Below are 72,089 nucleotides of genomic sequence, written 5' to 3'. Positions count from 1 at the left end.
AATTTGCATGCTATCATGGAGCGGCATCAACATTCCGTGGTCCAAATTTTGTCTGATATGGGCAGGTTTGGGTATATGCTTCTCACAAACCGGAGCATCTCACAACAAGCATGATGGTTTTCGGTACGGAACGTCCCACCTTTGGGTGCGAACCGATATCCATTGCCTCTTATTGCTTTCAAATTATTCTTCTCATGTCAACATAGAACAACAGGAATGTTGTGTGAGTTTTTCTGATTTTTCCGGGTTCGTTTGGACATTTTTATGCATTAACTGAGTTTTCAATGCATTTTATGTGCATAATGCAAATTTGAACTACATGCACATGCTCAAGTGCATATAAATTGGTTGAAAAAATCAAATATGTGTCCTTGGGAGCATGCTTAGGTCCCATGGAAGAAATGGGAATGGATTTCAAACACCGGGGCACCGTTGATTGCCACCAAAACATTGAGATGCCTGGTTTTTAAATTCTAGTAAATCCAAAACTCGTCTGAAATTCATGAAACTTGGCATGCAATCATGGAGCTGCATCAACATGCCGTAGTACAAATTTTGTCCCATATGGGGGCAGGTTTGGGTATATGCTTCTCACAAACCGGAGCTTCTCACAACAAGCATGATGGTTTTTGGTAGGGAACATCCCACCTTTGGGGACGAAACTATATCCATTGCCTCTTATTGCTTTCAATTTTTTTTCTCGTGTCAACATAGATCAATAGGAGTGTTCTGTGATTTTTTATTGATTTTTTGGGGTTCGTTTTGCCAAATTTTATGCATTAACTGAGTTGTCAATGGATTTTATGTGCATAATTCAAATTTGAACTATTTGTGCATGCTCCAGTGCATATAAATTGGTTGAAAAATATGTGTCCTTGGGTGCATGCTTAGGTCCCATGAAGAAATGGGAATGAATTTCAAACACCGGGGCACAGTTGATTGCCGGCAAAACATTGAGATGCCTCGTTTTTAAATTCTAGTAAATCCAAAACTCGTCTGAAATTCATGAAACTTGGCATGTTATCATGGAGCGGCATCAACATGCCGTGGTACAAATTTTATCCGATAGGGGAAGGTTTGGGTATATGCTTCTCACAAACCGGAGCTTCTCACAACAAGCATGATGTTTTTCGGTAGGGAAAGTCCCACCTTTGGGGACGAAATGATATCCATTGCCTCTTATTGCTTTCAATTTTTTTCTTGTGTCAACATCTAACAACTGGAGTGTTGTGTGTGTTTTTCTAATTTTTCAGGGTTCATTTGGATATTTTTATGCATTAACTGAGTTTTCAATGCATTTTATGTGCATAATTCAAATTCGAACTACATTCTCATGATCCAGTGCATATAAATTGGTTGAATAATCAAATATGTGTCCTTGGGTGCATGCTTAGGTCCCATGCAAGAAATGGGCATGAATTTCAAACACCGGGGCACCGTTGATTGCCAGCAAAACATTGAGATGCATGGTTTTTAAATTCTAGTAAATCCAAAACTCATCTGAAATTCATGAAAATTTGCATGCTATCATGGAGCGGCATCAACATTTCGTGGTCCAAATTTTGTCTGATATGGGCAGGTTTGGGTATATGCTTCTCACAAACCGGAGCTTCTCACAACAAGCATGATGGTTTTCGGTACGGAACGTCCCACCTTTGGGTGCGAACCGATATCCATTGCCTCTTATTGCTTTCAAATTATTCTTCTCATGTCAACATAGAACAACAGGAATGTTGTGTGAGTTTTTCTGATTTTTCCGGGTTCATTTGGACATTTTTATGCATTAACTGAGTTTTCAATGCATTTTATGTGCATAATGCAAATTTGAACTACATGCACATGCTCAAGTGCATATAAATTGGTTGAAAAAATCAAATATGTGTCCTTGGGAGCATGCTTAGGTCCCATGCAAGAAATGGGAATGGATTTCAAACACCGGGGCACCGTTGATTGCCACCAAAACATTGAGATGCCTGGTATTTACATTCTAGTAAATCCAAAACTCGTCTGAAATTCATGAAACTTGGCATGCAATCATGGAGCTGCATCAACATGCCGTGGTACAAATTTTGTCCCATATGGGGCAGGTTTGGGTATATGCTTCTCACAAACCGGAGCTTCTCACAACAAGCACGATGGTTTTTGGTAGGGAACATCCCACCTTTGGGGACGAAACTATATCCATTGCCTCTTATTGCTTTCAAATTTTTGTCTCGTGTCAACATAGATCAATAGGAGTGTTCTGTGATTTTTATTGATTTTTTGGGGTTCGTTTTGCCAAATTTTATGCATTAACTGAGTTGTCAATGGATTTTATGTGCATAATTCAAATTTGAACTATTTGTGCATGCTCCAGTGCATATAAATTGGTTGAAAAATATGTGTCCTTGGGTGCATGCTTAGGTCCCATGAAGAAATGGGAATGAATTTCAAACACCGGGGCATAGTTGATTGCCGGCAAAACATTGAGATGCCTCGTTTTTAAATTCTAGTAAATCCAAAACTCGTCTGAAATTCATGAAACTTGGCATGTTATCATGGAGCGGCATCAACATGCCGTGGTACAAATTTTATCCGATAGGGGAAGGTTTGGGTATATGCTTCTCACAAACCGGAGTTTCTCACAACAAGCATGATGGTTTTTGGTAGCGAACGTCCCACCTTTCGGGACAAAATGATATCCATTGCCTCTTATTGCTTTCAAATTTTTTTTCTCGTGTCAACATAGATCAACAGGAGTGTTCTGTGATTTTTTATTTATTTTTCGGGGTTCGTTTTGCCAATTTTTATGCATTAACTGAGTTGTCAATGCATTTTATGTGCATAATTCAAATTTGAACTACTTGTGCATGCTCCAGTGCATATAAATTGGTTGAAAAAGCAAATATGTGTCCTTGGGTGCATCCTTAGGTCCCATGCAAGAAATGGGAATGAATTTCAAACACCGGGGCACCGTTGATTGCCACCAAAACATTGAGATGCCTGGTTTTTAAATTCTAGTAAATCCAAAACTCGTCTGAAATTCATGAAACTTGGCATGCAATCATGGAGCTGCATCAACATGCCGTAGTACAAATTTTGTCCCATATGGGGCAGGTTTGGGTATATGCTTCTCAGAAACCGGAGCTGCTCACAACAAGCATGATGGTTTTTGGTAGGGAACGTCCCACCTTTGGGGACGAAACTATATCCATTGCCTCTTATTGCTTTCAAATATTTTTCTCGTGTCAACATAGATCAACAGGAGTGTTCTATGATTTTTTTTTGATTTTTCGGGGTTCGTTTTGCCATTGTTATGCATTAACTGAGTTTTCAATGCATTTTATGTGCATAATTCAAATTTGAACTACTTGTGCATGCTCCAGTGCATATAAGTTGGTTGAAAAATATGTGTCCTTGGGTGCATTCTTAGGTCCCATGCAAGAAATGGGAATGAATTTCAAACACCGTTGCACAGTTGATTGCCGGCAAAACATTCTGATGCCTGGTTTTCAATTTCTAGTAAATCCAAAACTCGTCTAAAATTCATGAAACTTGGCATGCTATCATGGAGCTGCATCAACATGCCGTGGTACAAATTTTGTCCGATATGGGCAGATTTGGGTATATTCTTCTCACAAACCAGAGCTTCTCACAACAAGCATGATGGTTTTCGGTAGGGAACATCCCACCTTTGGGGACGAAATGATATCCATTGCCTCTTATTGCTTTCAAATTTTTTTCTTGTGTCAACATCTAACAACTGGAGTGTTGTGTGAGTTTTTCTGATTTTTCGGGGTTCGTTTGGATATTTTTATGCATTAACTAAGTTTTCCATGCATTTTATGTGCATAATTCAAATTCGAACTACATTCTCATGCTCCAGCGCATATAAATTGGTTGCATAATCAAATCTGTGTCCTTGGGTGCATGCTTAGGTCCCATGCAAGAAATGGGCATGAATTTCAAACACCGGGGCACCGTTGATTGCCGGCAAAACATTGAGATGCATGGTTATTAAATTCTAGTAAATCCAAAACTCGTCTGAATTTCATGAAAATTTGCATGCTATCATGGAGCGGCATCGGCATCAACATGCGGTGGTCCAAATTTTGTCTGATATGGGCAGGTTTGGGTATATGCTTCTCACAAACCGGAGCTTCTCACAACAAGCATGATGGTTTTCGGTAGGGATCGTCCCTCCTTTGGGTGCAAACCAATATCCATTGCCTCATATTGCTTTCAAATTATTCTTCTCGTGTCAACATAGAACAACAGGAATGTTGTGTGAATTTTTGTGATTTTTCCTGGTTCGTTTGGACATTTTATGCATTAACTGAGTTTTAATGCATTTTATGTGCATGATGCAAATTTGAACTACATGCACATGCTCCAGTGCATATAAATTGGTTGAAAAATCAAATATGTGTCCTTGGGTGCATGCTAAGGTCCCATGCAAGAAATGGGAATGAATTTCAAACACCGGGGCACCGTTGATTGCCACCAAAACATTGAGATGCCTGGTTTTTAAATTCTAGTACATCCAAAACTCGTCTGAATTCATGAAACTTGGCATGCAATCATGGAGCTGCATCAACATGCCGTAGTACAAATTTTGTCCCATATGGTGCAGGTTTGGGTATATGCTTCTCACAAACCGGAGCTTCTCACAACAAGCATGATGGGTTTTGGTAGGGAACGTCCCACCTTTGGGGACGAAACTATATCCATTGCCTCTTATTGCTTTCAATTTTTTTTCTCATGTCAACGTAGATCAATAGGAGTGTTCTGTGATTTTTTATTGATTTTTCGGGGTTCGTTTTGCCAATTTTTATGCATTAACTGAGTTGTCAATGCATTTTATGTGCATAATTCAAATTTGAACTACTTGTGCATGCTCCAGTGCATATAAATTGGATGAAAGATATGTGTCCTTGGGTGCATGCTTAGGTCCCATGCAAGAAATGGGAATGAATTTCAAACACTGAGGCTCAGTTGATTGCCGGCAAAACATTGAGATGCCTGGTTTTTAATTTTTAGTAAATCCAAAACTCGTCTGAAATTCATGAAACTTGGAATGCTATCATGGAGCGACATCAATATGTCGTGGTACACATTTTTTTCCGATATGGCCAGGTTTGGGTATATGCTTCTCACAAACCGGAGCTTCTCACAACAAGCATGATGGTTTTTGGTAGGGAACGTCCCACCTTTGGGGACGAAACTATATCCATTGCCTCTTATTGCTTTCAAATTTTTTTCTCGTGTCAACATAGATCAACATGAGTGTTCTGTGATTTTTTATTGATTTTTCGGGGTTCGTTTTGCCAATTTTTATGCATTAACTGAGTTGTCAATGCATTTTATGTGCATAATTCAAATTTGAACTACTTGTGCATGCTCCAGTGCATATAAATTGGATGAAACATTTGTGTCCTTGGGTGCATGCTTAGGTCCCATGCAAGAAATGGGAATGAATTTCAAACACTGAAGCACAGTTGATTGTCGGCAAAACATTGAGATGCATGGTTTTTAAATTCTAGTAAATCCAAAACTCGTCTGAAATTCATGAAACTTTGCATGCTACCATGGAGCGACATCAACATGTCGTGGTATAGATTTTGTCCCATATGGGGCAGGTATGGGTATATGCTTCTCACAAACTAGAGCTTCTCATAACAAACATGATGGTTTTTGGTAGGGAACGTCCCACCTTTGCGGACGAAACGGTATCCATTGCCTCTTATTGCTTTCAATTTTTTCTTCTCCTGTCAACATAGAACAATAGGAGTGTTGTGTGATTTTTTTTTGATTTTTCGGGGTTCGTTTGGATATTTTTATGCATTAACTAAGTTTTCAATGCATTTTATGTGCATAATTAAAATTTGAACTACATCCACATGCTCCAGTGCATATAAATTGGTTGAAAAATCAATTTTTGTGTCCTTGGGTGCATGCTTAGGTCCCATGCAAGAAATGGGAATGAATTTCAAACACCGGGGCACCGTTCATTGCCGGCAAAACATTGAGATGCATGGTTTTTAAATTCTAGTTAATCCAAAACTCGTCTGAAATTCATGAAAATTTGCATGCTATCTTGGAGCGGCATCAACATGTCATGATACAAATTATGTCCGATATGGGCAGGTTTGGGTATATACTTCTCACAAACCAGAGCTTCTCACAACAAGCATGATGGTTTTCGGTAGGGAATGTCCTACCTTTGGCGACGACATGATATCCATTGCCTCTTGTTGTTTTCAAATTATTCTTCTCGTGTCATCATAGAACAATAGGAGTGTTGTGTGAATTTTTGTGATTTTTCCGGGTTCGTTTGGACATTTTTATGCATTAACTGAATTTTCAATGCATTTTATGTGCTTAATTCCAGTTTGAACTACATGCACATGCTCCAGTGCATATAAATTGGTTGAATGATCAAATATGTGTCCTTGGGTGTATGCTTAGGTCCCATGCCAGAAATGGGCATGAATTTCAAACACCGGGGCACCATTGATTGCCGGCAAAACATTGAGATGCATAGTTTTTAAATTCTAGTAAATCCAAAACTCGTCTAAAATTCATGAAACTTTGCATGCTATCATGGTGCGGCGTCAACATGCCATGGTACAAATTTTGTCCCATATGGGGCAGGTTTGGGTATATGCTTCTCACAAACCAGAGCTTCACACAACAAGCATGATGGTTTTCGGTAGGGAACGTCCTACCTTTGGAGACGAAACAGTATCCGCCTCTTATTGTTTTCAAAATTTTCTTCTCGTGTCAACATAGAACAACAATAGTGTTGTGTGAATTTTTGTGTTTTTTCGGGGTTCGTTTGGACATTTTTATGAATTAAGTGAGTTTTCAATGCATTTTATGTGCATAATTCAAATTTGAACTACATGCACATGCTACAGTGCATATAAATTGGTTGAAAAATAAAATCTGTGTCCTTGGGTGCATGCTTAGGTCCCATGCAAGAAATGGGAATCAATTCCAAACACCGGGGCATAGTTGATTGCACAAATTTTGTCCCATATGGGGCAGGTTTGGGTATATCCTTCTCACAAACCGGAGCTTCTCACAACGAGCATGATGGTTTTTGGTGCGGAACGTCCCACCTTTGGGGACGAAATGATATCCATTGCCTCTTATTGCTTTCAAAGTTTTTTCTTGAGTCAACATAGAACAACAGGAGTGTTGTGTTATTTTTTTATTTTTTGGGGTTCGTTTGGACATTTTTATGCATTAACTGAGTTTTCAATGCATTTTATGTGCATAATTCAAATTTGGACTACATGTGCATGCTCTAGTGCATATAAATTGGTTAAATAATATGTGTCCTTGGGTGCATGCTTAGGTCCCATGCAAGAAATGGGAATGAATTTCAGACACCGGGGCGCCGTTGATTGCTGGCAAAACATTGAGATGCTAATTTTTAAATTCTAGTAAATATGAAAATTGTCCAAAATTCATGAAACTTGGCATGTTATCATGGAGCGGCATCAACATGTCGTGGTACAAATTTTGTCCCATATGGGGCAAGTTTGGGTATATGCTTCTCATAAACCGGAGATTCTCACAATGAGCATGATGGTTTTCGGTAGGGAACGTCCCACCATTGGGGACGAAATGATATCCATTGCCTCTTATTGCTTTAATTTTTTTTTGTCGTGTCAACATAGAATAACAGGAGTGTGGTGTGAATTTTTGTGATTTTTTGGGGTTCGTTTGGACATTTTTATGCATTAACTGAGTTGTCAATGCATTTGATGTGCTTAATTTAACTTTGAACTGCATGCACATGCTCCAGTGCATATAAATTGGTTTAATAATCAAATATGTGTCCTTGGGTGCATGCTTAGGTCCCATGCAAGAAATGGGCAAGAATTTCAAACCCCGGGGCACCGTTGATTGCTGGCGAAACATTGAGATGCATGGTTTTTAAATTCTAGTAAATCCAAAACTCGTCTGAAATTCATGAAACTTGGCATGCTATTATGGAGCGGCATCAACATGATGTGGTACGAATTTTATCCCATATGGGGCAGGTTTCGGTATATGCTTGTCACAAACCAGAGCTTCTCAGAACAAGCATGATGGTTTTCGGTAGGGAACGTCCCACCTTTGGGGACGAAATGGTATCCATTACCTCTTATTGCTTTCAAATTTTTCTTCTCGTGTCAACATAGAACAACATGAGTGTTGTGTGAATTTTTTTCGATTTTTCGTGGTTCGTTTGGACATTTTTATGCACTAACTGAGTTTTCAATGCATTTTATGTGCATAATTCAAATTTGAACTACATCCACATGCTCCAGTGCATATAAATTGGTTGAAAAATAAAATCTGTGTCCTTGGGTGCATGCTTAGGTCCCATGCAAGAAATGGGAATGAAGTCCAAACACCGGGGCACAGTTGATTGCACAAATTTTGTCCCATATGGGGCAGGTTAGGGTATATCCTTCTCACAAACAGGAGCTTCTCACAAAAAGCATGATGGTTTTTGGTGCGGAACGTCCCACCTAGGGGACGAAACGATATCCATTGCCTCTTATTGCTTTCAAAGTTTTTTCTTGAGTCAACATAGAACAACAGGAGTGTTGTGTTATTTTTTTTATTTTTTGGGGTTCGTTTGGACATTTTTATGCATTAACTGAGTTTTCAATGGATTTTATGTGCATAATTCAAATTTGGACTACATGTGCATGCTCCAGTGCATATAAATTGGTTGAATAATATGTGTCCTTGGGTGCATGCTTAGGTCCCATGCAAGAAATGGGAATGAATTTCAGACACCGGGGAGCCGTTGATTGCTGGCAAAACATTAAGATGCCTAATTTTTAAATTCAAGTAAATCCAAAAATTGTCTAAAATTCATGAAACTTGGCATGCTATCATGGAGCGTCATCAACATGTCGTGGTACAAATTTTGTCCCATATGGAGCAGGTTTGGGTATATGCTTCTCACAAACCGGAGATTCTCACAACGAGCATGATGGTTTTCAGTAGGGAACGTCCCACCTTTGGGGACGAAACAATATCCATTGCCTCTTATTGCTTTAAATTTTTTTTGTCGTGTCAACATAGAATAACAGGAGTGTGGTGTGAATTTTTGTGATTTTTTGGGGTTCGTTTGGACATTTTTATGCATTAACTGAGTTTTCAATGCATTTTATGTGCTTAATTCAAATTTGAACTGCATGCACATGCTCCAGTGCATATAAATTGGTTTAATAATCAAATATGTATCCTTGGGTGCATGCTTAGGTCCCATGCAAGAAATGGGCAAGAATTTCAAACACCGGGGCACCGTTGATTGCCGGCAAAACATTGAGATGCATGGTTTTTAAATTCTAGTAAATCCAAAACTCGTCTGAAATTCTTGAAACTTGGCATGCTATCATGGAGCGGCATCAACATGATGTGGTATGAATTTTGTCCCATATGGGGCAGGTTTGGGTATATGCTTCTCACAAACCAGAGCTTCTCACAACAAGCATGATGGTTTTCGGTAGGGAACGTCGCACCTTTGGGGACGAAACGGTATCCATTACCTCTTATTGCTTTCAAATTTTTTCTTCTCGTGTCAACATACAACAACATGAGTGTTGTGTGAATTTTTTTCAATTTTTCGTGGTTCGTTTGGACATTTTTATGCATTAACCGAGTTTTCAATGCATTTTATGTGCATAATTCAAATTTGAACTACATGCACATGCTCCAGTGCATATAAATTGGTTGAAAAATCAACTTTGTGTCCTTGGGTGCATCCTTAGGTCCCATGCAAGAAATGGGAATGAATTTCAAACACTGGGGCATAGTGGATTGCCGGCAAAACATTGAGATGCCTGGTTTTTAAATTCTAGTAAATCCAAAACTCATCTGAAATTCATGAAACTTGGCATGCTATCATGGAGCGGCATCAACATGCCGTGGTACAAATTTTGTCCCAATGGGGCAGGATTGGGTATATGCTTCTCACAAACCAGAGATTCTCACAACGAGCATGATGGTTTTCGGTAGGGAACGTCCCACCTTTGGGGACGAAATGATATCCATTGCCTCTTATTGCTTTCAATTTTTTTCTTGTGTCAACATCTAAAAACTGGAGTGCTGTGTGATTTTTTCTGATTTTTCGGGGTTCGTTTGGACATTTTTATGCACTAACTGAGTTTTCAATGCATTTTATGTGCTTAATTCAAATTTGAACTACATGCACATGCTCCAGTGCATATAAATTGGTTTAATAATCAAATATGTGTCCTTGGGTGCATGCTTAGATCCCATGCAAGAAATGGGCATGAATTTCAAACACCGGGGCACCGTTGATTGCCGGCAAAACATTGAGATGCATGGTTTTTTAATTCTAGTAAATCCAAAACTCGTCTGAAATTCATGAAACTTTACATGCTACCATGGAGCGACATCAACATGTCGTGGTATAGATTTTGTCCCATATGGGGCAGGTATGGGTATATGCTTCTCACAAACTGGAGCTTCTCACAACAAGCATGATGGTTTTTGGTAGGGAACGTCCCACCTTTGGGGACGAAACGATATCCATTGCCTCTTATTGCTTTCAAATTTTTCTTCTCCTGTCAACGTAGAACAACATGAGTGTTGTGTGATTTTTTTTTTAATTTTTGGGGTTCGTTTGGACATTCTTATGCATTAACTGAGTTTTCAATGCATTTTATGTGCATAATTCAAATTTGAACTACATCCACATGCTCCAGTGCATATAAATTGGTTGAAAAATTAATTTTGTGTCCTTGGGTGCATGCTTAGGTCCCATGCAAGAATGTGGAGTGAATTTCAAACACCGAGGCACCGTTGATTGCCGGCAAAACATTGAGATGCATAGTTTTTAAATTCTAGTAAATCCAAAACTCGTCTGAAATTCTTGAAACTTGGCATGCTATCATGGTGCGGCATCAACATGCCGTGGTACAAATTTTGTCCCATATGGGGCAGGTTTGGGTATATGCTTCTCACGAACCGAAGCTTCTCAGAACAAGCATGATGGTTTTCGCTAGGGAATGTCCCACCTTTGGGGACGAAGTGATATCCATTGCCTCTTATTGCTTTCAATTTTTTTTCTCGTGTCAACATCTAACAACATGAGTGTTGTGTGAATTTTTCTGATTTTTCGGGGTTCATTTCAATATTTTTATGCATTAACTGAGTTGTCAATGCATTTTATGTGCTTAATTCCAATTTGAACTACATGCACATGCTCCAGTGCATATAAATTGGTTGAATGATCAAATATGTGTCCTTGGGTGCATGCTTAGGTCCCATGCCAGAAATGGGCATGAATTTCAAACACCGGGGCACCGTTGATTGCCGGCAAAACATTGAGATGCATAGTTTTTAAATTCTAGTAAATCAAAAACTCGTCTGAAATTCATGAAACTTTGCATGCTATCATGGAGCGGCATCAACATGTCGTGGTACAAATTTTGTCCCATATGGGGCAGGTTTGGGTATATGCTTCTCACAAACCAGAGCTTCACACAACAAGCATGATGGTTTTCGGTAAGGAACGTCCTACCTTTGGAGATGAAACGGTATCCGCCTCCTATTATTTTCAAATTTTTCTTCTCATGTCAACATAGAACAACAATAGTGTTGTTTGAATTTTTTGTGTTTTTTCGGGGTTCGGTTGGACATTTTTATGCATTAACTGAGTTTTCAATGCATTTTACGTGCCTAATTCAAATTTGAACTACATGCACATGCTACAGTGCATATAAATTAGTTGAAAAATCAAATTTGTGTCCTTGGGAGCATGCTTAGGTCCCATGCAAGAAATGGGAATGAATTCCAAACACCGGGGCATAGTTGATTGCACAAATTTTGTCCCATGTGGGGCTGGTTTGGGTATATGCTTCTCACAAACCGGAGCTTCTCACAACAAGCATGATGGTTTTTGGTGCGGAACGTCCCACCTTTGGGGACGAAACAATATCCATTGCCTCTTATTGCTTTCAAAGTTTTTTCTTGAGTCAACATAGAACATTAGGAGTGTTGTGTCAATTTTTTTATTTTTTGGGGTTTGTTTGGACATTTTTATGCATTAACTGAGTTTTCAATGCATTTTATGTGCATAATTCAAATTTGGACTACATGTACATGCTCCAATGCATATAAATTGGTTGAATAGTATGTGTCCTTGGGTGCATTCTTAGGTTCCATGCAAGAAATGGGAATGAATTTCACACACCGGGGCACAGTTGATTGCCGGCAAAACATTGAGATGCCTGGTTTTTAAATTCAAGTAAATCCAAAACCTGTTTGAAATTCATGAAACTTGGCATGCTATCATGGAGCGGCATCAACATGACATGGTACAAATTTTGTCCCATATGGGGCAGCTTTGGGTATATGCTTCTCACAAACCGGAGCTTCTCACAACAAGCAAGATGGTTTTCGGTAGGGAACGTCCCACCTTTGGGGACGAAACGTTATCATTGCCTCTTATTGCTTTCAAATTTTTTTGTCGTGTCAACATAGAATAACAGGAGTGTGGTGTGAATTTTTGTGATTTTTTGGGGTTCGTTTGGACATTTTTATGCATTAACTGAGTTGTCAATGCATTTTATGTGCTTAATTCAACTTTGAACTGCATGCACATGCTCCAGTGCATACAAATTGGTTTAATAATCAAATATGTGTCCTTGGGTGCATGCTTAGGTACCATGCAAGAAATGGGCAAGAATTTCAAACACCGGGGCACCGTTGATTGCCGGCAAAACATTGAGATGCATGGTTTTTAAATTCTAGTAACTCCAAAACTCGTCTGAAATTCATGAAACTTGGCATGCTATCATGGAGCGGCATCAACATGATGTGGTACGAATTTTGTCCCATATGGGGCAGGTTTGGGTATATGCTTCTCACAAACCAGAGCTTCTCACAACAAGCATGATGGTTTTCGGTAGGGAACGTCCCACCTTTGGGGACGAAACGGTATCCATTACCTCTTATTACTTTCAAATTTTTCTTCTCGTGTCAACATAGAACAACAGGAGTGTTTTGTGAATTTTTTTCGATTTTTTGTGGTTCGTTTGGACATTTTTATGCATTAACTGAGTTTTCATTGCATTTTATGTGCATAATTCAAATTTGAACTACATGCACATGCTTCAATGCATATAAATTGGTTGAAAAATCAATTTTGTGTCCTTGGGTGCATGCTTAGGTCCCATGCAAGAAATGGGAATGAATTTCAAATACCGGGGCATAGTTGATTGCCGGCAAAACATTGAGATGCCTGGTTTTTAAATTCTAGTAAATCCAAAACTCATCTGAAATTCATGAAACTTGGCATGCTATCATGGAGCAACATCAACATGCCGTGGTACAAATTTTGTCCCATATGGGGCAGGATTGGGTATATGCTTCTCACAAACCGGAGATTCTCACAACGAGCATGATGGTTTTCGGTAGGGAACGTCCCACCTTTCGGGACGAAATGATATCCATTGCCTCTTATTGCTTTCAAATTTTTTCTTGTGCAAGATCTAAAAACTGGAGTGCTGTGTGATTTTTTCTGATTTTTCGGGGTTCGTTTGGACATTTTTATGCACTAACTGAGTTTTCAATGCATTTTATGTGCTTAATTCAACTTTGAACTGCATGCACATGCTCCAGTGCATACAAATTGGTTTAATAATCAAATATGTGTCCTTGGGTGCATGCTTAGGTCCCGTGCAAGAAATGGGCAATAATTTCAAACACCGGGGCACCGTTGATTGCCGGCAAAACATTGAGATGCATGGTTTTTAAATTCTAGTAACTCCAAAACTCGTCTGAAATTCATGAAACTTGGCATGCTATCATGGAGCGGCATCAACATGATGTGGTACGAATTTTGTCCCATATGGGGCAGGTTTGGGTATATGCTTCTCACAAACCAGAGCTTCTCACAACAAGCATGATGGTTTTCGGTAGGGAACGTCCCACCTTTGGGGACGAAACGGTATCCATTACCTCTTATTACTTTCAAATTTTTCTTCTCGTGTCAACATAGAACAACAGGAGTGTTTTGTGAATTTTTTTTGATTTTTTGTGGTTCGTTTGGACATTTTTATGCATTAACTGAGTTTTCATTGCATTTTATGTGCATAATTCAAATTTGAACTACATGCACATGCTCCAATGCATATAAATTGGTTGAAAAATCAATTTTGTGTCCTTGGGTGCATGCTTAGGTCCCATGCAAGAAATGGGAATGAATTTCAAATACCGGGGCATAGTTGATTGCCGGCAAAACATTGAGATGCCTGGTTTTTAAATTCTAGTAAATCCAAAACTCATCTGAAATTCATGAAACTTGGCATGCTATCATGGAGCAACATCAACATGCCGTGGTACAAATTTTGTCCCATATGGGGCAGGATTGGGTATATGCTTCTCACAAACCGGAGATTCTCACAACGAGCATGATGGTTTTCGGTAGGGAACGTCCCACCTTTCAGGACGAAATGATATCCATTGCCTCTTATTGCTTTCAAATTTTTTCTTGTGCAAGATCTAAAAACTGGAGTGCTGTGTGATTTTTTCTGATTTTTCGGGGTTCGTTTGGACATTTTTATGCACTAACTGAGTTTTCACTGCATTTTATGTGCTTAATTCAAATTTGAACTACATGCACATGCTCCAGTGCATATAAATTGGTTGAAAAATAAAATCTGTGTTCTTGGGTGCATGCTTAGGTCCCATGAGAGAAATGGGCATGAATTTCAATCACCGGGGCACCGTTGATTGCCGGCAAAACATTGAGATGCATGGTTTTTAAATTCTAGTAAATCCAAAACTCGTTTGAAATTCATGAAACTTTGCATGCTACCATGGAGCGACATCAACATGTCGTGGTACAGATTTTGTCCCATATGGGGCAGGTATGGGTATATGCTTGTCACAAACTGGAGCTTCTCACAACAAGCATGATGGTTTTTGGTAGGGAACATCCCATCTTTGGGGACGAAACGGTATCCATTGCCTCTTATTGCTTTCAAATTTTTCTTCTCCTGTAAACATAGAACAACAGGAGTGTTGTGTGATTTTGTTTTTGATTTTTCGGGGTTCGTTTGGACATTTTTATGCATTAACTGAGTTTTCAATGCATTTTATGTGCATAATTCAAATTTGTACTACATCCACATGCTCCAGTGCATATAAATTGGTTTAAAAGTCAATTTTGTGTCCTTGGGTGCATGCTTAGGTCCCATGCAAGAAATGGAAATGAATTTCAAACACCGAGGCACTGTTGATTGCCGGCAAAACATTGAGATGCATAGTTTTTAAATTCTCGTAAATCCAAAACTCGTCTGAAATTCTTGAAACTTGGCATGCTATCATGGAGCGGCATCAACATGCCGTGGTACAAAATTTGTCCCATATGGGGCAGGTTTGGGTATATGCTTCTCACAAACCGGAGCTTCTCAGAACAAGCATGATGGTTTTCGCTAGGGAATGTCCCACCTTTGGGGACGAAGTGATATCCATTGCCTCTTATTGCTTTCAATTTTTTTTCTCGTGTCAACATCTAATAACATGAGTGTTGTGTGAATTTTTCTGATTTTTCGGGGTTCGTTTTGATATTTTTATGCATTAACTGAGTTTTCAATGCATTTTATGTGCATAAATCAAATTTGAACTACATGCTCATGCTCGAGTGCATATAAATTGGTTGAATAATCAAATATGTGTCCTTGGATGCATTCTTAGGTCCCATGCAAGAAATGGGCATGAATTTCAAACACCGGGGCACCATTGATTGCCGGCAAAACATTGAGATGCATGGTTTTTAAATTCTAGTAAATCCAAAACTCGTCTGAAATTCATGAAAATTTGCATGCTATCATTGAGCGGCATCAACATGTCGTGGTACAAATTTTGTCCTATATGGGCAGGTTTGGGTATATGCTTCTTACAAACCAGAGCTTCTCACAACAAGCATGATGGTTTTTGGTAGGGAATGTCCTACCTTTGGGGATGGCACGATATCCATTCCCTCTTATTGCTTTCAAATTATTCTTCTCGTGTCATCATAGAACAATAGGAGTGTTGTGTGAATTTTTGTGATTTTTCCGGGTTCGTTTGGACATTTTTATGCATTAACTAAATTTTCAATGCATTTTATGTGCTTAATTCCAATTTGAACTACATGCACATGCTCCAGTGCATATAAATTGGTTGAATGATCAAATATGTGTCCTTGGGTGCATGCTTAGGTCCCTGCCAGAAATGGGCATGAATTTCAAACACCGGGGCACCGTTGATTGCCGGCAAAACATTGAGATGCATAGTTTTTAAATTCTAGTAAATCCAAAACTCGTCTAAAATTCATGAAACTTTGCATGCTATCATGGAGCGGCATCAACATGCCGTGGTACCAATTTTGTGCCATATGTGGCAGGTTTGGGTATATCCTTCTCACAAACCAGAGCTTCACACAACAAGCATGATGGTTTTCGGTAGGGAACGTCCTACCTTTGGAGACGAAACGGTATCCGCCTCTTATTGTTTTCAAATTTTTCTTCTCGTGTCAACATAGAACAACAATAGTGTTGTGTGAATTTTTGTGTTTTTTCGGGGTTCGTTTGGACATTTTTTATGCATTAACTGAGTTTTCAATGCATTTTATGTGCATAATTCAAATTTGAGCTACATGCACATGCTACAGTGCATATAAATTGGTTGAAAAATCAAATCTGTGTCCTTGGGTGCATGCTTAGGTCCCATGCAAGAAATGGGAATGAATTCCAAACACCGGGGCACAGTTGATTGCACAAATTTTGTCCCATATGGGGCAGGTTTGGGTATATGCTTCTCACAAATCGGAGCTTCTCACAACAAGCGTGATGGTTTTTGGTGCGGAACGTCCCACCTTTGGGGACGAAACGATATCCATTGCCTCTTATTGCTTTCAAAGTTTTTTCTTGAGTCAACATAGAACAACAGGAGTGTTGTGTTATTTTTTTAATTTTTTGGGGTTCGTTTGGACATTTTTATGCATTAACTGAGTTTTCAATGCATCTTATGTGCATAATTCAAATTTGGACTACATGTGCATGCTCCAGTGCATATAAATTGGTTGAATAATATGTGTCCTTGGGTGCATGCTTAGGTCCCATGCAAGAAATGGGAATGAATTTCAGACACCGGGGCACCATTGATTGCTGGCAAAACATTGAGATGCCTAATTTTTAAATTCTAGTATATCCAAAAATCATCTGAAATTCATGAAACTGGGCATGCTATCATGGAGCGGCATCAACATGTCGTGGTACAAATTTTGTCCCATATGGGGCAGGTTTGGATATATGCTTCTCACAAACCGGAGATTCTCACAACGAGCAAAATGGTTTTCGGTAGGGAACGTCCCACCTTTGGGGACAAAACGATATCCATTGCCTCTTATTGCTTTCAAATTTTTTTGTCGTGTCAACATAGAATAACAGGAGTGTGGTGTGAATTTTTGTGATATTTTGGGGTTCGTTTGGACATTTTTATGCATTAACTGAGTTTTCAATGCATTTTATGTGCTTAATTCAAATTTGAACTGCATGCACATGCTCCAGTGCATATAAATTGGTTTAATAATCAAATATGTGTCCTTGGGTGCATGCTTAGGTCCCATGCAAGAAATGGGTAAGAATTTCAAACACCGGGGGACCGTTAATTGTCGATAAAACATTGAGATGCATGGTTCTTAAATTCTAGTAAATCCAAAACTCGTCTGAAATTCATGAAACTTGGCATGCTATCATGGAGCGGCATCAACATGATGTGGTACGAATTTTGTCCCATATGGGGCAGGTTTGGGTGTATGCTTCTTACAAACCAGAGCTTATCACAACAAGCATGATGGTTTTCGGTAGGGAACGTCCCACCTTTGGGGACGAAACGGTATCCATTACCTCTTATTGCTTTCAAATTTTTCTTCTCGTGTCAACATAGAACAACAGGAGTGTTGTGTGAATTTTTTCGATTTTTCATAGTTCGTTTGGACATTTTTATGCATTAACCGAGTTTTCAATGCATTTTATGTGCATAATTCAAATTTGAACTACATGCACATGCTCCAGTGCATATAAATTGGTTGAAAAATCAATTTTGTGTCCTCGGGTGCATGCTTAGGTTCCATGCAAGAAATGGGAATGAATTTCAAACACCGGGGCACCGTTGGTTGCTGGCAAAACATTGAGATGCCTGGTTTTTTAATTCTAGTAAATCCAAAACTTGTCTGAAATTCATGAAACTTGGCATGCTATCATGGAGCGGCATCAACATGCCATAGTACAAATTTTGTACCATATGGGTCAGGTTTGGGTATATGCATCTCACAAACCAGAGCTTCTCACAACAAGCATGATGGTTTTCTGTAGGGAACGTCCCACCTTTGGGGATGAAATGGTATCCATTGCCTCTTATTGCTTTCAAATTTTTTTCTCGTGTCAACATGGAACAACATGATTGTTGTGTTTTTTTTTATTTTTCGGGGTTCGATTTGCCATTTTTATGCATTAACTGAGTTTTCAATGCATTTTGTGTGCATAATTCGAATTTGAACTACTTGTGCATGCTCCAATGCATATAAATTGGTTGAAAAATATGTGTCCTTGGGTGCATGCTTAGGTCCCATGCAAGAAATGGGAATGAATTTCAAACACCAGGGCACCGTTGATTGCCGGCAAAACATTGAGATGCCTGGATTTTAAATCTAGTAAATCCAAAACTCATCTGAAATTCTTGAAACTTGGCATGCTCTCATGGAGCGGCATCAACATGCCGTGGTACAAATTTTGTCCCATACGGGGAAGGTTTGGGTATATGCTTCTCACAAACCGGAGCTTCTCACAACAAGCATGATGGTTTTCGGTAGAGAACGTCCCACCTTTGGGGACGAAATGATATCCATTGCCTCCTATTGCTTTTAATTTTTTTTCTCGTGTCAACATAGAACAACAGGAGTGTTGTGTGATTTTTTTTTAATTTTCGGGGTTCGTTTGGACATTTTTATGCATTAACCGAGTTTTCAATGCATTTTATGTGCATAATTCAAATTTGAACTACATCCACATGCTCCAGTGCATATAAATTGGTTGAAAAATCAATTTTGTGTCCTTGGGTGCATGCTTAGGTCCCATGCAAGAAATGGGAATGAATTTCAAACACCGAGGCACTGTTGATTGCCGGCAAAACATTGAGATGCATAGTTTTAAAATTCTAGTAAATCCAAAACTCGTCTGAAATTCTTGAAACTTGGCATGCTATCATGGAGCGGCATCAACATGCCGTGGTACTAATTTTGTCCCATATGGGGCAGGTTTGGGTATATGCTTCTCACAAACCGGAGCTTCTCAGAACAAGCATGATGGTTTTCGCTAGGGAATGTCCCACCTTTGGGGACGAAGTGATATCCATTGCCTCTTATTTCTTTGAAATTTTTTTCTCGTGTCAACATCTAACAACATGAGTGTTGTGTGAATTTTTCTGATATTTCGGGGTTCGTTTCGATATTTTTATGCATTAACTGAGTTTTCAATGCATTTTATGTGCATAATTCAAATTTGAACTACATGCTCATGCTCTAGTGCATATAAATTGGTTGAATAATCAAATCTGTGTCCTTGGGTGCATGCTTAGGTCCCATGCAAGAAATGGGCATGAATTTCAAACACCGGGGCACCGTTGATTGCCGGCAAAACATTGAGATGCATGGTTTTTCAATTCTAGTAAATTGATAACTCATTTAAAATTCATGAAAATTTGCATGCTATCATGGAGCGGCATCAACATGTCGTGGTACAAATTTTGTCCGATATGGGCAGGTTTGGGTATATGCTTCTCACAAACCGGAGCTTCTCACAACAAGCATGATGGTTTTCGGTAGGGATCGTCCCTCCTTTGGGTGCAAACCAATATCCATTGCCTCATATTGCTTTCAAATTATTCTTCTCGTGTCAACATAGAACAACAGGAATGTTGTGTGAATTTTTGTGATTTTTCCGGGTTCGTTTGGACATTTTTATGCATTAACAGAGTTTTAATGCATTTTATGTGCATGATGCAAATTTGAACTACATGCACATGCTCCAGTGCATATAAATTGGTTGAAAAATCAAATATGTGTCCTTGGGTGCATGCTTAGGTCCCATGCAAGAAATGGGAATGAATTTCAAACACCGAGGCACTGTTGATTGCCGGCAAAACATTGAGATGCATAGTTTTTAAATTCTAGTATATCCAAAACTCGTTTGAAATTCATGAAACTTTGCATGCTATCATGGAGCGGCATCAACATGTCGTGGTACAAATTTTGTCCCATATGGGGCAGGTTTGGGTATATGCTTCTCACAAACCAGAGCTTCTCACAACAAGCATGATGGTTTTCGGTAGGGAACGTCACACCTTTGGGGACGACACGGTATCCATTGCCTCTTATTGCTTTCAAATTATTGTTCTCGTGTCATCATAGAACAACAGGAGTGTTGTGTGAATTTTTGTGATTTTTCCGGGTTCGTTTGGACATTTTTATGCATTAACTGAATTTTCAATGCATTTTATGTGCTTAATTCCAATTTGAACTACACGCACATTCTCCAGTGCATATAAATTGGTTGAATGATCAAATATGTGTCCTTGGGTGCATGCTTAGGTCCCATGCAAGAAATGGGCATGAATTTCAAACACCGGGGCACCGTTGATTGCCGGCAAAACATTGAGATGCATAGTTTTTAAATTCTAGTAAATCTAAAATTCTGTTAACCATTCATGTGACGCCACATGTCTTGGTTTTAATGGCTGTAGGAGGTGTCGTGCGGATAGATGCTTGACCTTGACTGGATGGGAGGCGTGCGAGCGCCGTCCGGTGCACAGGCTGACCGAGAGGCGTGCAAAACGTCCTCAAATGTGCAGGCTCATCGGGAAGCGTGTGAGCTGTACGCTGCGTAGGCTCACTGGGAAGCGAGCTCTTTGATTTCCATGGCCGCTCACCTCGCTCGCGTCCTCTCCATTAATGGTTCCCAAGCCATAGTTTAGTTCGCTTTTTATATATAAAACACTCATCGCAAACAATGACAGCGGAGTGGCTGAGCGACAATGACAGACCGGTGCCATTGGCGATTGTGGAAGAAGAAGACGAGATAAGCTACAAGGAGGGAGGTGAAAATGCAACATAGGACTCACTGGCCATGAGGGTTTTTATAGTAGGCCGGTAAGCATTGGGATTTTGGGGGATTTCACCGAGTCAGGCGAGAAGCTTGCACGGGAACCTGCGAGGTTGCGTGGGAACGGGCTCACCGACGATTCATTGGTGCCACCATTTGGCCAAAAGAATGCCCCCGCGCACTGCGCAAGCTTGCGTTGTAAGCCGTCTGTGGCAGCGGGGTGACAAGACGTGCGAGAGGAGGACGAGTGGACACGTACACATACAGTTAATAAAAAAATTTGCGATTTAATTACCTACCATACTGATACGTCCATTTTGCATCATGCTTTTATATCGATATTTATTGCATTATGGGTTGTTATTACTCATTATGTCACAATACTTATGCCTATTCTCTCTTATTTGACAAGGTTTACATAAAGAGGGAGAATGCCAGCAGCTGGGATTCTGGGCTGGAAAAGGAGCAAATATTAGAGACCTATTCTGCACAGCTCCAAAAGTCCTGAAACTTCACGGAAGTCATTTTCAGAATATATAATAAATACTAAGCACAAGAAGTTCACCATGGGGGCCACCCCCTGCCCACGAGGGTGGGGGCGCGCCCTACCCCCTGGGGCGCCCCCTACCTCGTGGGCCCCCTGGTGGCCCTCCGATGGCCATCTTCTGCTATATGGAGTCTTTTGATGAGAAAAAAAATCATAATCCATCTTTTCGGACGAGACTCCGCTGCCACGAGGCGGAACCTTGGCGGAACCAATCTAGGGCTCAGGCGGAGCTGTTCTGTCGGGGAAACTTCCCTCTAGGAGGGGGAAATCATCGCCATCGTCATCACCAACGCTCCTCTCATCGGGAGAGGGCAATCTCCATCAACATCTTCACCAGCACCATCTCCTCTCAACACCTTAGTTCATCTCTTGTATCCAATTCATGTTCCAAGTCCGGGATTGGTACCTGTGGGTTGCTAGTAGTGTTAATTACTCCTTGTAGTTGATGCTAGTTGGTTTATTTGGTGGAAGATCATATGTTCAGATCCTATCTGCATATTAATACCCCTCTAATTATGAACATCAATATGCTTTGTGAGTAGTTACGTTTGTTCCTAAGGACATGGGAGAAGTCTTGCTATTAGTAGTCATGTGAATTTGGTATTCGTTTGATATTTTGATGAGATGTATGTTGTCTCTCCTCTAGTGGTGTTATGTGAACGTCGACTACATGACACTTCACCATTATTTGGGCCTAGAGGAAGGCATTGGGAAGTAATAAGTAGATGATGGGTTGCTAGAGTGATAGAAGCTTAAACCCTAGTTTATGCGTTGCTTCGTAAGGGGCTGATTTGGATCCATATGTTTCATGCTATGGTTAGGTTTACCTTAATACTTTTGTTGTAGTTGCGGATGCTTGCAATAGAGGTTAATCATAAGTGTGATGCTTGTCCAAGTAAGGGCAGTACCCGAGCACCGTTCCACCCACATACCAAATTATCAAAGTACCGACCGTGAATCATATGAACATGATGAAACCTAGCTTGACGATATTCCCATGTGTCCTCGGGAGCACATTACATCATATAAGAGTTTGTCCAGGCTTGTCCTTTGCTACAAAAAGGATTGGGCCACCTTGCTGCACTTTATTTACTTTCGTTACTTGTTACTCGTTACATATTATTCTATCACAAAATTATCTATTACCGATTATTTCAGTGCTTGCAGAGAATACCTTGCTGAAAACTGCTTATCATTTCCTTCTACTCCTTGTTGGGTTCGACACTCTTACTTATCGAAAGTACTATGATAGATCCCCTATACTTGTGGGTCATCAAGACTCTTTTCTGGCGCCGTTGCCGGGGAGTGAAGCGCCTTTGGTTGGTGGAATTTGGTAAGGAAAATTTTATATAGTGTGCTGAAATTTACTGTCACTTGTTACTATGGAAAGTAATCCTCCGAGGGGCTTGTTCGGGGTATCTTCACCCCGACCAGTAGAGCAAAGAGTTGCTCCTCAACCTACTGAACCTACTGAACATACTGAAAATGAAAATGTCTTCTTTGAAATTCCTTCGGGTATGATAGAAAAACTGCTAGCTAATCCTTTTGCAGGAGACGGAACAACGCATCCTGATGAGCACCTAATATATGTGGATGAAGTTTGTGGATTATTTAAGCTTGCAGGTGTACCCGGAGATGTTATTAAGAAGAAGGTCTTCCCTTTATCTTTGAAGGAAGATGCATTGACATGGTATAGGCTATGTGATGATACGGGGTCATGGAACTACAAATAATTGAAATTGGAATTTCATTAGAAGTTTTATCCTATGCATCTTGTTCATCGTGATCGTAATTATATATACAATTTTTGGCCTCGCGAAGGAGAAAGCATCGCTCAAGCTTGGGGGAGGCTTAAATCAATGTTATATTCATGCCCCAATCATGAGCTCTCAAGAGAAATGATTATTCAAAATTTATATGCTTGGCTTTCTGATAACAATCGCACCATGCTCGATACTTCTTGTGTTAGCTCTTTTATGACAAAGACTATTGAATTCAAATGGGATTTATTGGAAATAATTAAACACAACTCTGAAGATTGGGACCTCGATGAAGGTAAGGAGTCAGGTATGACACCTAAATTTTATTGTGTTAAATCTTTTATGGATACCGATGTTTTCCGTAAATTTAGCACTAAATATGGACTTGACTCTGAGATAGTAGCTTCTTTCTGTGAATCTTTTGCTACTCATGTTGATATCCCTAGGGAGAAGTGGTTTAAATATCATCCTCCCATAGAAGTAAAAGTAGCTGCACCTATTAAAGTTGAAGAAAAGACTATCACTTATAATGATCCTATTGTTCCTACTTCTTATGTTGAGAAACCACCTTTCCCTGTTAGGATAAAGGATCATGCTAAAGCTTCAACTGTGGTTCGTAAAGTTGAACCTAATATTGCTATTGTTAAAGATCTCTTGTCTGATAATATTGATGGGCATGTTATTCATTTCCGTGATGAGACTGCTAGAATTGCTAAACCTTGTGCTAAAGATAAACCTAGATCTTTGGTAGGCATGCCTATTATTTCTGTTAAAATAGGAGATCATTGTTATCATGGCTTATTGATAGGGTGCCAGGGATAGTACTATACCTTTTGACTTATGCAAAGAAATTATGCATGACATTGCACCTGTTGAGATACAAGATATTGATGTCACAATTAAACTTGCCAATAGAGATACTATTTCACCAATGGGAATTGTTAGAGATGTTGAAGTCTTGTGTGGGAAAACTAAATATCCTGCTGATTTTCTTGTTCTTGGTTCCCCACAAGATAACTTTTGTCCCGTTATATTTGGTAGACCCTTCTTGAATACTGTTAATGCTAAGATAGATTGAAAAAAGGATGTTGTTACTATTGGTTTAGGTGATATGTCTCCTGAGTTCAACTTTTCTAAATTTCGTAGACAACACCGTGAAGAGGAATTTCCTAGTAAAGATGAAATTATTGGTCTTGCTTCTATTGCCGTACCTCCTAGTGATCCTTTAGAACAATATTTGCTAGACCATGAAAATGATATGTTTATGAATGAAAGAAGGGAAATAGATGAAGTATTCTTTAAATAGGAACCCATCTTGAAACACAATTTGCCTATTGAAATCCTAGGGGATCCTCCTCCACCCAAGTGTGATCCCATGTTTAAGCTTAAACCATTACCTGATACTCTTAAATATGCTTATCTTGATGAGAAAAGAATATATCATGTTATTATTAGTGCTAACCTTTCAGAGCATGAAGAAGATAGATTATTGAAAACTCTAAAGAAGCACCGTGCTGCTATTGGATATACTCTTGATTATCTTAAGGGCATTAGTCCCACTCTGTGTCAATACAAAATAAATTTGGAGGAAGATGCCAAACCGGTTCGTCATCATCAACAACGGTTGAATCCAAAGATGAAGGAAGTGGTAAGAAAGGAAATACTAAAACTTCTTGAGGCAGGTATAATTTATCCTGTTGCTGATAGTCAGTGGGTAAGTCCTGTTCATTGTGTCCCAAAGAAGGGAGGTATTACTGTCGTTCCTAATGATAAAGATGAGTTGATCCTGCAAAGAATTATTACAGGTTATAGGATGGTAATTGATTTCCACAAATTAAATAAAGCTACTAAAAAGATCATTACCCCTTACCTTTTATCGATCAAATGCTAGAAAGATTATCCAAACATACTCATTTTTTGCTTCCTAGATGCTTATTCTGGTTTCTCTCAAATATCTGTGTCAGCCAATGATCAATCAAAGACTACTTTTACTTGCCCTTTTGGTACTTTTGCTTATAGACGTATGCCTTTTGGTTTATGTAATGCACCTGCTACCTTTCAAATATGCATGATGGTTATATTCTATGACTTTTGTGAAAAGATTTGTGAGGTTTTCATGGATGATTTTTCCGTCTATGGATCCTCTTTTGATGATCGCTTAAGCAACCTTGACCGAGTTTTGCAGAGATCTGAAGACACTAATCTTGTCCTGAATTGGGAAAGGTGCCACTTTATGGTTAATGAAGGTATCGTCTTGGGGCATAAAGTTTCTGAAAGAGGTATTGAGGTTGATAAACCCAAGGTTGATGCTATTGAAAAGATGCCATGTCCCAAGGACATCAAAGGTATAAGAAGCTTCCGTGGTCACACCGGTTTTTATAGGAGGTTCATTAAGGACTTCTCAAAAATTTCTCGGCCTCTGAGTAATTTATTACAAAAATATATACCATTTGTTTTCGATGATGATTGCGTAGAAGCATTTGAAATACTTAAGAAAGCATTGATCTCTGCACCTATTGTTTAGCCACCTGATTGGAATTTACCTTTTGAAATTATGTGTGATGCTAGTGATTATGCTATAAGTGATGTTCTAGGGCAAAGAGTTGATAAGAAATTAAATATTATTCAATATGCTAGTAAAACTCTAGACAATGCTCAGAGAAATTATGCTACTATTGAGAAAGAATTCTTAGCAGTTGTATTTGCTTGTGATAAGTTTAGACCTTATATTGTTGATTCTAAAGGAACTATTCACACTAATCATCCTGCTATTAAATATCTCATGGAAAAGAAAGATGATAAACCTAGACTTATTAGATGGGTTCCCTTGCTACAAGAATTTGATTTTCATATTATTGATAGAAAGGGAGCTGAGAACCCCGTTGCAGACAACTTGTCTAGGTTAGAAAATATGCTTGATGACCCGCTACCTATTGATGATAGCTTTCCTGATGAACAATTAAATGTCATAAACGCTTCTTATACTGCTCCATGGTATACTGATTATTCTAATTACATTGTTGCTAAATTTATACCACCTAGTTTCACATACCAGCAAAAGAAAAAGTTCTTTTATGATTTGAGACATTACTTTTGGGATGACCCACATCTTTATAAAGAAGGAGCTGATGGTGTTATTAAACGTTGTGTACCTGAGCATGAACAGGAATAGATCGTACGCAAGTATCACCCAAGGCTTATGGAGGACACCATGCTGGAGATAGAACTGCACATAAGGTATTGCAATCCGGTTTTTATTGGCCTACTCTCTTCAAGGATGCCTATAAGTTTGTCTTGTCTTGTGATGAATGTCAAAGAATTGGTAATATTAGAAGACGTCAAGAAATGCCTATGAATTATTCACTTGTTATTGAACCATTTGATGTTTGGGGCTTTGATTATATGGGACCTTTTCCTGCCTCTAATGGATATACACATATTTTAGTTGCTGTTGATTACGTTACTAAGTGGGTAGAAGCTATTCCAACTAGTAGTGCTGATCATAACACTTCTATTAAAATGCTTAAAGAAGTTATTTTTCCGAGGTTTGGAGTCCCTAGATATTTAATGACTGATGGTAGTTCACATTTTATTCATGATGCTTTCCATAAAATGCTTGCTAAATATGATTTTAATCATAGAATTGCATCTCCTTATCACCCACAGTCTAGTGGTCAAGTAGAATTGAGCAATAGAGAACTCAAATTAATCTTGCAAAAGACTGTTAATAGATCTAGAAAGAATTGGTCCAAGAAACTTGATGATGCATTATGGGCCTATAGAACTGCATATAAAAATCCTATGGGTATGTCTCCATATAAAATGGTTTATGGAAAAGCATGTCACTTACCTCTCGAACTAGAACATAAGGTTTATTGGGCTATTAAAGAGCTCAATTATGATTTTAAACTTGCCGGTGAGAATAGGTTATTTAACATTAGCTCACTTGATGAGGAGAACCCAAGCCTACGGAAATGCCAAGTTGTTTAAAGAAAAAGTTAAAAGATGGCATGACAAAAGAATACAAAAGCGTGAGTTTAATGTAGGTGACTATGTATTGCTATACAACTCTCGTTTAAGATTTTTTGCAGGAAAACTTCTCTCTAAATGGGAAGGTCCTTACATTATCGAGGAGGTCTATCATTCTGGTGCCATAAAAATCAACAACTTCAAAGGCACAAATCCGAAGGTGGTGAACGGTCAAAGAATTAAACATTATATCTCAGGTAATCCTATAAATGTTGAAACCAATGTTATTGAAACCGTAACCCCGGAGGAATACATAAGGGACACTTTCCGGAACGTTTCAGACTCCGAAAAGGAATAGGTATGTGATACGGTATGTAAACCGGCTCCAAAATAGTTCTAATGGAAATTTTCTTCTATTTTGGAATATTTAGAAAAGTAGAAAAATAAGAAGCAGTCCGGGAAGTACATGAGGGCTCCACGAGGGTGGAGGGCACGCCCTACCCCCCTGGGCACGCCCCCTACCTCATGGGCACCTTGTGAGCTTTCCGGACTCCGTTTTCTTACACGACACGTATTTTGGTCAGTAAAAATTAATTATATAATCTCCTGGAGGTTTTGACTCTCGTATCACGCAATTATCCTCTATTTGTGTTTCGAGTTGTTGCTGCTGCAGATTAGAGCAAGATGTATTCGCAAGAGTCAATCGGGGAGAGCTGGGTGTCTCATCCGGCACCGAGATCAATGATAAACAACAATGTTGACCACTTTGGGCCAGCAATGGAGGAAGAGATGGAGGCTGATTTGAAGAGCATAGATGCCATGGAGGAGGATCAAGAAGTCACTTCCCGCTTCCGAGTTGGATTCACAATTGGGGAACTGCAGAGCTCGGCTATTGAAAACTCGGTTATCCCTTCCAATGTTAGATTTATTTCTTATGAGAATATGAAAAAGAGTGTCACTGGTTGTCCCGCAGCTATGCAGCACCCTTGGGTGCAGGGAGCTTTGGCTGTTACAGGAAAACTTCGAAAGGAAATAATGGACCTCAAGCAACAAGTCAATAAGCTCGAGCAGGAGAATCGTATCCTGAGGGGCATGATCGCCAAGAATATCACATCACCATCCCCGAAAAGAGAGACGTAATCACATGGGTATGGGCACTCCCCTTGGCAAGTGCCAAGCTTGGGGGAGTGCCCCGGTATCGTATCACCATCACTTTTATCTTTATCGTTTTTCTTAGTTCGATCCTTTTGGTAATATCTTGATCTAGTAGTATAAAGCTTTTAGTATGATCTAGTTGTGAGTTTTGCTTTATGACCCTTCTAGGTAATCGAGTCCGTGAGCTATATATAATAAAGATTAGTGTTGAGTCAAGGGCTTGATTATTTTGCCATGATCTTGAATGAATAAAAGAAAAGATAAAGAATAAAAAGAAACAAAGAGATCATATGGATCTTATGGAGAGTAATGAGTTCACATATAAAAATCATGATGAATAAAAGTTGTTGAGAGTTGACAAACATAGTTTTGGTCATCGTTGCAATTAATAGGAACTAATAAAGAAAGAGAGGTCTTCACATATAGATATACTATCTTGGATATCTTTTATGATTGTGAGCACTCATTAAAATATGACATGCTAAAGGATTGACGTTGGACAAGGAAGACAACGTAATGGGTATGTTTTCTTACATCTGAGATAAATTATATTGTCTTGGATCATCAAACATGATTGAGCTTGCCTTTCCCCCTCATGCTAGCCAAATTTTTTTGCACCAAGTAGAGATACTACTTGTGCTTCCAAATATTCCTAAACCCATTTTTGCCATGAGAGTCCACCATACCTACCTATGGATTGAGTAAGATCCTCCAAGTAAGTTGTCATCGGTGCAAGCAATAAAAATTGCTCTCCAAATATGTATGACTTATTAGTGTGGGAGAAAATAAGCTTTATACGATTGTGTGATATGGAAGAAATAAAAGCGACATACTGCATAACAAAGGTCCATATCACAAGTGGCAATATAAAGTGACGTTCTTTCGCATTAAGATTTTGTGCATCCAACCATAAAAGCGCATGACAACCTCTGCTTCCCTCTGCGAAGGGCCTATCTTTTACCTTTATCTCCTACCTTACATAAGAGTCATGGTGATCTTCACCCTTCCTTTTTACATTTTATCTTTTGGCAAGCACAACATGTTGGAAAGATCCTAGTATATATGGCTAATTGGATGTGAGTTTTCATGAACTATTATTGTTGACATTACCCTTGAGGTAAAACGTTGGGAGGCAAAACTATAAGCCCCTATCTTTCTTTGTGTCCGATTAAAACTCCATACCCATAAGTATAGCATGAGTGTTAGCAATTGTGAAAGACTATATGATAGTTGAGTATGTGGACTTGCTGAAAAGCTCTTATATTGACTCTTTCCTATGTTATGATAAATTGCAATTGCTCCAATGACTGAGATTATAGTTTGTTAGTTTTCAATGAAGTTTATGCTTCATACTTGAAATTGTGATTGAATTATTACTCTAGCATAAGAGATCATATGACAAGAATTATATAAGTTGCTGTTCTAAGAATGATCATGATGCCCTCATGTCCGTATTTTTTTATCGACACCTCTATCTCTAAACATGTGGACATATTTTTCGATTTTGGCTTTCGCTTGAGGACAAGCGAGGTCTAAGCTTGGGGGAGTTGATGCGTCCATTTTGCATCATGCTTTTATATCGATATTTATCGCATTATGGGCTGTTATTACACATTATGTCACAATACTTATGCCTATTCTCTCTTATTTTACAAGGTTTATATAAAGAGGGAGAATGCCGGCAGTTGGGATTCTGGGCTGGAAAAGGAGCAAATATTAGAGACCTATTCTGCACAGCTCCAAAAGTCCTGAAACTTCACGGAAGTCATTTTCAGAATATATAATAAATACTGAGTGCAAGAAGTTCACCAGGGGGCCACACCCTGCCCACGAGGGTGGGGGCGCGCCCTACCCCCTAGGCACGCCCATACCTCATGGGCCCCCTGGTGGCCCTCCGATGGCCATCTTCTGCTATATGGAGTCTTTTGATGAGAACAAAAATCATAATCCATTTTTCCGGACGAGACTCCGCCGCCACAAGGCAGAACCTTGGCGGAACCAATTTAGGGCTCCGGCGGAGCTGTTCTGCCGGGGAAACTTTCGTCCAGGAGGGGGAAATCATCGCCATCGTCATCACCAATGCTCCTCTCATCGGGAGAGGGCAATCTCCATCAACATCTTCACCAGAACCATCTCCTCTCAAAACCCTAGTTCATCTCTTGTATCCAATTCTTGTCTCCAAGTCCGGGATTGGTACCTGTGGGTTGCTAGTAGTATTAATTACTCCTTGTAGTTGATGCTAGTTAGTTTATTCGGTGGAAGATAATATGTTCAGATTCTACATACATATTAATACCCCTATGATTATGAACATGAATATGCTTTGTGAGTTGTTATGTTTGTTCCTAAGGACATGGGAGAAGTCTTGCTATTAGTAGTCATGTGAATTTGGTATTCGTTTGATATTTCGATGAGATGTATGTTGTCTCTCCTCTAGTGGTGTTATGTGAACGTCGACTACATGAGACTTCACCATTATTTGGGCCTAGAGGAAGGCATTGGGAAGTAATAAGTAGATGATGGGTTGCTAGAGTGACAGAAGCTTAAACCCTAGTTTATGCGTTGCTTCGAAAGGGGCTGATTTGGATCCATATGTTTCATGCTATGGTTAGGTTTACTTTAATACTTTTGTTGTAGTTGCAGATGCTTGCAATAGAGGTTAATCATAAGTGGGATGCTTGTCCAAGTAAGGGCAGTACCCAAGCACCGGTCCACCCACATACCAAATTATCAAAGTACCGAACACGAATCATATGAACGTGATGAAACCTAGCTTGACGATATTCCCATGTGTCCTCGGGAGCGCTTTACATCATATAAGAGTTTGTCCATGCTTGTCCTTTGCTACAAAAAGGATTGGGCCACCTTGCTGCACTTTATTTACTTTTGTTACTTGTTACTCGTTACAAATATCCTATCACAAAATTATCTGTTACCTATTATTTCAGTGCTTGCAGATAATACATTGCTGAAAACTGCTTATCATTTCCTTCTACTCCTCATTGGGTTCGACACTCTTACTTATCGAAAGGACTATGATAGATCCCCTATACTTGTGGGTCATCACATACCCCGTCATGGTTTATAAGTAAGATTTATTAACTAATAAAATACGAATGCATGTCGCCATAGATTATATCGTTGGAGTCATATTTGAACATAGTTTCCAGCTATACAATTTTTATAACATGCATTAACACTTTTTTTGGTTAAATTTAAGGTTATACACCAGCAACCGTTTGCCCGCAACACACACGGCTTATTTCATCCCAAACAGCTCTGATGGATCAACTGTCTGCCACGTATCGCGCACGCAACTCTAATCTAATTCATGCTTGATGTCTCCGACATGGCTCACATAGTTCATCTTATTTGCCACGTATCACTGTGTCGTCCTCTGCTCGCGTCCCTCGGCAAGCTCTGCTCGCCATTAGGCGCCGTAGCATGCTGTGCTCGCCGTTAGGCGCCGCGGCGCGGTCGGTCACGTCCGTTGGCGCGCTCTGCTCGTGTCCGTCGGTGCGCTCGGCTTGTGGACAACTTTTCCTTAAGGCAACCACACAGTGCTCTACTTGCGTCCCTCCGCGCGCGCTCTACCAGCGGTTGGGCGTGCGCATGATCACGTCGGGGGCCCCATATGCATGCGGTTGCGCCACGCGCGTTGCCATGCGATGGAGTTACGTGCGACACAATGGAGTTGTCATGGTGGGTGCACGGCATATGACATGGGATGGCTAAATAGAGGAGGAGGCTCGAGGGCACTGATGGGCTCTAGAGGCGAGGTTGGCATGAGCGAGCGCGGGACCCAAGACATACCCAGGTTCGGGGCTCTCCAGAGAGATAACACCCCTAGTCCTGTCGAGTGTGGTTTATATGTTAAACTATAGGGTTGCTCCTAGAGCTGTGTCGACAGAGAAGGGAGTCTGGCCAAGGCTTAGGCAGTCCCTCCGTCTTGGGTGTTGCTAGCTAGGTGTGTGATGATGATGATGATGATGAGTTCGCCCGTATGCATGAGGGCTCCTAGGGGTTTTATAGGTCAACCCCCTAGGGGTACAATGGTAATATTACAAGGCCGTGGGGCCAGGTTGTCAGCGTCTAGGGACCCGGTGCTGGGACCCGTCGGGTACCAGGTCTGGCTGGGTTCCCCAAGCTGGGGACCCACCGGGTACGGTGGCACAGTTGGTCGTCTTATCGATCGTCGGGGCGTGGCCGAGTTGAGTCGGCTACAGTGGCGCTCCATCAGGTCACCGCTTGCTGGCATCGTGGGTGACGACGACTGCACTGTTGCCATGCCGAGCCTGGTCAGCGGGTGAGTGGGGGCGCTGTTGCCTCATCCGGCTGACCAAAGGCATGGGCTGGACACTGTGGCTTCGGCCATCAGTTGGTGGCGACTCGTCCCATCATACGGCTGGGATGGGACAGCCGCTGACCCTTGGCCGGGTTGGAGTGCACGCCTAGGGGAGTTGGCTTGTTGGATAAGTCTTGGTGCGCCGGGTTCGGCTGCCTTGGGCTAGCTTGTTGGAGAAGTCTTGTGGATTAGGCCGAGTTGAGGGGGCTTGGCCGGGATGTTCCACTTTATGGTGTTCCATTAGAGATCAATTCAGACCGTGGTAGTCTCTTCACTTCTCATTTCTGGGAGAGTTTCCAAACTGCCATGGGCACCCATCTTTCCTTCAGTACCGCTTTCCACCCTCAATCAAGTGGTCAGGTGGAACGGGTCAACCAAATTCTCGAAGACATGTTAGAGCTTGTGTTATCTCATTCGGTATGGATTGGGAGAAGTGTCTTCCCTTCGCCGAGTTTGCTTATAACAATAGCTACCAATCCAGCCTCAAGAAAGCTCCTTTTGAGGTTCTGTATGGACGAAGATGTCGAACACCTTTGAACTAGTCAGAAACCGGTGAAAGACAATTCTTTGGACGGGATATGATCCAGGAGGCAGAAGAGCAAGTTCGCATCATTCGTGAGAATTTGAAAACAACCCAATCTCGTCAAAAGAGCCAGTATGACCGTCGTCATAAGGAAGTGGCTTATGAAGTTGGCGAGAAGGCTTACCTTCGGGTTACTCCTTTGAAGGGTTCCCATTGTTTCGGTATCAAGGGCAAGTTGGCTCCTCGTTACGTTGGTCCTTTTCACATTCTCGCTAAACAAGGAGAGGTTGCCTACTAGTTGGAACTACCCCCACATCTCTCTCAAGTACATGATGTCTTCCACGTCTCTCAACTCAGGCGTTGCTTCTCGGATCCCATCCGTGGAGTGGACCACGAAACGCTTGATCTCCAAGATAACCTCACATATCGAGAGTACCCTGCTTGCATCCTTGATCAAGCAGAGCGTGTCACTCGATGTCATAACATCAAGTTTCTCAAGGTTCAATGGTCTCATCATTCCGAGAAAGAAGCTACTTGGGAGCGTGAAGATCGTCTTCGACTTGAGTACCCCACTTTCTTTCCGCCGACTCCTGAATCTCGGGACGAGATTCTTTAGAGTGGGGGCGAGTTGTCACATCCCTAGTTCTGGTATGACCTAGACTAGCTAGTCATTTGTGCATCATGTTTAAATTCCATTTAAATTTGAAATGAGGATTTGTGAAACCCTCAGATTTCATTTCTGGAAATGACCCAGATAAAAATTGCTCCAAAAAGGTCCAAGAAAATGTTCATGTTGCTCTCTGGAAATTTTGGACAGAGATAAAAATCAAACCAACATTTTCAGGAGCTCATAAGTATTTATTTTGGGCATTTGGAATTAATGCAGTAATTATTTGCTTTGGATATATATTGTTATATATATATAATATTGTCCAAAAATTATGCTAGTAGTTGAGGAGCTCTAGAATAATACCACTAGCCCCTACAAAAATTGGCATAAGAAAATAAAATGGTTTAGTATTTTTATTAAACCAAACAAATGTCAGAAAAATAGAAAAGAAAACAAAAATAGAGAAAAGCTTACCTGGGTTACCTGCGGCCTGGCACTGTGCAGCCGGCCTGGCCCAGCAGGCCGGCCCAGCCAGCTGGCCGCGCTAGTCACCCCTACCTCTCGCCAGGAGGCTAGGGGCGCGTGGTCGCCGCGCGCACGCACACGCTGCGCCACCTCCTGCTTCCACCGACGTGGGAGAGGATCTTGGAGCGCCACACACTCCTCCGTTCCCTCTCACTCCCCCCCGAGTCGATCCCCTCCTCTGCCACCTCCTTCTTGCTTTTTCTCTCTCGGCCGAGCACGCCCGTCACCGCCGGTCGCCGTTGTTACGCTCGCCACCTCCCCCTCGCCCTCTCTCCGTGTCTGCAAGCAACGCCACGTCTCCGTCTACCTCTCCGTCGAACCACGTGCCTCGGGAGCCCCTGCAACACCGCCACCATCGTCGTCTTCATCCTCCAGCGCCCGAGATCGCCTGCAACGCCACGTCGCCGTCTGGCCTCTCCCGAGCTCGCTGACGCCTCCAAACGACGCGGGGTGAGCCCCTCTTTGTTTCGTCCCTAACCACGTCGCCCCGCACGTCCTCTAGCGCTAGCGCCGCCATGCCCGAAGCTCGCCGCCGCACAGCCATGTTGCCGCCGTGGCCACTATCACATAGAGCTGCAACCGAGCACATAGTCGTGCTTAGCGCAATGCCAGGAGGCCGTACACGCCTTCCGCAGCTCCTGCCATGCCCCGTAGCCCGTTCCCGCTCGAAGCCGTGCTCCAGCCGCCGCGCCGAGCTCCACTCCGACGAGCTCCGGTCGTCCCCGCCTCTCCCACTTGCCCCAGAAGATGCGGACGAGCTCTGCCTCCTCGCCTGTGGCCTCCGCCGCCCAAATGGTCGCCGGAAGTCGAATCCCGTGCCCCTCCGCCGCGTTCTGCCTCGCCGGCAACTAAACGCTGGCTGGTTTGACTAGGTTTGAACCCCCAGTTGACCAGATTTGACCCCTGTGGGTCAATGACATGTGGGGCCCGACCCTGCTAATTTTTAGTTTAGGATTAGTTTAATAACTAACTAACTCTGTTAGCTAACCGTGTCACTAACGTGTGGACCCCACATGTCAGGTTTGACCTGCTTAGCCGCCTTTGGCTTGCTGACGCAATGCTGCTGTCATGCTGACGCAGTAATGGTTTTCTTGATTTAAAATAAATCAGGAAAATCCAGAAAATGTTATAAACTTCAAAAATTCATAGAAATTCAATCGTAGCTCAGATTGAAATAATTTATATATGAAAATTATCTAAAAAATTCAATCTATTCATCTGTACCATTTTCATGCATGACAAACCAACTTATACATGCTGTATTTGAGGAAACACACTTATGGCATTTAAAGGGACTTCATTTAGAGTTGCATTTGAACCTTTGGTTCAAATGGACCTCTTCCAAATAGAATGCTAAATGCATTAGCTCAAAACACATCACATACTCATGCCATGTTCATGCATCATATTGTTGCATATGATTGTGTATTGATTGCCGACACCGTTCCTACCCGATAGGTCCTGCTCCGGAGCGATCCAGAGTACCTGTCAGAGGAGCAGTGCCCCCTGTTGATCTACTAGGCAAGCAAACCCCTTGTTCATTCCGATACAATCCTACTCTCATTTATTGCATTAGGACAACAACGATTCAACTGCTACATTACGCTGTGATAGTTGAACCCATTCCTCTACATGACCTGTCATTGCCACAGTAAATAGTTAAAACCCACTAGCATGTGTAGGAGTTGATTGAGCCATGTTGTGTTCCTACCATGCATCGCCTGCTATTGCTTAGAGTATGTCGGGTCTGATTCATCGGGAATGAATTGGAGTGTTACGATATGTTCTGGTGCTGAGAGTTAAGCGTGTGAACACGTTTTGGTAAAGGTAGCGGTGAGAGGCCATGTAGGAGTATATGGTGGGTTGTCTCATTGGAACCGTCCTTAAGAACTGAGCTCTGTGTAAGTTGTCCAATGACTAGCTACTACCACACATTGGGTTTCGGTAACTCGACCCCTCTTGACTTATTAGCCAACTTGATCTCTGTCCAGGAGTTGCAACTAGTTTCTGGTGTTTGTAGGTAGTGCTATTTTTCTATCGAGTGGCACCCGGCAGGGTGGACTTGGGATAGACTAGGCACACGTGGCCCGGTGTACCGAGTGGCACCCGGATGGTGGGCTCGGGAACCCTGTACACATTGTTTGGGGCCATGAGCGAAACCCCGGTTGGATCTCCTTGCATATGGAACCCGAATAGGCGATAAACCTGGACTAGAGTCTTGTGTGGTTAGTCAGGTCATGGCCGACACCCTCGCCAGGCTTCCGCTTGAAGGTTGCCGAGATACATGACGTGTACATGGTGATAAGTGGTGAGAGCGTGTGTGAAGAAGTACACCCCTGCAGGGTTATCATGATCTATTCGAATAGCCATGTCCTCGGTTATGTACTTCTTGGATGCTTACGTGGTACATAGACAACTTAAAGTGGATACTCTAAAATGCTCAAGACAAGTGTGAGTGCTATGGATGGCCTTCTTGTAGAGAGACGGGGATGAATCCATAGTAGTGTATTGATGTGGTGATTAGTGGACTCGTGTGCGCTGCCTCACCTCAAAGAAGTTTCTCGTTGTCGTAGAACATGATAGCCACTGAGTCAAAGCTGGCTTGCTGCAACTACCCCCACATTACCTTCCTGATACAAATGCATGTATGATAGGATCTGATGTAAGTCTTGCTGAGTACCTTTGTACTCACGTTTGCTTTATTTATGTTTTGCAGGTGAGACATTTGTCTCACTAGTAGTACCGCTTGGACTTCGACGAGTATATTGTTACCTCAGCTATGATCTTGTACCCTTGGGAGGTACTTGTAGATAGTCAGGCTTCTCGGCTTTTTTTATTTTGTAGTTGTCTCTACTCAGACATGTAATACTTCCGTTGCTTGTATGCTCTGAATGATGGGTCATGAGACCTCTGTTTGTATTTAATGCTATGTGGCTCTTCTGGGCCTTTATCTATATGAGTTTGCGTTATGTTGTGATGCCATGTTGTACAGCACATACTTGCATGTTATGTGTATGTGTGACGTGTATTGCTATGTGTGGGATTCCACAACCTAGTTGTTTATCCTTGGTAGCCTCTCTTATGGGGAAATGTAGCCTAGTGTTTCCACCGAGCCATGGTAGTCCGCTCCAGCCCGGTTTACCCGGAGTCCTGCTAGCCCAGCACTATTGCTCCGGAACACTTAGACTGGTCGGCATGTGATTCACTTCGTTCCCGTGTCTGTCACGCGGTGACATCCAGAGTCCTGCCTAGCCGGCCACAGCCCGGTTCACCGGAGTCCTATTAGCCCAGTGCTACAGCCCAGATTCGCAGGCTGCTGACCGACATGCTCGATGTTGATTCATGTATGCCTGTCCCCGTAAGTTAGTGCCACTTTGGGTTCACGACTAGTTATGTCGGCCCGGGTTCTCTGTCATATGGATGCTAGCGACACTATCATATATGTGAGCCAAAAGGCGCAAACGGTCCCGGGCCATGGTAAGGCGACACCCGGGGCATATACCGTGCGTGAGGCCGCAAAGTGATATGAGGTGTTACATGCTAGATCGGTTTGACTTAGAATCGGGGTCCCGACAACAGTGGTGGGAAACTGAGGAGTCCACCGAATCTTTCGAGACAATCTTTCAGGCCTCATGCGGGCGCCACATGGCATCCAGGAGTGGAGGGGCCTGATAGGCCACGCGTGCGATAGGCAGGGCGACGGACAGAGGTCCGGGGCCGCGCGCCTACGGCCCATGCGCGCTGATTTATTGCAGCGTCAGCGAGTCGGTTGCCATTCTCGAGGCAGTTATTGCGCGTGTACGTGTGTAGTTATTGCGAGGAAGTGGGGGAGGTGAGCGCAAATGATCCCACTTCCCCATGTTTTGAACCGTGGCTTATAAACTGGGAGCAAGGCGGGGACGGTGGAAACCACTCGCACCCGCGCCCTCCTGCCTTCGTCTTCCTTCCTCTGCTGCTTGCAAACGCCATGCGATGCGACGCCCGTTGCCTTGAGCAGAGCCTTGCGGTCACCTTCTTCTTATTCTCTTGCTTATTCATCGATGGCGCTGCTGTCAGGCTCGTGGATGGGCTCGACCGTCACCCTCAAGGACATCGCCCAGCTCCGTGCCACCAGGCGCCTGCCCTCGGATACGGAGGTCACCTCGCGCCCGCCGCTGGGTGAGCGGGGGCCGCGGCCCGATGGCATGGAGCGGGTCATCTTCCTCCCGCACTTCGAGCGCGGGTTCGGGCTTCCTGCAAGCGGCTTCTTCCGCGACTTCCTGGAGTTCTTCGGGCTCAAGCCTCATCGTCTGGGCGCCGGTGCCATCGTGCAGCTATTCGGCTTCATAACCCTCTGCGAGGGGTACCTGGGGGTCGAACCTTCGATCGACTTGTGGGTCTGCTTCTTCTGCTTGAAGTAGCAGGGGTCGAGGGCGGGGGAGATGTCGGAGTGCGGGGCCGCTATCATCTCCAAGCGGTCGGGCGCTGACTGCCCGAATATGCCGTTGGAGGATTCTGCCAAGAAGTGGCAGAACTCTTTCTTCTTCGTCCGCAACCTTGGCGCGGACCGCATCAACCTACCCCCTTTATCAACTCGCCGCCGAAGGAGAAGCAGAACTGGGGGTACTACCCCAAATGCTCATCGCAGGAGGTGCTCAACCTGTGCGAGCAGGTGTCGGTGATGAAGGAGCGGGAGGGGCTCACCGACACCGCCCTCATCACTGCCTTCATCATCCACCTGGTGCTGCCGCCGCAGCAGCGCAGCCATCTCATTGGGGAGATGACCGGCCTCCAGGATCCCAACCGCATGGCAAACACGTGAATGGGCGCGGACCTGGTCGCGCGACGGGTCAACGACATTTCCAAGGCCAACCTCCAAGGCGACTGGGGATTCGGGAAGGCGCCGCACAGTCGCGTGAACCCGACACCCTCGGTGAGTCCTTGGTCTCCATTTTTTGCTGGAGCTTATCCTCTTGTCCGTCCCGACGCAACGCGGGAAGTGCTTCTGAATGCCATCCGACATCCATATGACCGGGTGCGGGAGCAGGTGGTGCATGCTGCCTCGGAGGAGCCCGAGGCACACGGCGAAGAGGAGGAGGCGGCAGCTGTCCCGGGCGCGGGGTGCCGAGCTGGTAAGCTTTGTGCTTTCTTTTTGAATCACCGGGTTGCTGGGTCGAGGTGCCGACATGAGCTGTTGACGTAGCGGTGCCGGGTGGAGGAGGTGGTGGCGCGGTCGAGGCCAGGTTGCCTCGGGGAGCGTCGGCGGCGAGGCGGACGCATGGGAAGGACAACATCATGCCGCGAAGCATGCAACGGACTCGGCCAGGGTGGCGAAGCCGGCCGACAAGAGGAGGCGCGCCGCGCCGCAGGAGAGGGCGGTGAGACCCACCGTTCCGGTGGTGCCAGGGTAAGCCTTTTCTTGCAGCCCGGACCGAGTTGCCGAGCAGCTTTGCTTGTCTCGTATTAACTTCATCTTGTGTTTTTGGTCGCCGATCTCACTGGCGGTGGCGGCGGCGGACGCGGCATCCGCCAACGGTGCCGCATTCCGGAGGAGCTGGTCCAGCACGATCGACCGAGACGAGGAGGAGGAGGGGCGGGCGGATCCAAACCTTGGTCTGGACCCGTCCGACATCGTAGGCCTGGCCTGGCAGGACAGAAACTGGCCCGAGGCGGAGCTGGAGGTGGCGTCGACCCAGGCGTGGGTTAGTGCCACGGCGGCGTGGGCGGGAGCCGGCTTGGAACCGGCGTGGCCGGAGACGCCGGTGGGGACGGTGGTGGTGGAGACGGCCTTTGTGCCGTCGTCGGAGGGGGAGCACGGCAATGATGGCCGCTTCGACGCGATGGACCTCGACCGGGAGGTCGTGGTCATTGCGGATGGCGTCCCGCCGCGGACAGACCTGGTCGAGTGGGCGGGAGCTGGTGGAGGCGGCGGTGGCGCCGTCTTGGGGGAGGCATTGCGGACGGCGCCGGCAGGGACGGCCTAGGCATCGGCGAGCAAGACGTCGCTGGTGGTGGAGCCGCGAGCTAGTCGGCCCACGGGGCCGGCGTCGGAGCACGCCCTGGTGTTCAAGCCAGGGGGTCACCGGGCCGCCGTGTTGCAGCCGACGCGGAGCAGGACTGGCGAGGTCTTCTTTGGGCCCCAGACTCAGGAGGAGGCGGCGACGAACGCCGTGACCCGACGCCTGCGAGGGCGGCGGACCGGATCCAGGCCTTCGCCCAGGCCGAGGTCGAGGTGACGCAGGAGCTGGAGCGCGCCGTGTTTGTAAGTTTCCTTTGCGTTCGTCGTTTCCTTTTTATTGCCTTTAATTCATGGGGGCGCACCAGTGCACCCACTGGGTGTAGCTCCCGAAATTCGGGCCAACTACAGAGCAGTTGGGTCGAATCTTATCTTGATGTCTTGCATTGATCACTGCTTTTTGCAGCAACTGGACGCCTACCAGGCCAGCGTCTTCAACCGGCTCCTTGAGACTCACCGACGTCTCAAGGAGCGGCTCGCCACCCAGGAGGAGGAGCTCCGTGCCGTGGCAGGTACTTGTTTTGCACGCTCTTTTCTAGTGGGGGCGCGCTAGCGCACCCACTGGGTGTAGCCCCCGAGATTCCGGCCAACTGTGTAGCAGTTGGGTCGAATCTTAAGTAGTACTTTGTTTCTGAGTTCCTTTTCTGCAGCCGAGGTGCTGTCTTGGAGGACCCGGCTGGTCCGGGCTGGCTTCCACTATGACTGGCTTGTTGCTGACGCCGGTCGGCTTGGAGCCAAGGTGGAGCGGGCGAGGGCGGAGGCAACGGGAGCCGGGCGGGCTCTTGATGAAGCCAATCGGCTGCAGGAGCGGCTGGAGGGCGACAAGGGCCGCCTTGAGGCCGAGGTGGAGCGCCTCAAGGCGGAGGACGCCAAGGTCATGGAGGCGCAGCAGGCCCTTGCCGAGGCGGACCAGCAACACGGCTAGCTGGCCGATGACAAGGGGCAGCTCCAGGCCGAGGTGGAGCGCCTCAAGGCGCTGGTGGCCGCGGCAGAGGAGACCCGGCAGGCGGAGACCCCGCGCCGCGAGGAGGACGGGAAGGCGGCCGAGGACAAGGATGCCGAGCTGAACACGGTCCTTGCCAAGGTCGCAGAGCTGGAGAAGGCGCTCCAGGAGCGTGACCACACCATCACCCGAGAGCGGCGCGGTACGTTGCTCGAAGCGCAACACCTGGAAGAGTCCTTCTCCAGTAAGTGGTTTCCTTTGGTTTTGTTGTTACCGGGTTGGGACTCCGGCTTTTCTTCCTTAGTGGCTCTCTTCTGACTTGCTTTTCTCATCGACAGGGGCCTTCCCAGAGATGCGTCGGCTGGCGGAGGAAGCGGTCCGCTTTCAGCATGACCCGCAGGGAGTCGTCGGCTCCGGGACTGACCCGCAGGTGGCCTGGACATTCCCGGAGATCGTGGCCGCCGCCGAGGCCCGTCTGCGAGTCCTGAGCGAGTAGATGGGGCGGCTATCTGAGGCTGGCGCGGCGATGAGGGCGTCCCTCTGGCCGGGCGGCGTTGCGTCGAACAGCTTCACGTGGCTGGCACGGTTGTTGGAGGCGGGCCCAGATCGTCTTCATGAGTGGCGGGTTTCTACCGCCCGTGCTGGTGCCGAGATGGCGCTTCGGTTCGTGCGGTCTTGGCATCCGGACATGGCGCTGGACGCGCTGATGGGCCAGCGGGCCGGCTTGGAGAACCAGCTGCAGGCGGAGGCCGGACGGATCACCGCCCGGGCCAGCTACATACATGCATACGGCTAACTGTAAAACGGGCGGAGGAGCTCCGCATTCCATGGCCGGGTTGTTTCTTCACCGGAGGTGTCCCTCTTACGCTTGTTTGACTTGCGAGCATCGATGAGGTAGCACACGTTGCGATCGCATAGGGCCTTGCTGATGATGAAGGTGCCCTCCCATGGGTAGGACAGTTTATGTTGGCTGGTCTACTGTTGGACGACCCGGAGGATGAGGTCTCCCTCCCAGAAGGCGAGGGGCTTGATTTTCTTGTTGTGGTAGTGCCTCGGGCCTTACTGGCAGATGGCCGAGCGATTGAGCGCTAGGAGACGTGCTTCTTCGAGTAGGTCGACGCCGTCTTCGCGAGCTTCTTTAGCTTCGACTTCCAGGTACATCATGACGCGTGGCGAGTCGAACTCGATGTCGGCCGGAATGACGGCTTCTGCTCCGTAGACGAGGAAGAACGGGGTGAACCCGGTTGACCGGTTTGGCATCATGCGAAGACTCCAGAGGACGGCCGGCAACTCGTCGAGCCAGCTGCCGGGAGAACGGACGAGTGGCTCGACGAGCCGCAGCTTGATGCCGGATAGGATGAGGCCGTTGGCCCGCTCGACCTGGCCGTTGGACTGCGGATGTGCAACGGACGCCAGGTCAAGGCCGATGCCGGAGACGGAGCAGTACTGCGCGAGCGTGCCCTTGGCGAAGTTGGTGTCGTTGTCCGTGATGATGCTGTTCGGCATGCCATAGCATACCGCGATGTCCTTGATGAACCGAACGGCTATCGGGCTGTCTAGCTTCTTCATTGGCCTTGCTTCGATCCATTTGGTGAACTTGTCTACCGCCACCAGCAAATGCGTCATGCCGCCTCGGGCGGTCTTGAAGGGCCCCACCATGTTGAGTCACCAGACCGTGAAGGGCCAGGCGATCGGGATGGTCCGGAGTGCTGATGTCGGCTGGTGGCTGCGCTTGCTGAAGTGGTGGCATCCCTCGCACTTGTTGATGAGTGACTCTGTGTCTTCGAGGGCCGTGAGCCAGTAGAAACCATGGCGGAAAGCCTTGGCCACTAGGTACTACGAGGCGGTGTGGTGCCCGCACTCGCCCTAGTGTATGTCGAGGAGGATCTCAACACCCATGTCCTGCTCAACGCAGCGTTGGAACACGCCGGTGGAGCTGCGCCTGACGAGCTCGTTGTTGATGATGCTGTAGGCGGACGCTCGACGTTGTACTTGCCGAGCTTCGGTCTTGTCCGTGGGGAGGACATCGTTCTCCAGGAACTCTGAGATGGGTAGGGCCCAGGATGGCACCGTTACCACGGCGAAGACGGCCACTATTTCGGGATCCGTGTTGGCGGCCCCTGAACTGGGTTCGGCAGCCCCCGGGCCGGCTTGCGTTGCGTCCGGGTCGGATGGAGCAGTCCCCGGGCTGGGTTGAGGCACGGTCGGGTCGGTTGGAGCAGTCCCCGGGCCGGGTTGAGGCACGGCCGAGTCGGTTGGCACATGGATGGACTCGGAGTCCGGAGATGGCTTGACGGATGGCTTGTGCAGATGCTCGAGGGAGACGCCAGATGGGATGGACTGCCGAGATGAGGCGATCTTGGCGAGCGTGTCGGCTCCCTCATTCTCCGCGCGCGAGACGTGGAGGAACTCGCTGCCCTCGAAGAACTCGGACAACTTCTAGGCGAGGAGGCGGTAGCTTGCCATGTTGGACTCGTGCGCGTCCCACTCGCCCGAGTATTCCTGCACCACCAGGTCCGAGTCGCCGTAGCACAAGATGCGCCGGATGCCGAGTTCCTTGGCAAGCCGGAGGCCATGCACAAGGGCTTCGTACTCGGCGATGTTGTTGGAGGCGGCAAAGTGGATCTGTAGTGCGTACTTGAGCCGGTCGCCCTTGGGGGAGGACAGCACTATGCCGACTCCCAGGCCGAGTCGCATCTTCGAGCCGTCGAAGTGCATGCGCCAGTGCGTCGAGTCTGGCGGCGGCGGCAGGTACTGGGTTTCGGTCCAGTCGACAAGGAAGTCGGCCAAAGCTTAGGACTTGATCATGGTGCAGGCCTCGTAGAGGATGGTATGGCCGACCAGCTAGAGCGCCCACTTGGTGACCCGGCCAGAGGCATCCCCGCACTTGATGATGTCGCCGAGAGGGGTCGTGCTGACCATGGTGATGACATGCTCTTGGAAGTACTGCTTCAGTTTCTTGGCGATGAAGTACACGCTGTAACACATCTTCTGGTAGTGCGGGTAGTTCTGCTTCAAGGCGGAGAGCACCTCGCTCAGGTAGTAGACGAGACATTCGATGGCTTGGACCCTGTCTTTCTCTGGTCGCTCGACCACCATCACCGTGCTGACCGACCGCGAGGTCGCGGCGATATAGAGCAACAGCGGCTCCTTCTCGACCAGTGCAGCCAGGACTGGTGCGGTGGAGAGCATGCACTTGAGTTCCCGAAAGGCTTCATCCGCCTGGTCATTCCATTCGAATGGCGTCATCTTCTTCATCAGCTGATACAGGGGCGGGGCCCTCTCGCCCAGCCGGCTGAGAAACCGGCTAACCGAGGCCAAGCAGTCGGTGAACTTTTGGACATCGCGCAATCGGGCCGGCTTGCGCATGCGCTCGATGGCCTTGATTTTCTCCGGGTTCGCCTCAATGCCGCGCTCCGAGACAAGGAAGCGAGTAGATTTCCGGCTGGGACGCTGAAGACATATTTCTGCGGGTTAAGCTTGAGCTTGTACTCGTGCAGGTTGGCGAAGGTTTCCTTCAGATCGTCAAGGGGCATGAGGTGCTGCTTGGTCTTCTCCATGATATCATCCACGTAGACGTGGATATTGCGGCCGAGTTGCGACAGCAAGCATTTCTGCATGCAGCGCTAGAAGGTGGCGCCGGCATTCTTCAAGCTAAACGACATGGTGATATAGCAATACGCCCCAAAGGGCGTGATGAAGGACGTCTTCAGGGCGTCGGCTGGGTCCAGCTTGATCTGGTGATAGCCGGAGTAAGCGTCCAGAATGGACACGAGCTCACACCCGGCGGTGGAGTCAATGACTTGGTCGATCCGCGGGAGAGCGAATGGGTCTTTGGGGCAGGCCTGGTTCAGGCTGGTGTAGTTGATACACATGCACCAGGTCTTGTTCTTCTTCAAAACGAGTACTGGGTTGGCCAGCCACTTGGGGTGAAATACTTCCATGATGAATCCGTCCGCCAAGAGCTTGGCGACCTCTTCACCGATGGTCCTTCTCTTCTCTTCGAAAAACGTCGCAAGGGTTGACGGATGGTCTTGGCGTCCTTGTGGACGTGAATTTTGTGATCAGCGTACTTCCTTGGGATATCTGGCATGTCCTTTGGGGTCCATGCAAAGATATCCCGATTCTCACGGAGCAAATCGACGAGCTCGCCTTCCTATTTACTGTCGAGGTGGGTGCCTATGACAACGTACTTGCTGTAGCTGGGGTCTTCCGCGTTCAGCTTCACTTTCTTGGTCCCCTTGGAGGGCTTGAACGAGGCCTCGTCGGCCGGGTCCTCGGCTGGGATGGGTGCGGCCAACGTCTCTTGGGCCAGGGCGACGATCCGGTCGAGCTGGCGCTGCTCCTCGGCTATAACCAACGACTCGGCCAGCTTGGCACCGTCTTGGGCGCACTCCACGGACTTGCGGTAGTCGCCGGTGATGGTGATGATGCCCTTTGGACCCGGCATCTTTATCTTCAGATAGGCATAGTGGGGAACCTCCATGAACTTGGCGAGCGCGGGCCGGCCCAGCAGCGCATGATACGCGTTGGACAGGTCCACCACCTCGAACCAGATCGGCTTGCGTCGAAAGTGGCTGTTGTCACCGAACAGGACGTCGAGCCGGATCCGGCCGATTGGGGAGCAGGAGAGGCCGGGAACGATGACGTGGAAGACCATCCGGGTTGACTCCAAGTCCTTGGCCTCGAGGCCGAGCTTGTTCACGGTGTCGCGGTAAATGATGTTGATGCTGCTGCCGCCGTCGATGAGAACCTGGGAGAACTTGCACAGGCACCAAGGCACGACGATTGTGGGATCGAGGACTAGGGCGTAACCACCCAGGATCGGCATGACGGCCGGGTGGTCCTGCCGAGTCCATGTGACCGGGCACTCCGACCAATGCATACACTCCCTCTTGGCTGGAATGACGGTGTTCACCTCCTGCGGAAGGAGGTGCTCGCTGCGCTTGTTGTCACCGAGGCTGGTGAAGATGACGTAGGTTGCGTTCTGGGCCGGGTAGGCGTCGTCGCGCATTGCATTGTCGGCCGGGGGCGATGGTGTAGGTAGAGGCGGCTGCCCCGCTCCTGGAGTCGGGGCTGGAGGATGCGGGACGTCGGCCCTCATGATGCGTTTGGTGATGGCGCACTGCCGAAGCATGTGCGTGGATGGCCTTGCGCCGCTGTGATGCTTGTAGGGAGCGTCGAGCATCTCCTCGAAACTCATGGCGGGCTGCCATGTCGTCTTGCCGGTCTGCCGACGCTTGGCGACTGGGTCAGTTGTGGGTGCCTGCTCGGCGACCGCGACGAGCCGGTTGTCGTAGCGCTGAGTCGGCTGATCGGCCTTGCACTTGTTGTTCTACTGGTTGTGCTGCTGCCGGCTACCTTCGCCGGCCGACTTCAGATGGGGAACCGGCTTCACTTTGCTGGCTTCGTCTAGTGCCACCTGGATCTTCATGGCGGAGTCGGCGGTGGCGTACTTGTCCGCCATCACCATGAGCACGGCCATGGTGGCCGGCTCGGAGTGCAAGAGCTTGTGCTTGAGGAGGGTGCCATCGCGGCACCCGTTGTCGAAGTATTGGATTGCTTGGACTTCGTGGACGCCCTCGCAGCTGTTCCAGAGCTCGGTCCAGTGTGCGAGGTACTCGTGGCCGGTCTCCGCCGGTCCTTGCACGCACATGGCGAACTGACTGGGGCGGCCGGGTCGCTTGTACGTGTCGGTGAAATTGCGCACGAAAGCTTGCTCGAAGTTGACCCACGCGTTGATGCTGCCCTCCGACAGACTATTCAACTAGGTGCGGGCCGACCCTTGGAGCATGAGGGGCACGTAGCGCACGGCGAGGCGGTGTAGTCAGTGAGCCAGTCCACCGGCTTCACGGTGCCGTCATACTTGGGGGTGTCACGGGGGAGCGTGAACCCTTTGGTAAAGGGCTCACCTCGGATGCGTGGTCCGAAGCACGCCGGCCTGACGGGGCCGGTTACCTCTAGCTCTTGGGAGAGGGCGAGTCAATCGAGGCGATGATGGGCATTGGAGTCGTTGATGGCGTGCGGGCCCAGCCTATCAGTCGCCATGCTGCGGGGGGGGGGGGGGGGGCGAGTCTCTTCTCGTCGGATGTCGGTTGGGTTTGAGGAGGGGGTCGAGCCAGCGTCGGGCCTCCGAGGTCGGCTCGTTGCCCAAACCGCCGGCGGTCGTAAGGCGGGGTTGCGCCGGGTCCGGGTGCGGCCAGAGTGCGCTTCGCCGGGCAGGGAGTATGCCGTGTGCTGGAAATCGCCGGGTTCAGCGACACGGGCAGAGCCGGATCCGGCCAGCTTGGCGAGTTGGTTGAGGCGGTCCTGCTGTGCGTTAGCCGTAGCGAGGAGGTCGTTCACCCTCTTGAGGCGGTCCTGCAGCTCTTCGCCCGCGAGCTGGTCCAGGCCGACCACGGCCGCCTGGGCAGCGTGCATGTTCTTCACGGGAGTCTCGTAGACGGGAGGGATGGCGTCGAAGGCGCGCCCGATCGCACCGCCCCGGCCCGCACATCGGCGACCCGTCTTGGCTCAGGTGCTTCCGGCGTGAAGCCTTAGGCGGTGTTCCGCTCCAGCTGAGCGGAGTCGAGGTGGCACTGCGTGGCAGCGAGCGTCTCGGTGAGGTCCAGCAGATGCTGGCGATCCTCGTCAAGGCGAGTCTGGGCCTCGGCGACATCGGAGGTGTCAATGTCGGTGCCGATGGGGACGCGCAGGATCTGCATCGTGGCCTGCAGGGGGTCAGGCGGGCTGGCCCGCCCTGCTGCGGTCCTGGCTTCAGCGGCCTTCCTCGCCGCTCTGGACGCTGCCGCCGAGGGAATGGGGGGATTCAGAAAAGTCGAGCAGCGCGGTGAAGGAGACAACGAGTGCGTCGATGACGTCGTCCGCCAGCATGATGGGCTCGTCGGAGTCGGAGTAGAGCCCCGTCTGAAGCATGCTTCCGGCCAGGACCTCGAGCTGGCCCACTGTGGGCGCCAACTGTCGTGGTGGGTGCACGACATATGCCACGGGATGGCTAAAGAGAGGAGGAGTCTCGAGGGCACTAGTGGGCTCCAGAGGCAAGGTCCGCATGAGCGAGCGCGGGACGCAAGACATACCCAGGTTCGGGGCTCTCCGGAGAGATAACACCCCTAGTCCTACCGAGTGTGGTTTATATGTTAAAGTACAGGGTTGCCCCTAGAGCTGTGTCGAGGAAGAAGGGAGTCTAGCCAAGGCTTAGGCAGTCCCTCCTTCTTGGGTGTTACTAGCTAGGTGTGTGTGATGATGATGATGATGATGATGATGATGATGATGATGAGTTCGCCCGTATGCATGAGGGCTCCTGGGGGTTTTATAGGTCAACCCCCCCAGGGGTACAATGGTAATGTTACAAGGCCGTGGGGCAGGGTTGTCAGTGTCTAGGGACCCGGTGCTGGGACCCGCCGGGTACTAGGTCTCGTTGGGTTCCCCGGGCTCGGGACCCACCGGGTACGGTGGCACTGTTGGCCGTCGTGTCGATCGTCGGGGCGTGGCCGAGTCGAGTCGGCTACAGTGGCGCTCCATTAGGTTGCCGCTTGCTGGCGTCATGGGTGACGATGGGTGCACTGTTGCCACGCCGAGCCTGGTCAGTTGGTAGGTGGGGGGCACTGTTGCCTCGTCCGGCTGACCAAAGGCATGGGCAGGACACTGTGGATTTGGTCATCAGTTGGTGGCGACTCAGCCCATCATACGGCTGGGATGGGATGGCCGCTGACTCTTGGCCTGGTTGGAGTGCACACCAAGGGGAGTTGGCTTGTTGGATAAGTCTTGGTGCACCGGGTTCGTCCGCCTTGGGCTAGCTTGTTGGAGAAGTCTTGCGGATTAGGCCGGGTTGAGGGGGCTTGGCCGGGTCGAGCGACCTGGCAGAGCGCGAGCCGTCTTGAGGGTGATGCCGGCCCCGTTTTTTTTTCAAAGGATCTGGGTTCCATTGCCTGCCCGAGGATCATCCCCCCAACAGGAGTTATGCGCTACAAATTAGAACTGCCATCAAGGCATGCCAATATTCCTGGCCATCTGGCTTCCCCTATAATTCATGTGGCAATTATAACCTTAGTCTCTTCAACCTTTCGATCGCGCCCCACAACACAACAAGCACACCCACGATGACACATAGAGAGGGGATGTCCGGCGGGGCTCCAATGGAGTTCGACGAGCATAGAGTGGAGACCCACGCGAGGGAGACAGATCTCTCGATGGTGTATACCATCGACCCGGCCATGGTGGACGACTACATCAACAACGTTGAGCAGTTGCTTGCTGGAGACAAGTACAAGGTGGTCGGCATCGACCTCCAGTACACCGCCGGTCATCCTGACATAGATCAGAAGATTGTCGTCACCCAGTTGTGCGTGCGCCATCATGTCCTCATCTACCACTACTGCATGGCCACAGGGCCTTGCAACCGTTTCAACAGGTTTGTCAACAACACCGACTACAAGTTCGCCACGGTGGATACCAAAGACGATGTAAAAGCGCTTAGTGTTACGGGCTTGGACTGCAAGAACCTTTTCGAAATCTGTGACCACTACAGGGTATGGGCAGCATGAAGCAGGACTCCCTGTTCGAACTCACCTCAGCCATCATCGACCCCTACTATGAAAAGATGAAGTAGGATGCCCAGAGAACAAGTCCCGTATCCTAGCACAAGGCCTGGATGCGGCAACTGGATGAACCTCACCTCAGGTTCGTGGTCAAGAGCATTTACACATGCTATGAGATGCACAGGCGGATCGTTGACATGAGGAAGTGCCTCGTTACCCAAATCGACGAGCCCGGATCGATCCACAAGAATAGCAAGTGTCACAACAACTAGATGATGATCAGATGATCGTTTATGCTAGTTAATCATGCATGTAATATATAGTTTACTTTATTGGTGTGTGTGGAAATGTCATGTGTGTAGTAGCCACCTATGTAATTATGCATGTAATAGTTTACTTTGGTGTGTGAAAATGCCATGGTTGTAGTAGCCACCTATGTAAGTGGATGTTTAATTTGGTTATGCAAGCATGTCCTTATAAGTGTGTGTGTGTGTGTGTATGTGGTTGTTCTGTATGCAATCCCATCGCACAACACACACGTTTTATTAGCAGCAACCGTCTATGTTCTTATCAGTCTTCAAACACATTTCTGATTACATACCTATTTGCCGCGTATCACACACATCTTGTTAAGTTTAACCGTTTCTGTTCTCATGTCTCAACGCAAACAGTTCATCCGAGTGAACCGCATGTCGTATATCACACACACCTTTGATCTGGCTGACCGTTTCTTTTGTATTGCCTAATCACAAATAGTTCATCCGAGTGAACCGTATGCTATGTATCGTACACGCCTCCATATGGCTGCCCGTTTCTTTTGTTCCTCCTCATCGCAAACAATTCATTGAACTGAACCATATTCCCTTCATCACACACGCAACTAAAACCTGAACCGTGTTTGATGTGTCCGTCATCGCAAACGTTTTACACATTTCTGATGGTTTTCATACAACACCGTTTGCGATTATGGCATCGCAGATAGGTTCTCGAAGGGTCTCTGATCGTAGTGTCGCCTTAGCAGCATCCTGCAGTAGTGTTTGCTACTCATGTTGATCTCCCTAAGGATAAGTGGTTTAAATATCATCCTCCCATTGAAGTAAAAGTAGTTGAACCTATTAAAGTTGAAGAAAAGACTGTCACTTATAATGTTGATCCTATTGTTCCTACCGCTTATATTGAGAAACCACCTTTCCCTGTTAGAATAAAGGATCATGCTAAAGCTTCAACTGTGGTTCGTAAGAGTAATGCTAGAACATCTACACCCCATGAGCAAATTAAAGTTGAACCTGGTATTGCTATGGTTAAAGATCTCTTGGTCGATAATATTGATGGGCATATTATTTACTTTTGTGATGAAGCTGCTAGAATTGCTAGACCCGATACTAAAAATAAACATAGACATGTTTTAGGCATGCCTGTTGTTTCTGTTAAAATAGGAGATCATTGATATCATGTCTTATGTGATATGGGTGCTAGTGCAAGTGCAATACCTCATTCCTTATACAAAGAAATTATGCATGATATTGCACCTGCTGAGATAGATGTTACAATTAAGCTTGCCAATAGAGATACTATTTCACCTGTTGGGATTGTTAGAGATGTTGAAGTCTTGTGTGGGAAAGTTAAATATCCTACTGATTTTCTTGTTCTTGGTTCCCCACAAGATGACTTTTGTCCTATTATATTTGGTAGACCCTTCTTGAACACTATTAATGCTAAGATAGACTGCAAAAAGGATGTTATTTCTGTTGGTTTAGGTGATATGTCTCATGATTTTAATTTTTCTAAATTTCATAGACTCTATGCTAGCACAAAATAAAATTGGAGAAAGACGCTAAACCGATTGTTGATCACCAACGATGGTTAAATCCTAAGATAAAAGACGTGGTAAAAGATGAAATACTAAAGCTTCTGGCGGCAGGTATAATTTATCCCGTTGCTAATAGTCAGTGGGTAAGTCCTGTTCATTGTGTCCCTAAGAAGGGAGCTATTACTATTGTTCCTAATGATAAAGATGAATTGATTCCACAAATAATTGTTATAGGTTATAGAATGGTAATTGACTTCCACAAATTGAATAAAGCTACTAGAAAAGATCATTACCCTTTACCTTTTATTGATCCAATGCTAGAAATATTATCCAATCATACACATTTTGCTTTCTAGACGGTTATTCTGGTTTCTCTCAAATACCTGTGTCGAAAGAGGATCAGGAAAAGACAACTTTTACATGCCCTTTTGGTACCTCTTATTATAGACGTATGCCTTTTGGTTTTATGTAATGCAGCTGCTACCTTTCAAAGATGTATGACTACTATATTCTCTGACTTCTGTGAAAAGATTGTTGAGGTTTTCATGGACGATTTTTCCGTGTATGGAACTTCTTTTGATGATTACTTAAGCAACCTTGATCGAGTTTTGCAGAGATGTGAAGAAACTCATCTTGTCTTGAATTAGGAGAAGTGCCACTTTTATGGTTAATGAAGGTATTATCTTGGGTCATAATTTTCTAAAAGAGGTACTGAAGTTGATAAAGCTAAAGTTGATGCTATTGAAAAGATGACGTGTCCTAAGGACAAGAAGTTTCCTTGGTCATGCCGGTTTTTATAGGGGGTTCATTAAAGACTTCACTAAAATTTCTAGGCCTCTTACTAATCTCTTAAAAAAAGATGTTCCTTTTGTCTTTGATGATGATTGTGTAGAAGCATTTGAAATACTTAAGAAAGCCTTGATTTCTGCACCTATTGTTCAGCCACCTGATTGGAATTTACCCTTTGAAATTATGTGTGATGCTAGTGATTATGCTATAGGTGTTGTTCTAGAACAAATAGTTGATAAGAAATTAAATGTTATCCAATATGCTAGTAAAACTCTAGACAATGCCCAGAGAAATTACGCTACTAGTGAAAAAGAATTTTTAGCAGTTGTATTTGCTTGTGATAAGTTCAGACCTTATATTGTTGATTCTAAAGTAACTGTTCACACTGATCATGCTGCTATTAAATACCTTATGGAAAAGAAGGATGCTAAACCTAGACTTATTAGATGGGTTCTCTTGCTACAGGAATTTGATTTGCATATTATTGATAGAAAGGGAGCTGAGAACCCCGTTGTAGACAACTTGTCTAGGTTAGAGAATGTTCTTGATGACCCACTACCTATTAATGATAGCTTTCCTGATGAACAATTAGTTGTCATAAATGCTTCTCGTACTGCTCCATGGTATGCTGATTATGCTAATTACATTGTTGCTAAGTTTATACCACCTAGTTTCACATATCAGCAAAAGAAAAGTTTCTTCTATGATTTAAGACATTACTTTTGGGATGACCCACACCTTTATAAACAAGGAGTAGATGGTGTTATTAGACGTTGTGTACCTGAGCATGAACAGGAACAGATCCTACGCAAGTGTCACTCTAAGGCTTATGGACGACACCACGCTGGAGATAGAACTGCACATAAGGTATTGCAATCCAGTTTTTATAGGCCTACTCTCTTCAAAGATGCCCGTAAGTTTGTCTTGTCTTGTGATGAATGTCAAAGAATTGGTAATATTAGTAGACGTCAAGAAATGCCTATGAATTATTCACTTGTTCTCGAACCATTTGATGTTTGGGGCTTTGATTATATGGGACCGTTTCCTTCCTCTAATGGGTATACACATATTTTAGTTGTTGTTGATTACGTTACTAAGTGGGTAGAAGCTATTCCAAATAGTAGTGCTGATCATAACACCTCTATTAAGATGCTTAAAGAAGTTATTTTTCCAAGGTTTGGAGTCCCTAGATATTTAATGACTGATGATGGTTCACATTTTATTCATGGTGCTTTTCATAAAATGCTTGCTAAGTATGATGATAATCATAGAATTGTATCTCCATACCACCCACAGTCTAGTGGTCAAGTAGAACTGAGTAATAGAGAGCTTAAATTAATTTTGCAAAAGACTGTTAATAGATCTAGAAAGAATTGGTCCAAGAAACTTGATGATGCATTATGGACCTATATAATTGCATATAAAAATCATATGGGTATGTCTCCGTATAAAATGGTTTATGGAAAGGCATGTCACTTACCTCTCGAACTGGAACATAAGGCATATTGGGCCATTAAAGAGCTCAATTATGATTTCAAACTTGCCGGTGAGAAGAGACTATTTGACATCAACTCTCTTGATGAGTGGAGAACCCAGGCTTATGAGAATGCCAAACTGTTTAAAGAAAAGGTTAAAAGATGGCATGACCGAAGGATACAAAAGTGTGAGTTTAATGTAGGTGATTATGTTCTGTTATACAACTCTCATTTAAGATTTTTTGCAGGAAAATTCCTCTCTAAATGGGAAGGTCCTGACGTTATCGAGGAGGTTTATCGTTCTGGTGCCATAAAAATCAACAACTTCGAAGGCACAAATGTGAAGGTAGTGAACAGTCAAAGAATCAAACATTATATCTTAGGTAATCTCATAAATGTTGAAATTGATGTTATTGAAACCGTAACCCCGGAGGAATATATAAGGGACACTTTCCAGAACGTTTCAGACTCCGAAAAGGAATAGGTATGTGGTACGGTAAGTAAACCGACTCCAAAACAGTTAAAATAGCATTTTTTTTCTCTGTTTTGTAATATTTAAGAAAATAGGAAAATAAGAAGTAGTCTGGGAAGGACACGAGGCGTCACGAGGGTGGAGGGCGCGCCCTATCCACCTGGGCGCGCCCCCTGCCTCGTGGGCACCTCATGTGCTCTCCGGACTCCGTTTTCTTGCACGATACTTTTTTTGGTCGGTAAAAATTCATTATATAATCTCCCGAGGGTTTTGACCATCGTACCATGCAAATATCTCATGTTTTTTTTCGAGCTACTTTCTGCTAGAGTTGTCAAGGCCAAGCATCATGTCGTCCCCCTCCTCCAACAATGAGGGCGATGATGCTTGGCTAGTGAAGATAGAGCTGAAGAGAGATGAACCCGGGGAGATCAACAAAGATGGTAGGATCAAGAAGGCCACGGAGGATCAAGCTCCGGCATCATAAGAAGAAAACATCCATCCACCTCATTACAATCTTCTTAACCCTATTAAAATTGAAGCTTTCAAGATGATTGAAATAGTTCGGGTGCAGAGCATATCACCATGAAAATATTTTGTTACAAGAGCATATCACCGCACTCAAGGGCATTATTCGTAAGTTGGAGCACCTCCTACGCTCGATGTTGGAAGACAAACCTACGTCTTCAACAATCCCTCCATCACCACCTCCGAAGAAAGAGACATAAATGCATGGGTATGGGCACTCCCCTTGGCAACTGCCAAGCTTGTGGAGTGCCCCGGTATCGTATCACCATCACACTTCTATCTTTACCATTTTTCCTAGTTCGATCCTTTTGGTAATATCTTGATCTAGTAGAATAAAGTTTTAGTATGATCTAGTTTTGAGTTTTGCTTTATTATCCCTCTATTTAATCGAGTCCATGAGCTATATATAATAAAGATTAGTGTTGAGTCAAGGGTTGGGTTATCTTGCTATGATCTTGAGGGAATAAAAGATATAGAGGAGAAAGAATAAAAAGAAATAAAGAGATCATATCGATCTTATGGAGAGTAATGACTTCACATATAAAGAGTATGATGAATAAAAGTTGTTGAGAGTTGACAAACATAGTTTTGGTCATCGTTGCAATTAATAGGAAGTAATAAAGAGAGGTTTTCACATATAAATATACTATCTTGGACATCTTTTATGATTGTGAGCACTCATTAAAATATGACATGATAAAAGGTTGATGTTGGACAAGGAAGACAACGTAATGTGTTATGTTTTCTTATATCCGAAATAAAGTATATTGTCATGGATCATCCAACATGTTGAGCTTGCCTTTCCCCCTCATGCTAGCCAAATTCTTTGCACCAAGTAGAGATACTACTTGTGCTTCCAAATATCCTTAAACCCAGTTTTGCCATGAGAGTCCACCATATCTGCCTATGGATTGAGTAAGATCCTTCAAGTAAGTTGTCATTGTTGCATGCAATAAAATTGCTCTCTAAATATGTATGATCTATTAGTGTGGAGAAAATAAGCTTTATACGATCTTGTGATATGGAATAAATAAAAGCGACGGACTACATAATAAAGGTCCCTATCACAAGTGGCAATATAAAGTGACGTTCTTTTATATTAAGATTTTGTGGATCCAACCATAAAAGCACATGACAACCTCTGCTTCCCTCTGCGAAGGGCCTGTCTTTTAGTTTTTTTGTCTTATGTAAGAGTCGTGTTGATCTTCACCTTTCCTTTTTTACACTTTATCCTTTGGCAAGCACTATGTGTTGGAAAGATCCTAATATATATATCCAATTGGATGTAAGTTATCATAAAATATTATTGTTGACATTACCCTTGAGGTAAAAGGTTGGGAGGCAACACTATAATCCCCTATCTTTCTCTATGCCCGATTAAAACTCCGTACCCATAAGTATTGTGTGAGTGTTAGCAATTGTAAAAGACTAAATGATTGTTGAGTATGTGGACTTGCTGAAAAGCTCTTATATTGACTCTTTTCGATGTCATGATAAATGGCAATTGCTTCAATGATTGAGTTTATAGTTTGTTAGTTTTCAATGAATTTTCTGATTCATACTTGACATTGTGAATAGATTGTTACTTTAGCATAATAAATCATATGATAATACATATATGTTGCTATTCTAAGAATGATCATGATGCCCTCATGTCCGTATTTTATTTTATCGACAACTCTATCTCTAAACATGTGGACATCTTTTTCGATACCGGCTTCCGTTTGAGGACAAGCGAGGTCTAAGCTTGGGGGAATTGATACGTCCATTTTGAATCATGCTTTTATATTGATATTTATTGCATTATGGTCTATTATTACACCTTATGTCACAATATTTATGCCTTTTCTCTCTTATTTTACAAGGTTTACATGAAGAGGGAGAATGCCGACAGCTGGAATTCTGGGCTGGAAAAGGAGCAAATATTAGAGACCTATTCTGCATAACTCCACGAAACTCAGTTTTGGAATATATAAAAAATATTGGGCGAAGAAAGCACCAGAGGGGGGCCACCCACCGTCCATGAGGGTGGGGGCGCGCCCCCTACCTCGTGGGCCCCCTGGAAGGCCTCCGGTGCCCATCTTTTGCTATATGAAGTCTTTCGCCCTAGAAAAAATAAGGAGGAAGCTTTCGGGATGAAGCGCCGCCGTCTCGAGGCGGAACCTTGGCGGAACCAATCTAGGGCTTCAACGGAGCTGTTCTGCCAGGGTAACATCCCACCGGGAGGGGGGAAATCATCACTATGGATCCTATCATCGGGAGGGGGTCAATCTCCGTCAACATATTCACCAGCACCATCTCCTATCAAACCCTAGTTCATCTCTTGTATCCAATCTTTGTCTCAAAACCTCAGATTGGTACTTGTGGGTTGCTAGTAATGTTGATTACTCCTTGTAGTTGATGCTAGTTGGTTTATTCGGTGGAAGATCATATGTTCAGATCCTTTATGCATATTAATACCCCTCTGATTATGAACATGAATATGATTTGTGAGTAGTTACGTTTGTTCCTGAGGACATGGGAGAAGTCTTGCTATAATTAGTCATGTGAATTTGGTATTCGTTCAATATTTTGATGAGATGTATGTTGTCTTTCCTCTAGTGGTGTTATGTGAATGTCGACTACATGACACTTGACCATTATTTGGGCCTAGGGGAAGGCATTGGGAAGTAATAAGTAGATGATGGGTTGCTAGAGTGACAGAAGCTTAAACCCTTGTTTATGTGTTGCTTCGTAAGGGGCTGATTTGGATCCATACGTTTCATGCTATGGTTAGGTTTACCTTAATTCTTCTTTCGTAGTTGCGGATGCTTGCCAGAGGGGTTAATCATAAGTGGGATGCTTGTCCAAGGAAGGGCAGTACCCAAGCACCGGTCCACCCACATATCAAATTATCAAAGTAACGAACGCAAATCATATGAGCATGATGAAAACTAGATTGACGATAATTCCCATGTGTCCTCGGGAGCGCTTTCCTTTATATAAGAGTTTGTCCAGGCTTGTCCTTTGCTACAAAAAGGATTGGCCACCTTGATGTGCCTTGTTTACTTTTGTTACTTGTTACCCGTTACGAATTACCTTATCACAAAACTATCTGTTACCGATAATTTCAGTGCTTGCGGAGAATACCTTACTGAAAACCGCTTGTCATTTCCTTTTGCTCCTTGTTGGGTTCGACACTCTTACTTATTGAAAGGACTACGATAGATCCCCTATACTTGTGGGTCATCACATACAAACAGAAACGTTTTCCCTGGATTAACTGTGTGGGATGTACATAAGAACGGAAACGTATTCCTTGGATTGACTGTGTGTGATATACATACTTATGGAAATGTTTTTCTGGGATTCACCGTGTGGGATGTACATACCTGCGGAAATGTTTCTCTGGGATTCACCCTGTGGGATGTACATACCTACGGAAATGATTGGGATTCGATGCCTCGCCCGATCGCACACGAGCTCATTTGGTGTCCCAGGAGGGCCTATCCCCGACAATTTTTGGGTCGTGTGGGAAGGACCCGCCGCCTATCGCCTGCACTCACTTGGTGATGGTTCCAAATGTCATTGCGGAAAGGGGTTAAAAACAGTTTGTATAGCACCGACGCGTACTAGTGAATGTTTGGTAGTAGAAGGAAATTACTTTTCTAACTCCGACCCGTGAAACCTACTGGCCCGGTGTCCAAAGGTCTAAACCGGGGTAGGTTTGTAGCTTCATCTCGACGACACACAACCACCTTCGACAAACATTCATACACAATGGTCGCCTAAGCACACATGTGCGCGGCCGAAATCGCCCCCGCCCACTATTTGGGACACCTGGGATTACCATCCTACCCCTGACCCACAGTAGGTCCGAAATTTAAGAGGGGGGGGGGGAAGTTTGTACTTTCCCCAAATTTCAAACAAGCGCATCCCATTTGTTCAAAAAAGCCAAATAGTGCATCCCGGACCGAAACATGGTTATCCCTTAGCTCCCCCACCCCGTCTAATTCCCCATTTGTACTATGTCGGCGCCAAAACTACCTCTCCACCAGCCGCAAAACCCCGGCGTCCTCCGTCCGCCACCCCATCCCACCCATCAACCGCCACCCTCCTCCATCACGCCCGAGCCAATACCGCGACACCGTTGTCCACCGCAACAGCAACCGCAATGCCCTCCACGGATAGTTGTTCAAGTCGAGGCCGAGCTGTCCGTACCCAAGCCAGTTCAACCACGCCGTCATGTGCCTCACCATTGCCTCTCCAACTTCGCCACCGTCCATCGCACCAGAGCTGTTCCAGCTATGCTGTCCTTTGCCGCCTCGGATCTGCTTCCCCTTCGCCAACATACGACCACGGTAACACAGTCAACAATTTTGCCATCATTTCGTCCAAGGCTGCACCCTCCTCCAAAACATCAGTTCCATGGGCAAATAGAAGAAAATAGCCGCGACAAATGGAGGACACAACACTGGCAACCGGAAATGGTACTCCTCTTCCCTTATTCATGCAAATCTTACGTGTCTGCTTGCAGGTTGTTCATCCCACAGAAGACACTAGTTGACCGCTTCTTCTTGATACTATATATTCCTAGTAACTCGCGATGCACAAGGTTTCTCCTCATATACTATTTCACCTTAGCTAGAGGTCCGTCGCCCCCCTAGTTTTCAATTCCTGGTTAGTTGATTCCCCGGCGTAATTAAAGGAAGCATTCCCCGGCGTAACAGGCGCTAGTCCGCCTATTACGCCGGGGAAGTAGCGCCTCGGTGTTTATCTTAGGGGCATGTGGGGCCTAGAGCTGCTGTTCATGCCTAGAATCTGGAGGTCGGTCGAGATTAAAGGGATGGCTGGGGGGCACTGCCAAGCACGGCGGTGGTGTGAGATCAAGGGGAGGGCGGGGCGGCGGAGGTAGGGCTCTGGGCCGGTGGTCGCTGTCAGTTAGAGAAAGATCGTCAACAATGACTGGTGGGATGTAGACAAAGGCCATCTACCTGTTCCTTATAGATCGGACGGTTCATAAAAAATCGTCTGACCTATTTATTTTCAGTCAACTGTTATTTTGATAGGACCACATGTGGTGGTGTGCTGGAGGAGTACCTGCATTTCCCAGCCATCCCTGTGCTCATATATTACAAAATGATACATAGTAGAATCTAATTTTGTTTGCCATGCAATGTTGTAGAGCTATCATATGTCTCCTGTCATTTATTTTTCAGCCACCCGCTATCTGCTACTTTTACAGTGCACTAGTTCTGCACACACTTCACCCATACTCTCACTATTGTGTTTTTATGCAAGGGTATTTCAGACTCTGCCTTGACAGAAGCAGAAAAGAAAAGAGAGAAGTTGCTCCAGCTTCGTACATGGCTAGGCCAGACATGTTTCAGCACTTTAAACGGTGTAGTGTCAGTAGATGGAGACGGTAAATGTAGCTCTGGAGTTGATGATCTCGCTCGCAATGAACCACCATCCCAAGTGCCTGCTTTAACTTCGCAGTGTCATATGTGGTTGCATGTTGCATATGGTGTCTAGATTATATTCGAAAGGCCAAAGTTGGTTTTATTAAGATAAGGAAAGATATTTTTTACATGAACCACCATCCCAGGAGCACCATAAGACAAATAGCTAGTCAGGGCACTGGCCGAGCCAGTGACAAGCCCAGCATAGACAGACATCACCTGGAAGCCAACTAAAAAGCCATGATGGTGGCGAAGCAGCCCGCCTCCCACCAGGCTCTCAGGTCCTAGATGATCATGCCCACCACTCCAACCGGATGCCTAGCTTGTATTGTTTCCAATTTGGTTAAATTGCATTTGCTTAGCTTACACATTATACCTTTGAATATGACATGCCTTTCTGTTTTTGATACATACTAGTACATCTGTCTATTAACCATGTTCTTTCATCAAACTAATGTTCTTGTGTATCCCTCATCAATCACTTATGATGAGGCAGTCAGGCCAGTGGACTACTATGAGTAAAGATCCTCATTTAAAGAATGTGGCGTCAGCCTCCCCACATGATTTTGAAGAAAAGGCAACACTAGATGAAGATAGTGAACGTAGCTCTGTAGTTGATTACCGCATTTCCCCTACCCAAGCATCGCACATGCTTGCTCTAACTTGACGGCATTGTCGGTGTTCTGGGAAAGGGGGTCCCCAGACTTGCCTGCCTGCGGCCCATAGCGTGGCTCCACCAGTGGCCCTGTACGGCCCATCTTCACCAGCAAACACTCAAGACCCTCGGGAAGGGCTAAGCCTCGCGAGGCGGACGATGCAAGACCTCCTCAGGGGCGGCCTCACCAGGCCGGCTCGCGAGGGGTGGAGAGATCAAGGCAAGGGACACCTCGCGAGGTTCCTGTGACATGATCCATGACGACTAGAGCCAGCGCGTGTAGTGTCCTCGTTTCCTCTTTGGTGCTAAAGAGGCAAACGCAGGCGAGGATTCCCGAGGCATCAGGCAAAGGTTTCCATATCGGTGCAACAAGACCAAGACCAGCAGGAAAGTAGGACGAAGGTCACCGTGGAGCCCAAGACGGCGTCACCACCAGATCCTTTTGCAGGCGAAGACCACCTTTTATCAGGATAGCTTGTACTAGTTTCCCCCTTCAAATTGGGTGTTGTGGGATCCCTTCTCGCCTAATATTTGGGAAGAGGACTCGGGTCTCTATATATAGGACTAGCCACCACCATAGAAAGGGATCGGATCATCTAAAGAGAATCCTCAACCACACACACCGAGCACAAGAGCACCTCTCCTCAGGAGGCTGTTCTTCCCTTGTAACTGTTCATCCTTAGCCCAAGAGGTAATCCACCACACCACACTGGAGTAGGATATTACACCACATCGGTGGCCCGAGCCAGTATAAACCCCTGCGTCTCTTGTTCTTTGGGTTTGTCGAGCTAGGCCGTGAGATCATGAAGTGTGCGAGCTAGAGAGAGGGAGAGATCTTCGCACGCACCCCAGTGTTCGAACCTCAAGGGTTTTGCTGGAACCCGAAATTCGACATTTGGTGCGCTAGGTAGGGGTGCGTCGGAGCTTCTCTTCCTCCAGTTCACTAGTAGAAAACAGGGCTCTGGTTCGATCCTGCCAAGCCCATTAGTCCCAGTTTAGTCACGAACCGGGACCCATGGGGGGCATACGTCCCAGTTCGTGTGCCAAGCGGCCTGGCCGGGCCTCGGGAGGCATTTGTCCCGATTTATGTGGACCCATTTATCCCAGTTCTATGCACGAACCGGGACCAATGAGCCTTGCTCCTGGCCCACAGCCATTGGTCCCGGTTCGTTCCTAGAACCGGGACAGAACAGGGGCCTTTAGTCCCGGTTCCAGCCACAAACCGAGACAAATGAGTTGCCTATATATACCCCCTCGCCGGTGAGCAGAGCAGTCCACACTGCTCTATTTTTTTGGCTGGCGAGGGGAGGGTATTTGGGTGCTCTAGCTCACCTCCTAGGCACATGAGGTGTTCGATGAAATGCCCGAGCCACAGTAGTTAAGTTTTATCCTCTCGAAGCTCGACCTTTGAGCTCCATTTTCCCGAGATTTGTCTAGGTTTAGCGGTCTGTCATGCCCCGTCCCCGTCTTCACCGCCGTCGATCGCCCGCGCCGATCTCGTCGCCGGCACCACCGTGGTGAGCCTCTTGTTCTCATCTTCTTTCTGAAAGAAAAAAAATTCTTACTTTAGATAGATACTTGTCAAATTTTCTTACTTTTCACACACATAATTATATATAATGCATGCAGATGAACCGGCAATGGATGTACGGTGACAGACACACCACCGAGTACAATAAGGGCCTGCATAATTTTCTCGAAGTGGCTGAGGCAAAAAATAATAATGGTTTTATGTGTTGTCCATGCCCTAATTGTGGGAATACGAAGTCTTACTCTAACCGGAAAATCCTTCACACCCACCTGCTTTATAAGGGTTTCATGCCACACTATAATGTTTGGACGAGGCACGGAGAAATAGGGGTTATGATGGAAGACAGCGATGAATAAGAGGACGATGACAACTATGTGCCCCCTGAATAGGGTGATGCTGCAACCGGGGAAGGTGCTGCAGATCAAGAGGAACCAGACGATGTGCCCGATGTGCAAGGACACAATGCAAAAGTCAAAAGGAAAAGCTGAAGTTCGATCGCATGTTAGAGGATCACAAAAAAGGGTTGTACCCCAATTGCGAAGATGGAAACATAAAGCTTGGTATTGTACTGCAATTGCTGCAGTGGAAGGCGGAGAATGCTGTGCCTGACAAAGGATTTGAGAAGCTATTCAAAATATTGAAGAAGAAGCTTCCAAAGGATAACGGATTGCCCAACAGTACGTACGCAACAAAGAAGGTCGTATGCCCTCTAGGATTGGCAGTGCAGAAGATACATGCATGCCCTAATGACTGCATCCTCTACCGCAGTGTGTACGAAGATTTGAACGCATGCCCGGTATGCGGTACATTGCGGTATAAGATCAGACGAGATGACCCTGGTGATGTTGATGGCAAGCCCCCCAGGAAGAGGGTTCCTGCGAAGGTGATGTGGTATGCTCCTATAATACCACGGTTGAAATGTCTATTCAGAAATGATGAGCATGCTAAGTTGATGCGATGGCACAGAGAGGGCCGTAAGAAATAAAGGAAGTTGAGAGCACCCGCCGACGGGTCACAGTGGAGAAAAATTGAGAGAAAGTATTGGGCTGAGTTTGTAGCTGACCCACGGAACATATGGTTTGGTTTAAGCGCGGATGGAATTAATCCTTTCGTGGAGCAGAGCAGCAATCACAGCACCTGGCCTGTGACTCTATGTATGTATAACCTTCCTCCTTGGATGTGCATGAAGCGGAAGTTCATTATGATGCCAGTTCTCACCCAAGGCCCTAAGCAACCCGGCAACGACATTGATGTGTACCTAAGGCCATTAGTTGAAGAACTTTTACAGCTGTGGAATGGAAACGGTGTACGTGTGTGGGATGAGCACAAACAGCAGGAATTTAACCTACACGCGTTGCTGTTTGTAACCATCAATGATTGGCCTGCTCTCAGTAACCTTTCAGGATAGACAAACAAGGGATACCACGCATGCACGCACTATTTAGCTGACACCGAAAGTATATACTTGGAAAAATGCATGAAGAATGTGTACCTGGGTGAGGGAGTCCTGGATTAGGGGGTCTCCGCACAGCCGGACTATCTCCATTGGCTGGACTGTTAGACTATAAAGATACAAGATTGAAGACGTCGTCTCGTGTCCGGATGGGACTCTACTTGGCGTGGAAGGCAAGCTAGGCAATACGGATATGGATATCTCCTCCTTTGTAACCGACCTTGTGTAACCCTAACCCTCTTCGGTGTCTATATAAACCGAAGGGTTTTTAGTCCGTAGGACAACAACCATAACGTACAATCATACCATAGGCTAGCTTCTAGGGTTTAGCCTCTCTGATCTCGTGGTAGATCTACTCTTGTACTACCCATATCATCAATACCAATCAAGCAGGACGTAGGGTTTTACCTCCATCAAGAGGGCCCAAACCTGGGTAAAACATCGTGTCCCCTGCCTCCTGCTACCATCCGGCCTAGACGCACAGTTCGGGACCGCCTACCCGAGATCCGCCGGTTTGGACACCGACATTGGTGCTTTCATTGAGAGTTCCTCTGTGTCGTCGCCATTAGGCTTGATGGCTCCTACTATCATCGATAGCGATGTGGTCCAGGGTGAGACTTTTCTCCCCAGACAGATCTTCGTACTCGACGTCTTTGCACTGTGGGCTAATTCACTTGGCCATCTAGAGCAGATTGAAAGCTACGCCCCTGGCCATCAGGTCAGATTTGGAAGTTTGAACTACACGGCCGACATCCACGGAGACTTGATCTTCGATGGATTCGAGCCACAGCCGGGCGCGCCGCACTGTCACGATGGGTATGACCTAGCTCTACCGCCGAATAGTACCCCAGGGGTTGCGCCCGCATCAGCTCCGACCCTTAGCTCGGAGACAACTGCGCCAGTCGAGGACGGGTGGTTAGACACCGCCTTAGGGGTTGCAGTCTAAATGGCGATCAAGCCGAACACTAGCCTAACCCTCTGCGTAGCCCGTTACTCCAAGGTGTCGGACTCTTTTTCTGACTCCGAACCGCCCGCGCCCCTGCCAATCGAATTCGATTGGGCGCCGATCATGGAATTCACTGCCGCGGATATCTTTCAGCACTCGCCCTTCGGTGACATTCTGAATTCACTAAGGTCTCTCTCTTTGTAAGGGGAGCCCCGGCCGGATTATGGCCAACAGGATTGGGATGCGGACAACGAAGAAATTCGACGCCCACCTACCACCCACTTAATAGCCACTGTCGACGAGTAAACCGACATGCTCGACTTCGACTCCGAATACATCGACAGTATGGACGACGATGTGGGATGCGAAGAGCAACCACCGCCCACAGGGCGCTGGACGACCACCTCATCATATGACGTATACATGGTCGACACACCAAAAGAAGACGACGACGAGGAACAGAAGGACGCTTGTTCCCTCGAGAAGCAGTCAAAGCGGTGGCGCAAGCGCCTCCCCAAATCCCGCCTCGGCAGAAATAACGATCATACAGACCCAGCGTTGGAGCAAGGCGAACCACCGCCGGACCACGGCAATACGGAGAATCAAACCGGACAAACCAATTCTGTCAAAGATGATAGTCCGAACGACATAACGCCGAACAAGCACCCGGAGCAGCAGAATGCCCACCAAAGGCTTATGCCACCGCGAGGAGTCTGCAAAAGCAGAAGCAAAGGCTCAAGGCTGCACAGGACACACTCCAAATCAGATGGAGCAAATTACTCAACACAGCAGCGAAGTACGGCGGCAATCGCCCCACCAAGAGCTACCCAAAGCGGAAGTTGCTACCTGAATTCGACGAGGATGCCTCAGACCCCCCACAACCAAAAACTAAAACAGCCATCTGGCCGGATAGACGACCTCACGGCCAACATAAAGCGGCAAGCAACGCCGCACATAAGCCAATACGCGGTCTACGCGAGGGCTCGCATCAAAAGGAGAGTGAAACCAGATCCATCTATGGACCACGCAAGCGTGCGCCAGCATACGATGCAACACAACAAACATCCGAACAACGCGATACACCCAGATATCAGGGTGCCGCACACCCCCTATGTTTCACCGATGAGGTGCTGGACCATGAATTTCCAGAGGGATTCAAACCCGTAAACATAGAGGCATACGATGGAACAACAGACCCTGGGGTCTGGATTGAGGACTATATCCTCCATATCCACATGGCTCGGGGAGATGATCTCCACGCCATTAAGTATTTACCCCTCAAACTCAAAGGGCCAGCTCGGCACTGGCTTAAGAGCCTCCCCGAAAGCTCCATTGGAAGTTGGGAAGAGCTCGAAGACGCCTTTCGGGCAAATTTTCAAGGGACTTATGTCCGACCTCCGGACGCGGATGATTTGAGTCATATAACTCAACAGCCCGGAGAGTCAGCCCGAAAGCTTTGGAACAGGTTTCTTACTAAAAAGAACCAAATTGTCGACTGTCCGGACGCCGAAGCCTTGGCAGCTTTTAAGCATAGCGTCCGTGACGAATGGCTTGCCAGACACCTTAGCCAAGAAAAGCTGAGAACAATGGCAGCATTAACAAGCCTCATGACCCGCTTTTGCGCGGGCGAGGATAGCTGGCTAGCCAGATGCAGCACCAGCGACCCCAGTACATCCAAAGTTAGAGATGGAAATGGGAAATCACAGTGCAACAGCAATAACAAACGCTGGAATAAAGAAGACAGCATGAAGATCACGGCAGTAAACGCCGGATTCAAAAGCTCTTGGCCAGGTCAGCAAAAGCCGCCCTCTAAAGGCGCCAGAGACGAACTGTCCAGCCTAAACAAAATTTTGGACCAAATATGTCAGATCCATAGCACCCCTGGTAAACCCGCTAATCATACCCACAGAGAATGTTGGGTCTTCAAGCAGTCCGGCAAGCTCAACGCCGTACACAAGGGGGAGGGATACACCAAGCGAAGATGAGGATGAGCCTCTCAAGCAAGACACTGGGGAACAAAAGAAATTTCCACCAGAAGTCAAAACAGTAAATGTGTTACACGTGATCGAGGGAAAAAACAAAACGGCACTCCCAGAAAAATATGCCCAAGGGCCTATCACCGCGGAGTCCTGCCATTGGTCGTCTCAACCGATCACTTTCGACCATCGTGATTACTCTGCAAGTATCCGGCGTGCAGGATGGGCTGCCCTGGTATTAGACCCAATAATTCACGGATACCACTTCACACGAGTCCTGATGGATGGTGGCAGCAGTCTAAACCTGATATACCAGGATACAGTCCGCGAAATGGGGATAGACCCAACGAAAATTTGCCATAGCAATACTACCTTTAAAGGAGTAACGCCAGGACCGGGGGCTCATTGCATAGGCTCCCTGCTACTAAAGGTTATATTCAGCTCCCTGATAACTTCCATAGCGAACATTTAACCTTCCACATCGCTTCATTCCAAAGTGTCTATCAAGGACTACTCGGACGCGAAGCTTTCGCTCGCTTTAATGCAATACCGCACTACACTTCCCTCACACTCAAGATGCCCGGCCCACGTGGCATCACGACAGTGAATGGAAGTATTAACTGATCTTTGCACACCGAAGAGAGTGCGGCTGCCTTGGCAGCCGCACACTAAAAACGGCCTCACCAACTAAAGCATTTAACAGGTCGTCAAGTCCTCGGACACGGTTAGACGAGTCCGGTGCAGCTATATGTAATTCATACCAGATCAATGGTCACACCCCTATTACAAACAAGGGGCCCAACGCACGCAAACAAGTGGCAATTTTTACTCATCTTGAATTATACATGGTTTCTTTAAAAACTATATTTTTGCACGACAGCTTTTTCACCTAAGTTCCTCTCTTTTACAGATGATCATCGTGCTACACCCGTCCAGGATATGGCACAATGGAGACACAGGCGCAGACGTGTAGCAGGGACCCGCTCCAAGGATTCTTTTTAGATTAAGACCCTGCGTGAACCTTTTTTTACTGTCTCTTGTTGATACACATCCACCGAATTCTCAGCACAGTTGAGAAGGATGCTGACGTCTTGGCATGTGGCCACGTCAGAATAATGCACGTACCTAGACACAAGGGGCTTCTTACAAAGGGCACTATTTAGGCCCGATTTATACCATAAAGACTGAATACCTTAGGGAGTGTTCGGCGTTGCAAGTTTGGCCTTATATGCATCAGCTCCGAATCATTGTCTTTGGTCAAATGTTGGGTTTGCCCGGCTCCTGTGTTTTGGTGCCTTACGTTCTGCTTTATCGGCTAAGGTAGCACCAGGAGAACTACTGCGATTGTGCCCTGGTTCATCCGGACGAGCACCTCAGTAGAGAAAGCCGAAAACTGACTGTCATGATATAGCGTGAGACTGGTCAACCACTCGATGACCTATCGGAATGTTAGAATTCCTCCGCCTTAACGAAGGGCCGTTTTCCGGCCAGGCATGTACGCACCCCGCGATCGGGAGAGTGCGGAGCCACCAGGGGCTATCTAGTAGCCCCACTGTCAAACTCCTATGGCTAAGTGAAAGTGTTAAAGCATTATAGTCCGGTTGCCTCGTTCGCTATGCTATCACCTCCTTAATAGGACCAAGACGTTGGGTTAAGTGTGAACACGCATTTTTCGCGAGCACCTCCGCATTATATGCGTGGGGGTTGAAGCCGACGGCTGCAATCTTTCAGGTTATACACATGTATACATAAACGGCCGCACAGGAGGCATCATACTACTTTCAGGCAAAAGTATAAACATAGCCTTATAAAATTTCATAAAAGCATTGTGTTTACAATGAGAATACATATCACTCAAACATTATATTCTTCGAGCACTGGGCCTCTATCAAACGAGCACCCTCGAGAACCTCCTCGAAATAGTGCTCGGCAGCCACTCGGCCTATGGCCGAACCCTGCGCCGCAACAGTGGTAGCGTCCATCTCCGCCCAGTATGCTTTAACACGGGCAAGGGCCATCCGCGAGCCTTCTATGCACGCCGACCTCTTCATCGCATTAATGCGCGGCACCGCACCAAGGAACTGCTGCACTAAGCTGAAATAGCTGTTCGGCTTTGGCTTTTCCGGCCATAGCTGATCCACAACAGACCTCATGGCGAGTCCGGACAACCTATTCAGTTCGGCCCATTCGGCTAGCTGGTCAGTCAATGAAAGCGGACGCTCTGGAACGTTGAATTGCGACCAGAACAGCTTGTCCACTTCACGATCTGTCTGACCTTGGAAGTACTTGGCCGCATCGGCAGCGCTCGCCGCCAAATCCATATACGCATCTGCCGAACTCCACAGCCGATCCAGAGGGGCATACCGTGGATCTCCGAACTTCCTCCGTAACATGAAGGGTTTCCCAGCCGCAATATCCCCGGCTTCCCGCAGCTCCTCCTTCTTCGCTCTCATAGCAGAACGGGTGTCTTTGTCCGCCATCGTGGCCTTCTCAAGGTCCGTTGCCTTCGCTCGGTTTTCTTTTTCAAGGACCCGGCAACGGTCGGCAGTGTCTTTTAATTCTACGGCCATCTTGGCCATCTTCTCTTGGCTCTCGCAATGTGCGGCCTTCTCGGCTTTCAACTCTTCGGCCGCCTTCAAAGCAGCCGCATTACTAATCCTCGCTTGTTCCTTGGCTCGGGCAAGTTCTGCCCGCAAGGTTTCCACGGTGGCAGCTCCATCTGCAGTCACAACATATTAAAGATACTGGCATCATGCTGCTCTTACTATGTGGCGTTCACCAGATAATAACACTTACCCTGTGCCTCGTCAAGCCTCTTGTTAACAAGCTCGATGTCGGCGTCTGCCGCATCCAGTTGCCGTTTTAATTTGGCAAACTCACTAGTCCGGCTAGCCACCGGAGCTTCCACCACCTGCACATAGGGGCAGTCTGGTTATTGCCTGGGAATATGATCCTCTGTTCGCCGCCGTTCTCGACGACAACCAGAGTCTCAGGGGCTACTATCTACACAGGGCACACCTAACATGTGCAGTACTATCACATATTATCTCACGTACCTCAAAGCCTGTCAGTAGACTCATAAAGGCTTCATGTAATCCGCTTTCGGCGGACGAAATTCTCTCCATCACCGTACCCATCAGCGTACGGTGTTCTTCTGAGATGGCCGCTCGCCCCACCAGCTCCCTCAGAACGTCCAACCGCATACCAGACGGTGCCGAACTCTTTTGTCTGCTCTCTTCGGGAGCCGGACGCTGGGGACTTCGGGGGTCTATGGGATTATCTTCTGGCCTCACCGGATCCGGAGAGGCCCTCCGTGACGACACTTCGGGGTCGCCCGCTTCTTGAGCGGAGGAGTCCGGGGGAGGCGTTTCGCTCTCCATCATCTCTGGAAGAAGATCCCCCGAAGACGAGCTCAGCTGAGAGGGGCTAAGGCCCGAACTGCAAGATATATGCGGTGGTTATTTTCTCAGAAAAAAGATAGCATACCTTTACTATTAAAGTATTTTGGATCACTTACGACTCGTTGGAGGGCTGATCCCCCCACGGACTTTGTGCGGCAAAAGCACCCCCCGAGGCAGGACCCTCTGTGGGAGACTTCTTCTCCCGTTTGGAGGCTTCGGCTTCCGGATCCTCGGAAGCAGTCCTTTTCCTCCCCCGGTTATCCTCCTTCATGGAGACGCTCATTCCCTCGGTTGGAACTGGCAGCGATGGGGGCCCGCGTCCGCCCGTATTATCCCCCCCCTGTATCTTCCTTCGAGGGCTCCGGGCAAGGTGCGACCTCGAGCATCTTTTCCAATACTGGGTTTTCCAAACCCTCAGGGAGGGGGGCCAAACACCGAATCATCTTCGCCTTTGTTAGCCAGTCCTGGTCAAAAAGCAAACTCTCAGAAATAACTTCGTGACGAATAAAAGACAGTGTGTTCGGCCAGAGGATTTCTTACTTGTTCGGCGGCGCGGTTACTGCTCAGGCCCACGTCCTCGGTAATATCCGGACACTCTACTTGAGGTCCGAAGAATGACTTGTACATCTCCTCGTGCGTCAGGCCGAGGAAACTTTGAATGGCACGCGGTCCCTCTGGGTTGAACTCCCACAAGCGAAGGGGCCGGCGTTTGCAAGGCTGGACTTGACGAACCAGCATAACTTGTATTACCACAACCAAATTAAAATCTCCCTCGAAGAGATCTCGGATGCGGCTTTGCAGTATAGGCACGTCCTTGGCTGGACCCCAGCTCAGACCTCTGCTAATCCATGACATCAGTTGTGGTGGGGAGCCCGAGCGGAAAGCGGGGGCAGCCGCCCACTTGGCACTTCTGGGAGCCGTGACGTAAAACCACTCCCGTTGCCATAATTCGGACACCTCTGGAAAGGAACCTTTCGGCCATGGAGCTCCTGCCATCTTGCCTATTGATGCACCTCCGCACGCTGCATGTTGCCCCTCGATCATCTTCGGCTTTACTTCAAAGGTCTTGAGCCACAGGCCGAAGTGAGGGGTAACGCGGAGGAAGGGCTCACACACGACAATAAATGTCGAGATGTGGAGAAAGGAGTCCGGAGCTAGATCGTGGAAATCTAGCCCGTAATAGAACATCAAACCCCTGACAAAGGGATCCAGAGTGAGGCCTAGACCTCGGAGGAAGTGGGAGACGAACACGACGTTCTCATTGGGTTCGGGAGTAGGGACGATCTGCCCTCGAGCAGGCAGCCAATGCGAAACCTCGGCGGTCAGGTATCTGGCCTCCCTCAACTTCTTAATGTCCTCTTCTGTAATGCAGGAGGGCATCCATTGGCCTTGAAGGCTGGATCCAAACATGATTGAAGATCCGGAGCACCTAGCCGGGGCTTTGGGTGTTAGAACTCGAGGCGGGGGAAGGGTTCAATTGAGCACGAGAGGGAAAAAGCGAAAACCTTGTCCCTTTATAAAGAGGGTCAATATCAAGCG

The sequence above is a fragment of the Triticum aestivum genome, chromosome 2A (genome assembly GCF_018294505.1).
Source record: "Triticum aestivum cultivar Chinese Spring chromosome 2A, IWGSC CS RefSeq v2.1, whole genome shotgun sequence".
Classification (NCBI taxonomy): domain Eukaryota; kingdom Viridiplantae; phylum Streptophyta; class Magnoliopsida; order Poales; family Poaceae; genus Triticum; species Triticum aestivum.
The sequence above is the reverse complement of the archived record's forward strand: the minus strand, read 5'-3'. Positions refer to the sequence as shown.